Source organism: Plectropomus leopardus, chromosome 17 (assembly GCF_026936395.1).
Source record: "Plectropomus leopardus strain MGB_pleo_1.0 chromosome 17, ASM2693639v1, whole genome shotgun sequence".
NCBI classification, from domain to species: Eukaryota; Metazoa; Chordata; class Actinopteri; order Perciformes; family Serranidae; genus Plectropomus; species Plectropomus leopardus.
In genome coordinates this window covers 4,335,309-4,395,722 of record NC_142192.1, presented here as the reverse complement: position 1 = coordinate 4,395,722, position 60,414 = coordinate 4,335,309, and the positions used below count along the sequence as shown (strand labels likewise).

General features: G+C 39.6%; 1 protein-coding gene across 1 annotated transcript; it reads left to right on the top strand.

Annotated features, from left to right (window-relative positions):
• Positions 1-313: 313 nt before the first annotated feature.
• On the top strand, positions 314-57,431 carry LOC148186584 (uncharacterized). The gene is made up of 6 exons (XM_088090751.1): positions 314-483; positions 2,452-2,541; positions 29,262-29,331; positions 54,404-54,516; positions 55,861-55,962; positions 56,276-57,431. The coding sequence occupies exons 1-6, from the start codon at positions 314-316 to the stop codon at positions 57,306-57,308; spliced, it is 1,578 nt and encodes a 525-aa protein (XP_087946877.1). The 3' UTR covers positions 57,309-57,431.
• The last annotated feature ends 2,983 nt before the right edge of the window (positions 57,432-60,414 follow it).

Below are 60,414 nucleotides of genomic sequence, written 5' to 3'. Positions count from 1 at the left end.
GCTGCCTCTTTTACTAATAGCTGGCAAGCAAAATGCCTTAATGGTGTAAAGCCCCGCTCAACAGCACTGCTCTAACCCCTGCTGGTGTCAGTGTCTGTTCACCAGGAGAGAGATGGATTGAGAGAGACAGGGGGAACTGTGTGCTGGAAAGAGAGGGGGAGAATGAGAAAGAGATGCATGGACAGACAGGTCTGAAGTGGCAGCAGTCAGCGCTGATGGAGACTGATGGGAGGATGAGGAGATAAGAGCGGAGAAGGTGGAGGAGAGAGCTGCATTCGTGAGACGCGGTCGCCAGCCAAAAAAAGCCGGCAAGATGGATGGAGAGAGGGGCTACAGGAAAGTGAATCAGGGCTCGACAGAAATGATGAGCACCGAGCATGCCTCAGCTTCAAAATGGAGGAGAGGAGAAGAGAGGAGCGGGGAGAGAGAGTGTGGCAAGGAGAAGATTTATGGAGAGAGGAAATTAGAGAGAGAAAGGAGGGGGTGAATATGTAATGAAGGAGAGGAGGGCGTTGGGAGACTAGGCTGCATTTGTTGAGAAGGAAACAGGAGATGGGTTAGGTTCCCCTGTGCTTCCACAAGCACTTTACTGATCCACCACAGCCACTTAAGTCTATAGGATCTTTGAGCCACTCAGTGCTCCGTCGTCCGTTTCCCCGTGTCCACAACAATTAGCATCCAACCCTCAGCCACTGCTGCAGTATCATAGACAGCACGCAGCCCAGAGGAGTGAATGACAGCCATAGCACAGGGGGAATAAACACCCCTGCTGTACAGACTCAATTAATAGCAACATCACAGTTTATCATGACAGCAATCTGAGCCCAGTTTCATTCCGTTTGGTTTGCATAAATCAGGATGTAGTGAGTGTGAATGTCACAATGACGGTGTTTGATGTCAGTTGGGTGTCCTGAAATATCAGAGCATGACATCCTAAGATATGTAATATTGCTGTCACTCCCACGCTGAAGACACAGGGTTTTCATTGTGACTCATTAAGTATCATTATTTTTTTCTTCAGACACCATTAGATATGCGTTATTTCAGCAAATGCTTCGCTATGGCGTCTTTTCCAAAATTAGTCAATTCCTGGAAGATGCATGCTGATTTCTCATCAATGTGTTTTTTTATGACACGGTTTTATGTGAAGACAGCCTGTTTATTTGCTTCCAGCCACCTAATTTGCATTGGAGTAAATATGAGTGCGTCAGTTGGGTGGAGTGGAGACATAGCTGTTGCTGTTCAGATGAGGCCTTTTTAAACATGTTTGTCTTCATTATTTTCTATGGAGGACTGGTGTCAGTACTCTCTTCTGCCAAACCTGCGTTTTTATGCCTCTGTACTGACGATAACTGTGGCTGGAGGCATTATGTTTTAGGGTTGTCTGTCTGTCCAAACTTTGTGAATGGGATATCTCAAGAACATTGTGGGATATTCGTCAAATGTGGCACAAACGTTCACTCGGAGTCAAGGATGAACCGATTACGTTCTGGTGGTCAAAGGTCAGTGTCACTGTGACCTTGCATCTGTATTGTTCTCGTGATCGCAATTTTTCACAAGCATTTTGAGTGTCTTCAAATTTGGCATGAATGTTCACTTAGTCTTAATAATGAACTGATTAGAATTTGGTGGTCTAAGGTCAAGGTCACTGTGACCTTGCATCTGATTTATTCTTGTGAACACAATGTCTGAAGAAGGCCTTCAGGGATTTCTTCAAATTCGTCCGCTTAGACTCAAGGATAAACTATTAAGATTTTGGTGGTCATGGGTCAAAGGTCAAGATCAGTGTGACCTTGTATCCATCTCATTCTTGTGAATGCAGTATCTCAACAACAACTTGAGGGAAATTCCCCAACGTTGACACAAACATCCACCTTGTCTTATCAATGAACTGATTAGAATTTGGAGGCACTGTAACTGTGACTTTGCCTCCATCTCCTTCTTGTAAATGCAATATCTGAAGAAGGCCTTGAGAGAGTTTCCTTAAATTTGGCGCGAACATCCACTTGGACTCAAGAATGAACTGATTAGAATTTGGTGGCCAAAGGTTAAGGTCACAGTGACCTCATAAAACGTGTTTTTTGGCCATAACTCAAGAGTTCATATGCTAAAATAAACACAATGTCTGATAGGTTATAATGACAAAATGCTGACATTTATATCCAAGAGGTCAAAGGTCAACTTCACTTTTCTGTCCATTACTCGGCATCATATCTCAGTCACATTAGAGGAGGCATTTGGTTGGATACTGAATTGGTGACACTAATCTTGGGTGTTCACCTTGAAACTCCATTAATTGCATAGATCTTCTGTGCTGTTGAAGATGTTTGTGAAGCATCCATGTCTTCACAGACATGGATGCAAACTGTAAGTGCAACTATCTGCCGCACAAAGCGTAGTGGTAATTTCTAGTCATGAATGTGTCATAAGTGAGATATCTTGTTTGTGCAGGAAGGAAAAGATCATCCTCGAGGGAAACGAGCATCCAGAGATTGATGCAGTGTACCATCCGCCTCATCAACACCTGAAAGGGTTACAACTGTGAGTGTTAATCATTAATTCAATTATTTTAATGACGCAGTAATGAGACTGATCAGTTCAATGAATATCCGATTTACAAGGTGTAAACACTTTGTCGCATGTGTGTGTGTGTGTGTGCCACTACCAGCTGAAAGCATATACTGTAGCTAATCATAGAAATGCATCCTAATGCAGTGTTCCAACCATCTGAACACACTGATCTTCAATTCAGCCCAATACAATCCTCTGTTACTGTGAATCAGCAACTGATTAGCCACATTTTTACAGCCCATATTAAACTTCCTTCTGTTGTTGCTTAAAAATGATTTTTATCAAGTGGACTTAATTCCTCCTACAGGTTGAAACAAGGTTGTGGTAATTGCCATAATGAATTGCAGATTGTAGTCATTTTGACTAAGTGGCTCTCAGCATTATTGGCTCGTGACCTTTTCAAGCAAAGACAAGTGTACTCAGGACCACTTGTCACAGGTTCCTTATTTCTGTGTGTTATAAACCAGCGCGTCACAATCAAACAATAGGAGAGTACACAGATGTGTCATCTTGAAGTTTGGTATTAAGAGCCACTGTTTTAAAGGTTCTGTATGTGACATTCAGTGCATTAATATAGCAACAAACCACAGTTTGATATGTACAGATACAGTGGATTTATGATGTCCTGAGCATAGATTGAAGTCACGCTCCCTCTGTGAATGTTGTAATCTGAGTGTCTCTGTGGTTTGTTGTGGTAAGCTGGTACGGCTACATGTTAGTGAATCTATGTATCTATGTATGATCTATGTATGTAGCTCATCTAGAGCTTTTATTCTCTGTCCTAACCCGATTGGGCTTGACCCAAACTTCTTGGTTCAGGCTGGGTCATGCTATAATTTCTCACGATTACTTCGAGCTTGAATCAGGTTGGGTTCTCGCCAAATCAACATTTATTTATCCATTTTTTTTATTGAACTGTTGTGAACTGTCTTAAATGGCACTTTGGCAGGAGTTTTAATTGACTGAATCCAGAGGGAAACAGAGAGAAAGGGGAGAGAGAGAGAGAGAGAGAGAGAGAGTACGCAGCACAGGGAAAGAAAATGAGAGAAACAAAAGGAGGGCTGCAAGGTGAATTGTTTGGCAGCTTCTGTTTCTCAGCAGTAGAACAGAAGTAAATAACATGCAGCGAAGAGTGGTGATCAACATGTACACGCTGCATCGCCATCGCTGTGCGAACTAGACACACAGAGGGGCGCTGCCTGCTTAGCTGAACCTGTCATGCACAAGATGACAGAATAACAGACGGAAGAGGAGAAGAGAGAAGTGGTGCGAGCCCTTAGCTTGTAATACATGTTTTAATTTATATATATAAAATGTTATATACTACAGGTCAATTTTTAGAGTACAAATCTGGGTTTTTAATAAGGCTCGGGCTCACACCTGCTGCCGTTGGTTGGGCTCGGGTTTGACAAAAACTGCTCGGGTTCATGAGTTCCGATTAAAGCTCTAAGCTCAGCTTTCACTTTGCATTCTGCTCATATAGTAATTACTGATGATATCTGCATTGAAGGCAGCACAGAAGTAAAGTATCCACCCTCCAGGTCCACCCTGGTTAACACTGTTAGCTCTTTCAGCACTCCTGCCATTGTTTAGCCATTAGCCCTGTTTGATGGAGTTAGCACCTTTAGATGCTAGGTGCTCGCTGAAATACCTCCATGTTGAGAACCGTGTCAGAACAACTTGTAGCTTTGATTATAACATAAAGCCCCTTTCAGTCAGTTATGTTGGATTCACCTATGAGAATTAAATATCGGTAGATAATGTCAGTATGGTTAATATACATGTTTTGTACTGATTTCATGTAAAATTTTGACCTGAGCCATGTTTCAGGCCATTCCTTCGCTATTCTAGGAAATGCAAATTTGCGTACCACAAAGCAGATTTTCTGCATCACTGATATACTGTAAGTTTCTGTACCAAGTTAAAAATACCAAATGCATGACTTCATGTGGTGGCACCACTAAGTGTGCTCTTGTAATGTAATATTTCCCTCACCTGAGACTCTGTATCGCTTGTAGAGTTAATGTTGGCTACTGAAGTTATTTCCAGTGGAGTGAGAGTTTGTGAAATTAGTAAAATGTGCTTTTTGACAAATGAATGGATCTTGACCAGGGTGGCCGTTCAGCATAAGTTTAAGTGGCAATCTAGCCCAGTTAAAAGAGAGCCAGCCATCTTTGTGATACAGAAAACTCTGGCTTTAGACTCAATATACCCTCCTAAACCACTAATCTTGCTTCATGGTAAACACCACCAATATGCATGTCATGTAAGGGACACCTGCCTGCCAACAGAAACAACTATATCATAGGTGAAAAGAGAGGTGAACAGCCTAATGGTATAGCTCATAGCTTACAGGCACATGTAAAATAATATAAAACCCGTAAAACTCTAAACTATTGTAAAGTCGGAAAACTTACCCTACCTAAATACCCTGGTATACAATAATACCTTGATACTGCCAACGCCTAATCTCTACGCTCTCATCCAAATATGGTCACAACCTTGAGTCCACAAACCAGTGAGTGATGTCATAGTGGCTATGTCCATTCTTTCATACAGTCTAAAGTTTCATTTCATTTATTTTATTTATAAGGGCAACACAAATTAATCAACATTTCTGCAAATGTTTTAGTGTTAGCCTTCAGGCTCATTTTCAACTGCAGTCTTTGGCAAGATGTTTTGAAACCTGTGAAATTATACAATTTACGTAGCAACAGCAGCACGACACCATGAAGACAGCAATAGCTACAACACACAGGAACCCTCAAGACAGAACACAGGCCATGCAAAGCAACAAGAAGCAGCAGAACAACAGTGCAAAAACAGTAGCACAGCAACAACATGTAGCATTTCAGCACAAAAAGCCATGCACACAGCATGGAGCTACGATACACAACTAAGCATAACATGCAGACATGCAGAGCAGCAATAACAACAAGAAACAGCATTAGACACAAAGCAAGATAAAATTCAAGAGTCATAACGTGGACCTTAATAAAATGTTAAAAGATGCATTTATGGGTTAACAGTATGTTCACATGCACTAAACGCAGGCAGGCCATGTAATACACAGTTCAGCAGGTTTTTAATCAAATAGATATTTTATACATACCCATGCAAAGCCAGCTACCTGGAAACGGGCAGAAGATTGCTATTGGCAACCTCCATGCTAGATACCACTAAATAATGCACTGCTCCTTTAATGTTGGCCGTCTTAACTTTTCAGTGAGAATGCTTGTCTGAATTTCCTGTTGCTGCTTATTCTTCTTAGTAATTGCTATGAATTAATATGAGTAAAACTGCTGTGCGACTTTGAAAATGTTAATTTCAGTAAACCCATCTGGACGGGCATTAAAGACCCACAGGCACCAGAGTGATGCAGAATTCACAATGGTGCTATTTTCTGTCTGTCTAATGGTGTGAATAACACTGTGAGGAATGCTCATAATGTAACAAGAGGCTGATCGATATAATGTCAGCTGGAAAAACATGCACAGCTGCAGTGTGTGTGCGTGTCTGTGTGCTCCCATCTCCACAAAACACCACTGTGAAAGGCAGAGAGCAGTTTAGTAAGAAGTGAACATATTATATTCATCAACTTATTCCGAGAAACACGCACACATATTTGGAGATGCTCTGCTGTGTTGAAGGTCGACGCCTACATTCTGTTCTGATCCATACTCCGCAGATAAGGAGCTCAGTTTCAAGTTTGAGAGAGAGAAAAGTTTTCCGCCTCCATCGTCGCTACAGGCTCTTTTGAGGCAGCAGCGAGACACCCTCCTCTGTGATTAATGACTCTCTATGAATAGAACACACGGCGTTAAAACATTTGATTGATGCTTTGACGATTGCCAAGCGTCCCTGCATACATCATTGCAGCTTTTCATTCTCCTTTTCAGACAGGTCAAACTGGGGAAGTGTGCAGCCAGTGAGCAAAAATTACTTGAGGAGAAACCGCGCTGTTGTGATGAAGACAAAAGCGACAGTTGCATGGTGTTTTCAAGCTGCCATAGTGGATCGTTCCTTAAACATCTACTGTAAACAGGAGCTATCTCATCATAGTGTAGATACTGTAAGCATGACTTTCGAGCTTGGGATTTTTCCATATGCTTAAGAGGCATGCATGGGGCTGTAGAAAGAGGAATAGTCTGCATTTAGAGTTTGGGATGGATGTGTCTACTTTTTTATCCTTGAGGAAAAGGTAATGCCTGCACACTTCATGCCACACAAGTTTATTTCAAACAACATTTCGATTCTACCTGGATCTTCGTCAAGTCAAATGTTCAAAAAGATGAAACCACGACTATATTTAAACATAATACACACCAACAGGCTGACAAGCCCTATAGTGGCAATGTGGTTAACCCTTTGAAACCTGAGCGAATTGGTTTAATTTCTTTTAAAAACGTGGGGTGACAGGCAAATTAACAAGACTTTACCCTAAAAAACACAAAAAAAAAAACAGTGAAAAAACTTACAAGAAAATTACCTGAAATAAGCACAAAAAAGAAGAAAAAAATGTTGGAGATTTAAAAATATATGTATATCTTTTATATCTTTTATTTTTTTTCTGGAACATGGTTTTAAATATAAAGATTTTATGATTACAAATATAGTTTTCTAGACATTTTTCCCTATTTAGAAAATCATTTTTAAAAAAATTCTAATAATCCCCCCTCTTTTTAAGTTTTTTTTTTTCAGAAGTAAAAAGCTAACATTAGGCTGTTAAACTTCACTACGCTAGTATGAGTTAAGATCACCACCACAGTAAGGCTGTAAAGCCGTCTTCTGATGACTTTTTGTAGTCTCATACAGCCAGTTGTTAGCAAGCGCCTTTTTCAAGGCACCTAAAAACTTCGAAGCTCACAGTGGCATATTTATTTATGTATTTGATGTTGTAGAACAAAAAGTGAAAACCTCTTCAGCTTGTATTAACCACAGACCTTATTTCAGGCATCTAACCAAAAACCTATTAAAAAAGTTGTTGACTTTAACCCTCTGAAACCCGAAGCAGTTTTCCTGTGCTGTGTTCAGACACTTTTATATTCATTTAGACCTTTAGGCAAATTGGTCTGATTTCTTTCAAAAACATTAAGAAAAGATAAGGAGCAACATGGCCAAAAAAATGTCTTGCAGATAGCACGGTGACAAGAAAAATGGCCTAAAAAAAGGAAGCAACAAAGAGAATTATTAGAAAATTCCCAAAAAATAAAAATAGGGAAAATTTTCAGATTTTTTTATTGACATTTTTCTAAATAGAAATTTAAAACTGTCATGTAATATGTAGCACTTCTCTCAGGTCATTTCCCTATTTTTGTCTTACTTTCTTTCTTTCTTCTTTTTGTTTGTTTGCTTATTTTCAGGAACTTTTCTTGTAGATGTTACTAATTTCTTGCAAATTTTGGGCTCATTGACTGGTGAAACTCACGGGATACTACAATGATTGTCTTACTGGAGAGGCTAATTATTTCCCCACAGAGTGAAAGCTAATCCTGGATGCTAAATTTAGGTAATGTTAGGGGCTCTATCCTTGTCTTCTTGGAATTTAATCACACCAATAACTGTCCTTATACCGTTTCAACACTGCTGACTGTCACATTTATATTGTGACCACTGAGGGTTGATTGCTAACTGTGGTAGGAGTTGTGGTTAGGCTTGGTTGGTTTGTTTATTTAAGCATATCTTTGTGCCCCGCTGGTCACCAGACCCAGCCCTACCCGTGTGTTTGTGTGTGTGTGTGTGTGTGTGTGTGTGTGTGTGTGTGTGTGTGTGTGTGTGTGTGTGTGTGTGTGTGTGTGTGTGTGTGTATTTTTGTGTTGTGTTTGGAGTATGTGTTCTGTGGCACCTGGATCCATCTATAATTGATGGGCAGGGCCAGAGGACATGTCGGAGCCACTCCACACAGTGAGAGTGTGACAAGGCCACACAGAGTGACAGGGCAACACACGGCTTCCTCACTCCATCTACATTCGACACACTTCACACATTTCTGTGCGTCTGGGATGGAAGAGCAACGATGGGAAATGGAGGTAAAAGTCAAAAGGGAGAGAATGGAGCAGAAGGGCTGAAACTGAGGAAGCTGGGGGAAATATCATTGATTATCTGGTTAAAGTGTGTGTGTGTGTGTGTGTGTGTGTGTGTGTAATATGTGAATAACTATGAAAAAAATAAAGGATCATTGAACTTGCTTCAATGCCAGATACACATATAGTCACTGCGTGCGCTCGCACATACACACATTATTTACAAAATCACAATCTATAGAGTAATCCTGATGATGAGGCTGTTTTCTAGCATCTCCCAGCTGTTATGGGTGTGATAATGAGAACATGGCACCTGGTAGACATTAAGAAGCACATCACTCTGTCTGCCGTGTCTCCTGTTTACCTTCTCACAGCGATTTGGATGATGTTTCACGACGGAGCCAAAGACAGCCCGTTTTTTAAACTCCCTGTTTCTGGCTGTTGCCTCCTTCCCTGAACGTATTGGAGAACTCAACAGCATTTAGGGCCCTAATGATGTCTAAGGCATAAGTAAACGGTTTACATTTTTAGAAACCCAGAGCTCTGCTGGGTTTCATTTATATATGAATGGGATTTGTAAATATACAAATTAATGAGATGGAAATCCAGCACCAACATCTCCATAACTCATTACAGCTCCAGATCTCTTTAGTGCTCCACATTTACCATGACGAAAGACTTAAGTGATGTCACCTGAGGCAGCATTGGTTGGGGCTGAAGTCTGAAAATGAAAACAATCTGGGGGTGTGGAGAGAGCTTACTAATGCTGCCCTTTGAAAGTCAGAGATTCGAATCATCCTCAGTCAACTAAGATTGCTTTCAGTGGAGTTTTTTGAGGCTATTTTTGCTAGTCAGTGTGCTGTGTAGTGCTTGTGGGGGCATTTTGGTCTTTTACTGCGGAGTGAGTGCTCTTGACTTTCACACCACTCTTTGGTACAAGTGGTTGCAGACATGCAGGCAGTGAAACGGAGCGAGAGAGACACAAGGTACAAGGCAGATTTATTGTCATTTTTCTTAAAGGTGGTTAAAGAAGAAATTAAATTAAAGTCACTGTAAGGTGAAGAAGAAGAAGTGGTGAATTAATAGCTCACAAATAAGTTAAAACGATAGTCTCTGGTGTTTGTTGATAGTGTCTGCAAAAAATGTTGTTGCACAAATGCGATCTGTTGCTAGCACCGTTAGCTTGTCTACTATATGACCTGAATGCCACTGTCACACTGGACGTCAAACTTTAAAAATTTATATGGAAAAAATGAATTGTAATATTTTCAAACTGAACAGCCAAATCTGATTCAACTGGCATAATTCTGAGTCAGGTACAGCCCAAGAGCTTACCTTACCTCTCCAGCCTGTTCCTCATCCATCCTACATTTGCTGCAGCTAGCATAAGATACCTGAGTCTCCAACAGAACTGTTGTCTGTTGCGATGCTATCTGGATACTGTAGGTGTCAGGTCTTGACAAGGAAGAAGAATGCATCCAATTAAATGACAATATCTCAGGCTCTGCTGCATCAATCTTCTTTGTTTTTTTTTTTGTTTTTTTTTTGTGACTGCCCATTATGAGTCTGACAATGTTAAGGCCCTAAAAAACACCTGGCCAACAGCTGGCCGACAGTCACTGTCGGGCTGTCGGTGAGTGTTGGTGGGTCACCGTTGGCACATGTCTGCCTTGTTTTTGGCTAATTCAGCATTTTGAATTGGCATCAGAGACGGTGGAGCCCGTCCGTAAATAAAATCACTGTGATTGGCTCAGCCCAGCGCACCAGAGGAGAAACAGAAGTAAGGAATGTAAACAAACAGCTTAAGTCAAGAGGGAGTGAGATCAAAACAAACTTATCTGAAGACTGTTTTTCCATTAGCATGTAGCAGAAATGCTTCCTGGTGCTCTGTGTTTTTCTTCACTGATGAATGGTAAATATGCTTTGTTCTTTCAACATTAGATTGTGTTGTTAATGTGCTAACTGGCCAACTAGCGTCCCTACAGTCTTGTTGTTTCTCTTTTTCAAGATGATTTCAGATGACTGCCATCTACTTGAATGAAGAGTTATATCCTTGCACGTAATTGCTGAATGTACGTGCTAGTTTGCCGTCAGCTGTAGTCAACTTTTTGGCTGAGGCACAGGCGGCTTGACGCAATCCAGCAGGGGGTTTATCACCACTAGGTCTTTGACGTCATTTTGGTGTGTCTGGGCCTTTAAAGGAGTACTGTTTGAGTTGGAAAAAGCATTGTTCTGGTTTATTGAGTTTAATAGTCACACACTCAGCTGAGCTTCATTGAGAAGTGCGGTTCAATCAGAGAGGACTGACAGGAGTGGTAACGTAAGTTATCAAACCCGTAACTCAGTCAGACAAGAATCTGATCAGAATCTGATTCAAATGTTACTGAAAAGGATACTTTAGCCACAAAATTACCATTTGTACATCAGTTACTCACCATGTGTCACCTTGAATTTGTAAAGATAATTTTTTCTTTTGTAATCCCACATGCCTCCACGTTAAATGAAGTCAGGGTCATAAATTACTCAGGGTCAAGATTTAGAGCAAATCTGTATAAAATGAAAACTATATAAACTAAATCTGTTTACAAATCCTCACACAACTCATGCAGTAAAATCTAGATCTCTTTTATCCCATCCTAACACAGTGCTTCCCAAACATGCCCTTGCAAGCATTTTAGATAAATGTTAACTATAGGAAATCCCTAACCCTAACCTACGAGTAGCGTGCCCTGAGCCTTCCATGCACACTACTCATCAGTGCATGAGATTGTTTGCACTGACATGTTTCAAATCATTTGAGCAAAAAATGCATTAGTTCAGGAAATACTGATCATACGACAGGATAAGCAAGACTAGGACGATACTGCACAAGTTGTGTGAGAGTTTTTAAATGTATGTTTGCTATAGTTTCGCTGTTGTTAAATGTGGCTCATGATAACTTAGTTTGTGCTTTAATGTTTTTGTCCTTTTTTTGGATTCTCTGATCCCTATGGAGCCATGCGAGAAAAACACTGTTTAATTCACAAATTCAAAGGCGATGTGCAGTGAGTATTTAATATACAAATAGTCATTTTGAGGGTGAAGTATTCCTTTAACTCTGATTGGTACATGGAAGTTCCCAATGTAAACCAGTGAGAAACTCAAGAACAAGAACTAATGAAGAAATTTCACATGGCGAAACTGATGAAAAGTAGGATTTATGACTTCTAGTAAGAAAATGATTGAGAAAATAGATTTTCAGGGCCTTTAGGAAAAGGTAGTGGTTGTTTTTTGTTGGGAAAAACTGATGCAATAAAAACACCACCTTGCTGTCATCCACCTTCAAGTTCAGTTTTTATCTTTAGTTGCCCCGATGAGCAATTAGTTTCACAGCTAGTATTAAAAGCATCATTACTCACAGGCACAGGAAACAACAGATACTTGGCTGCCAATGCTACGTGTAAATGTTTCGTTTCACGAAGGAGGCATAATTCAAATCATCACCATACAATTATCGCAAACGGCAGTTGTTGACATCATGACTGACAACTGATCACAGCTTTCCTTCTCCATTTACACAACAGTGTGGAGGCCCAAAGCAACAGAGGTAAAGAACTCATTTGACCTGTTTTTCTCTGCTGTTGTTAGACTGAGGAGCAGATGGGAGCACGAAAAACACAGAATGTGAGGAAGAGCAAACTCAGGGATGATGGCATTTGCTTTGGCCGCCACCTGTTTGTTGTACAGGCCAAAATCACACATTGGATATGAAATATGCGTAGTATATACCAGATTCTTGACTAAAAAATGAACTCACAGCATTTAAAGTTTTTTTATTTGATTCCATCATGTTTGAAATAGAAAAAGTAACAAGGGGGATGAGGTAGACTGTTAACATTTATCTGGATTATCAAAGGAACCTTAATGCAACATTTTAGCTACTTGAAGGCTCAATATGCGACATTCAGAGCATTAATATTGCAGGGCACCACTAATGTCATTTGCTATTTAAAGATAAAGTGAAGTAATGGCATTGCGAGCAGAGAAAGAAGTCGTGCCAAGTCCCCAGGACGTGTGCAGGGCTTTAAAGGCAATTTTTATAGTGGCCAAAAAGTGGTATTGCAACTTCCAGAGTCCCTTGATGCCATTGGGCCCAAAGATACTTTTTCCCATTCACTTACATTGCAAAAGAGATGTCTGTAAATAAGTGGATTTGAGTGTGACAGCCCCCACAAAAAGACTTCATTCATTTGGCCAGATAACATTTGGAAAGTCTAAAAGAGCCACAAGAATAAATCATTCCATTCCCATTCAAGTTAGCCGAGAGCAAAACCGAAAGTTGGGTAGGGCTTGGCAGCAGTAAGTCTCAAGTGCGTTTTGCTTCATGGGTTGTCTTCATGGGTTGCAGAAGCAACACCAATCATGCGGGTATTTTAATACGGCAGAAACAGAGCTTTTTTGGCTTCATGCACCACTGAGCAACTTTCATAGGAATGACTGGGATCTCAGCTTCAGTGTTGTGTCCAGGTGTCTTATTACATCCATTAGGGACACTCCCTCTGTGTGTGGTGTAATCCAAGTTTTTCTGTTCTTTGTTTTTTGAATAGAACCTTCATAGTCTCTTTAGTTCTCATCATACATCCATGAGTCATGCTTCCTCTGTGTGTGTTGTGATCGGAGCTTCTCTGTACTTTGTTTGCATGTTTGTGCATTATTGCACTGGCTAGCTTATTGCCTCCACTTTGCACTGCGCTCCTAAAGCTGTTACTGCTGATACCTGGAAGTCGTTGTCATGGACAGTGATGCTGATACTGCCATAAGTGGAAGAACTTCATAAAGATGAGATAGAATCATAGCATTTATCTAGAATTTTCAAAAGAAACTTAATGCCTCATTTTAAATTAATGCACACCCCCTTGGCATATAAAACATTGACTTCGTCGTACATTCCATGTTCATTCTAACAGAACAAATAAACTTCATCTTTAGACATTACAGCTTTATAATGTCTCCTCTTTTACTCATAACTTCTACCCATTATGGGAAGCGATGACAGTGACACTGCAACAAGTGACCAGACGTGCAACCACAAGGTCATTTTAAGTGGAAGACCTCCCTGCTCCCACCTTCACTGACCTCAAGGTTATTCCAGTGCTGCACTTGTTTAAACCACTGGCTGACAGCAGAGGTAATAAAGAGTGACAGGGCAGGGGATGTGTGGGGAGGATGAGGATTTGTCTCAAAAGCTTGCTGCAGTTCAACACTGAACACTTCTACAGAATAATACTACTACCATACTTTATTGCATGCTTGCAATCTCTTTAGAAATTAGAACTTTTAATTGTCTCTCCAGCACTGCGATTGTCTGGTGACCTGTCCAGGGTGTACCCTGCCTTTCACCCAATGACAGCAGGGATAGGCTCCAGCCCCCCCCATGACCCTTACGAGGACAAGCAATACTGTAAAAGTAAGGGGGAAAAAAGTACTGTTAGTGAAATAAAAATCTAAGCAAGCCACATAGAGTGAAATGTTCAAGTATAACAATATCTTTAATATTTTAAGGTTTTTTTTTTTAATAGAAAGGTGTTGAAAAATAGTAACAGCCAACCTTAAGCATTATTCAGCTAATGTGTTAAAGATCAGCTTGTTGTATTTGACAATTTAGTGTTTTTCAATTACGTAACTATAGTGCTATACTTTAATCCTAAAATGTATAAATGGCAAATTATGATTGACTGATTGATTTCATTTTATTATTGTGTCATGCATAAAAATATGTCCAGCCTAAAAAGGCTTACAAGACATCATTATTAAAACAAAGAGACCAGAAACCAAAGTAGACACTTAACAATAATATGCTAATAAAACAAACCATCCTGACGTCTCTTCCAGGCTTTAGCAACAAAAGTGGCCAACTTTAAAACATTACAAGTAATCAACCATTTCATCATCTGTTCTCCAAAACATTTCAGGGTTTTGACCATACATTTTATTCATCACAGGTGCTCTTAACTCATCATAGAAGGGACAATATAAACGAAAATGAGATTCATTCTAGACTTTTCCTAAATCACAAAATTCACAGTCTGCTTTCCTCTGGAATGTTTTTAAATCTGCCAACTTCAAGAGTCAAAGGAAGGCTTCCTGTTTTAATGGGTTTTTTTTTTTAATTTCTATATGTTATTTTGAAGGCAGCATGGATTTACCATAGACTGTATAAATAATGGACTTTCTGTGACATTATCCACTGGTTTGTGGACGTTTGAATTGAAACCTCAAGTCTGGCATTTCTGTAATTCTTAAAGGTTTTATACGTAACATTCAGAGCATTAATTATGCAGCAAACTAATGTTTGGATGTGAAGATAGTGGAGTAATGGCATCCTGAACAGAGAAAGCAGTCATGCTACCTCAGTCTATTATTTAATCTGAAGTTCTCTGTTCTTTGTTGTGGTAAGCAGGTCTGGCCATGCATGCATGCTAGTGCATGTTAATGCATGTGTGCATCCCACTAGCTAGCTCATCTCGGGCCGCCATAGTCTAATTTGTCCCGCCATAGTCTCAGTGGAGCTGGACTGTTAATTAAGAGCCATATTAAAACACTGTTGGGTTATTTGTAGCGCAGTAGAGGCCGAGACGTCAGGCACATTAAAAGTGAAAAGGGGATTTTAATACAGTGATGAATTCCAGGATAGATAGGACTGGATGTCACTCAGATAATTATCATCCACAAGCGCTAAAAGCTATTCAAACACTTATGTCTACCTTTGATTTAATTGACATCTGGCGACTTAAAAACCCTAAAAAATCAGATATACGTGGCGTAGGAAAAAACAGGCCAGTCGGATTGATTATTTCCTTGTATCCTTCTCACTGTGTTCCAAGATATCTATGACAGACATAACTGAACATATGCGGTCAGACCATGCACTTATAACACTCCACGAGATAACAGATGATGTTCTCAGAGGTCCAGGGTTCTGGAAGTTTAATCAGTCTTTATTAGATGATGATATTTTTGTTGAAAAAAACAATTTCTGAGTTTTTTAAGTACAATACGGGTAGTGCCAATCCTCATATTGTATGGGACTCATTTAAATGTTCGTTTAGGGGACACTCCATTAAATATTCTTCGTGGAAACACAAGCTGAATAAAAGTTATGAAAATGAATTATTACAAGAAATAAATAGTATAAGTGTTAAGATTGATCAAGTTAGTCAAGCTCCCTCAGATTTATATGAGATCCTGGACAACAAACAAAAGGAGTTAGAGAGATTTTACCATAAGAAAGCCAGTCGCATTATAAATAATTCTAAAGCTACATGGATGGAGAAAAGTGAGAAATGTACAGCTTATTTTTTAAACCTTATTCGAAGAAATCAAACAAGGAAAAACGTGACCAGGTTAATGACTGAGAATGGTTCGATAATATCATCATCAGTGGAAATTTTAGAAGAAGGAAAATCCTTTTTTCAAAATATCTATACTTTAGAGGAACAGAGCTGCCCACCACCATGCCTTTATCAGTCCTTTTTCCCGACCTCTCATTATAAAAAATTGTCAGAGGCCCAGAAAAAGGTCTGTGAAGGTATGATTTCTGAGAATGAGCTTTATGAAGCAATTAACTCCTTTAAATCAGGTAAATCACCAGGTCTAGATGGGATTCCAATTGAATTCTATAAGATATTTTTTGATTATATAAAAGATCCCATTCTAGCATGCTTCAGTTATTCATTTCAGATTGGTAAAGTTAGTGGAACTCAACAGGAGGGTTTGATCTCTCTTCTTTTAAAACAAGAGGCAAATGGTCAATACAAGGACCCAATTAAATTAAAAAATTGGAGACCTCTAACTTTATTGTGTTGTGATAATAGGATACTAGCTAAATGTATTGCCTCTAGAATTAAATATGTCATTCATGATATTGTGGACAAAGACCAGAATGGATTTATCAAGGGTAGATTCATTGGAGATAGTATCAGGCATCTCTTGGAAATTATTGAATTGTATGAAAAAGATAAAAAAAAAACCCGGTTTAATCTTTGTGGCTGATTTTGAAAAGGCTTTTGATACAGTGAGATGGGAGTACCTCTATAAATGTTAAGAATTTTTTAATTTTGGTAGCTCTTTGATAAGTTGGATTAAGGTGCTATACAATAACCCATTAAGTAAAATTATAAACAATGGCCATCTATCACAAAGTTTCTCATTATCTAGGGGAGTCAGACAAGGTTGCCCCCTATCTCCATATTTGTTTTTACTGGTAATAGAAACATTAGCGATAAAAATTAGAAATAACACTCATATTAAGGGTTTAGATAGCTATGGGCATTAATCAAAGATTTCATTATATGCGGATGATACAGTTTTCCTTTTGTCACCAAAAGAAAAATATTTGAACGCCCTTCTTAAGGATTTGGACAGTTTTGCAACCCTGTCTGGTTTGAAGCCAAATTATGATAAATGGATTATTTTGCAAATAGGTTCTTTACATGGTTCTACATTTACACTACCATGCAACTCAGCACTTAAATGGTCAGATGGACCTATAGATGTACTTGGTATTCATATTCCAGAACAAATGAATGAACTTGTTAAAACTAATTTTGAACGTAAACTTCAAAAAATGGAGAAGATCTTATGTCCATGGAAATCAACAACATTATCCCTATTTGGTAAAGTCACCCTTGTTAATTCGTTGTGTACCTCTCAGTTTACTTACCTGTTGATGTCTCTTCCATCCCCTGATGAAATATTTTACAAAAGATATAATCAAGTTGTATTTCATTTTATATGGAATAACAAACCAGAAAAAATTAAGCGTAAATATCTGTATAATGGTTTGGATGAAGGAGGAGTTAAGTTAATTAATCTTAAAGCATTAAATCTGGCATTAAAAGCTTCATGGTCACAGAAAATATATTGGAATCCTGAGTGGAATTCCTCACGATTAATTTGTGACATTCATCCAATATTTAGATATAAACTTTTTCCGTTTGTTCAGATCTCAAAAACCCATTTTCAATATATACAAAAGATCTTCATCAATTTATCACCTTTTTTTGAAGACATGGTTCAAGCTTGGTTGCACTTCCAGTATTTTCCACCAGACTCCATTGATGCCATTTTGCAGCAAATTTTATGGTTTAATTCCAGTATATTATTAAACAGATTACCTATCTTTTGGGAACAATTTGTTCAAAAAGGCATTATTTTTATAAATGATATAACGGATGTGAATGGTAATATCTTTCATATGAATTATTTTGTGAAATATATGGAGCACTCTGTTCACAATTTGAATATTTTCAATTGATAGCTGCAGTGCCTTTGGCATGGAGAAATAAAATGAGAAATGCTGGAAGGAAATTGTTGGTGTGTCAGCCTTCAATGAAAAATTGTCTTTGGCTTAAAAGAAAAAAGATTAATGCTTTTATGTATAAATTCTTTTTGAGGGCATGTGATTTAAATGACAAGCCAAACAAATTTCAATTGTACTGGGAGGAGATGTTTGATATTCCATTGCCATGGAGACAGGTATATAATCTAATTTATGAAGCAGTTGCAGATTCCAAGTCACAATATTTTCAACTAAAAATTCTATACAAAATATTGCCCACAAGAAAAATGCTTTTTGGTTGGGGTATGGAAGAGGATGGAAACTGTCGTTTTTGTAAATCTGAAATTGAAGATATATTACATCTATTTTGGTTCTGTCCCCATGTGGCGACTTTTTGGACAACTATCAAAAGATGGCTTGCATCAAGCTCAATTTCTTTAACCATGTGCCCTCAAACAATAATTCTTGGTGAATTAAGAAATGGGTGTCCCACCATCTTAAATACTATTATATTACTAGGTAAAAGATTTATTTTTGAATTGAAGGGGAAAGAGCGTTTGACATTCCCCTGTTTTCTTTCACTTTTAAAACATTACTTTATGCTAGAAGGCATTATTGCTACAAGACAGGGGAAGTTGAATGAATATGAAAAAAGATGGACTAGACTAAGGCCAATTTTAGAAGAAAGATGACAATGACATTATTTAATTGTTGTTGTTGTTATTGGTTTTGTTGATTTAGTTAGGTTTTTTTTTTGTGGTGTGTGTATATGTGTATATGTATGTATGTATATATATGTATATGTGTACGTATGTGTAAATAAAATTTAAAAATTAAAAAAAAAAGATTCTTGAGCTGTGGATTAAACTGTAAGTGTTTGCAGCTGATATTTTTTGATTGAATAAAGTGACGTTGGTGATTCTAAAAAAAAAGTGAAACTTAATCGTTCATTCTGCTGGGCCTTAAACTCTCTTTTTCTTACAAAAATCTGCAAATACCTCCTCTCATCCATCAATCTGATCAGCTGTGAACTTATCAACAGATCAATTATCCACCTCAGAAGTGACATTCAGTTGGGAAGGAGATAGAAAGCACACCGCCTGCTGTGCTGCATTCACGGACCTGCAAAAACGTTGGATATTAGAGGCAACACTGTAAAGGTATACTATGCAGATATTTTTAGCTGCAGTTGTAAACACAACATTTACATTTGGCTCCTCCTCTCTACACTGCTTGTTACATTTGTTATAACGCAAAAGCCAACACATTAGCAGCAGATAAAAACACCAGATGTCAATGTCATCAAAGGTAAAACAGGTGGAGTTACTTTATCTGAATATCAAGTGGTGTACGTGTGATGCTACAGAGGTGTTTTTCTGGCAGACTGACATAAATTTGTCTTTATTCGTGCGCTCCCACTGGACAAATGATTTCCAATGGATTTAAACAGAGCAAAGTACTGAAATGGTTTTTTTGTGCCACAAGTGGGACCATCCTCTGCTTTCTGATTGGGAATGGAAATCTATGAAATGGTAACAACATGTTTAAAGCATCATTGTGCCTCAGCACGTCTGGGGAAATCAGAGCATCGGCAGACCGCACGTTGTGCCTTGGCCTCAGCCTACCTCCTCTGGATAAAGCAGGCAAATTAAATCAGCTGGGGGGAGAAAATGGGCTTACACAGCAGAACAACTCCCCCCACCGGCTAACGAGAGGTCTCCCACGATGCAATTGGGAAGTAACACTGGAAGAAAAAAAATCTGAAGGAGGCGGGGCTTGTTTCCACTGAGAGATGATGAAGAAGAGGACAATGAGAAGTAGTCTGGGAGTAAACTGTGAGGACAGCACATATTGATGTGTATGCAGACACAATGAGGAATGGAAAAGCAGTGACAGAGAGAGGAAGCTGCACCCCTCGTGGAGCAACCTATATATGTGTTCAGTATAACAAGCTTAAAGATGTTGAATAAGCTTAAAGCAGCATGCTAGGGCAAATAAGGGGAACAGGAGTAAGTAGGGAGACAGACTTTCAAGCAGGCCACCCGTAAAGAAAGCCTTTACACTTCACACAGTGTTTGCCTCTTTTTTGACTCTGCACGATGTCAGATGAAAGAGGAATGTGCGTCACATCACACAATATGTATTTCAACCCCACACTGGCTCTTACTTACGCAACAAGAGTGTAACGTTCCTTATCAAGTCAAACACCATGTTAAAACTGGGATATGCAGTTTGATTTTGGCTTTATTGGGCAAAAATCAAATCATAAACTAAGCATATTGTAAATCAAGTGGCATAAGAGAAGAAGACTTTTTACCTCCTCCTGGCTGTTTTCAGGCTTTAGAAAATCTAGTCTGTGATGGGAAACAGGCAAATCACAGGTCATTTCAGAAAGAGGCATTTCGATTTGCAGTTCTGCAGATCACGTTCCTTTAGTGAGAGCCCGATTCAATGGCGGATTCAATGGAGAATCTTGCAGAAAAATATTCCTATATTCCATTATTGGTAACAACTTCCTACACTAAGCAATCCAAAAAAAAGGCAGCAGACATGTCAAAAAAGTGTCTGATGATACATAAAATAAAATGTGTCAATATCAGCGAAGCATTTCAAAGATAGAGAGAAAATGCAGGAACCAGAGCCAAAGCCTCATAGCTGTGGCTTCAAGCTCACGTTTATTTAGCTAACATTAGCCAAAGCCTTGAGTCACAGTGTTTCCTCCAACTCACTTTGACAGAAACCTAGCTGGGACGAGAGTGGGGAAACAACATCAACATGTTGACATCATGGTAGCAACATCCCAGTATGTAAAGAGCAGATGCAGAAGGACGAAAAAACCTAACATGTTGACATGGAAGTTCATTGCAAAGCGGCAGCATGTGACGACATGGGGGGAGAAATAGTTGGACGAGCAGAATGACAGGCTCAGTGAAAGTGAAACTTAACTGTTCATTGTGTTGGTTCTAAAAATTTGCTCTCGCTCACCTCTGCAGCAGCTGCTCCTCTCATTCATCGCTCTGAGTGGATCAGCTCTGAGTGGATCAGCTCTGAGTGGATCAACTGATCAAATATTCACCCCGCCAATCAAACTCCACAAACTGCTGCAGAGGAAAAATAAACTATTAAAGAGCTCCACCTGTGCTGCATTCGCAGACCTGCAAAATAATCCAAATTTAGAGTAGATACAGAATAACAAAATGAAGTGTTAGGTTTTTTGTGGTTTTTTTTTTTTGTTTTTTTTTAAAGAAGGGTGTATTGTCATATTCTGCATTTTTTATTCTCTTTTTTCTTTTCTCAAATTTCTGCCTACCACAGCTTTAACCCCTATTGGCCAAGAAAAGAGTGAGGCAAAGATAAGCGGACAGCCACAGTATCATGCTGCGCAGAACACTCTGTGAACACAATCATTCAGCGGGGGGCTTAATTACAAGAGCGATGCTACTCATATATCCACTTTCACCGCACTCTCACTCGTACTCCTCTCTCTCTGCTTCCTCCACACCCTGATACATGTGTTCCCATGACACGGACATGCCTCTTTCAGTGAGGCTAAACCCGCATGTGTCCATTTTTGCCTGCAGGAAAAAGTGTATCATGCTTTGGCTCCGTTTTTTTAATTCAACCATTTGAAAATTTGAAAATTTCTGTTTTGTAATGCAGCTGCAGCTGGGTAGTATGTGGTTTTTTGATGATAATGTTATTGCAAACAGCCATTGGGGGGCCTTGTTTTGGCGACACTGAACCCTTTGACTGTCCATAAGTCAGATTCACCTTTCCATAAGTCAGATTCACCTTTCCTCTTTCGAATCGTCCTCTCGTCCATCTTATTTTCCTCGGTTCTATCTTCCCTTTGCTCCGGAATAATCTTCCCCCAGAAACCATTTCAAGGCTCTTTTGTTAAAGCAGCACAGTACATGAATTTTACATGGGTTGTTCCTGTCAATACTCCTCCTGACCATGGTGGGTTCTGTCTTTCTATACAGTCTAACGCACGCTCTTCCACAGTGGTGCAAATACACACAACCTAGCATGACCTCGCAAGTCCATGACTCTCACACACAAATCCACAATTCTCAACTTCGAACGAATATTGAAGCATGCAGCTTATTCAGAACACAGATGAAATGCCTCAGATCAAAGACGCTCTGATGGCTGCCTGATGTTTTATTGATCATAAACCATGTTAAGTATTTTCGAAGGGTGAATATTAGCTGCAAATATTATTTATTTCTGGTGGAGTTTGGAATGTTTTTGCACTCTGCAGCGGTGGGTCTGACAGAGGAGATGTTGCTCTTAATGTGACACATTAAAAGGAAAATCAACCCCCGAAGCGCAACTCCTGCATGTTACTCTTATGATTCTGGATAGTTCGGTCTGTGGTTTATGGGCGTAAACAAGCCATCAAAGGCAGGAACAAGAAAGGCGAGACACTGAGAGGCTTGTCTTTGAGAAACAAATCTAAGAGCGCTTCCAGTCTCTGTGAATCGGAGAGTAGTAAGCAGATGCGGTGACAGTATCAGATGGAGGATGCAAGCACATTTTCTCCTGACTGTATGACATATAAAGCTGAATTACATGTAAGAGCTTGGATAAATATGGTATTCTGTGCAAAGTGAGGCTTTACTCAAGGTAATTTCTACAGTCTGCAGCCTTTGGTTTCTGGTTGCCAGCTATTTGAGAGAGTTCTTCACAAACATTGACTGAACTGTCTGAGATCAGCAGCGAATTACACATGTATGATTTGTGCTTTGGGTTGGTATTTGCCTTAAAGCAGCAAACAAGTAAGCTTTGTCTGGTGGGAAGGGCTGTTTTAAGCCTGTTTGATCGTGCATGATGGAGCGGCAGACCGTGAAAAAGACGAGGCCTAGGAGGAAAGGAAGAGAACACACATGGATGTGTACGCGCGTTTCCAGTCTGCTCTCCACCCTTATGTTATGACATCAGCTCTACAAAATGTATTTGACCTCGAACATCTTCACATGCCCCTGCAGACAGTCAACGTAGCTTTTCTGGAAGTCTCTCTATTGCGGTCGATATATCAAGTTAGGATGCTGATTGCATTACTTAGGGAAAAAGTTAGAAAGTTGCTCATCTTGTTCTTGCAGAGAAGGAAGAAGAGGCAACTCAGGACGTGCTTAAGGTTAATGTTGCTGACCTGGAAACTGTAACAGGCTCACATTTTCTACAGCCGTGCTATTTTTTCCCCCCTCTCTCTATCCAACATTGACATATTCTGTGGTGTAGCTAAAGTCCAGACAAGTTCTTGGAGAGTTAAGGCCTCCGGGGGAGAGCCCTGAAATGCACTGTGTCCAAAATGTGAGGTGTATAATTCTGACGGGGATTTAATAACCAAGAAGTCCAGAGCGAGAAGTACTAGGGTGCATCATTCTAACTAAAATTTGCTAAGTTTTAAAGGATAGTTTAGCTGACTTTGTTTGCTCTGGCTGAATCTAGACAGTCCACACAAAAACATGCAGTGAAGAAAATTGATAAAATGATACATCAAAGGAGAAAGAAAGACAAAAAGACAGAGAGAGGAAAATAAAGAAAGATGCATAGCAACAACGATAATAATGACTAGTACAAATACTCAAAATTTGTGTTTTCTGAAGTAGAGCTATCAACTATCAGTAGTTAAACTATGAAAACCACGCAGTAAAAGCCCCACATTCAGATTTTTACATAAAGAGTAAAAGTAAGCTATTATCAGGACACTGTACTTAAATTTACTTAACGTTTGTTCAAGGTGAAGCTTTTAAATCTAATATAGTGCTTGATAGTTTAATAAATAAAAACGCATCTTATTTTATGACTTGTATCCGAATCTACAATGTAACCAGTAACATTTCTCTGTCAAGTAAATGTAGCAGTACGATGTTTTCCTCTTTAAGTAGAAGTACAACAGTAAGTAGTAGCAAGCAATTGAGTTGCATATTTGTAAGTGCTTTTGGGTGTTTTGAACATTATTTGGGGGTACATTGAGTTAAAACAGCAACATAGTTCAATATTTCTCATATATAAACATAATAACTCTATAGTTGAATGGGCCCAGGTGCATTGCTCAGGACCCAAGGACACACAGCGTTGAGTGTGAAGTTGTTTGTATGAGCTGTTATTCAGAGAGAGGTGCAAGCAGCAATACCAAAGGCCAAGCAATCTGTCCGTTCTGAACGGCCCTGCACTATAAATTCACCATCAGATCAGGTGCCTTAAACCGTTTTGCTTTGTGTCAGACTACAGACACAGTTCAACTTTCTTTTTGTACAATTTCACATAAATTTTGTGACATTTCACCTCCAAGCTGTTTTCAATAGTTTCCCAGAGTCAAGCCACTGCATTAATCTTTCCATGAAACCTGGTGACACTTTAAAAACTCTACAGGCTACAAAACACACTACTGTAACTCTAGCCCTGTCTTTACAACAAAATGTTACATCATGGGGAGAGCGTGGATAATTTAGCATTAAACACAACAAAGATTTAGTGACTTGTACAGCAGTGTGGTGGGTTCACAGCTCTGAGTAGGATATCGTCTGTTGTTCGGTTTGGCCACCTGTGCTTTTTGTATGTCCCATCCAGTGCTTTTTTTTTCATTTTCCTTATCTGCTGTAGAGTTTTTATTTTCACTTTCTTTGGATTTTTTTTAATATTCAGTGATGTTTCCATAAGCTTAAAAAGTGACCTAAATTGCCTAAGCCATAGAAGAATTAGTCATCTCAGAGACCCCCAGTAAACAAATGGTTACAGAGCATGCCATATGACTGAAAGGTTTTCACATTTTCAACTCAATTTTCACTGTTTTTTTTATTTTTTTAGCAGACAACCTGGCCCTCAGTCGGCCCTGCCCTTAAATATACGCAACTTTGGGCCATAATAAAATGTAAACTGCTGAGTTTATTTACCGCCCGTACAGTTGTCATAAATGTGTAATTTAGGTATAGAGACCAAAACTGTTTTTTTGTACCAGACTGTAAACATCTGTTGGGATGGACTCTGTTTTGGAGCCATTTAATAAATTGCAATTTTTGGCACTTCCACATTCATTTCAGCCTCAGAGGTTGCTGCTTGCCCATTGCAAATGTTAATCACATTCTTGAACTAAACTGAACGTACACTTCATTTTCAGTACACAGGGTTCATAACAAGGTGCTTGAGGTGCTTGAATTTGACACTTAAAAAATGAAGCACTAGATAACCTTGAAAGTCTGACATTTTATCATGGTCGAAAAAGTACTTGAACATAAACATGAGGAGACCGAAGAATTAATTATTTTATGAATCATATTAGATGAATGTTTAAAACTAAAAAGCCAAGAATGGCCGTGCTTGCAGTTTTTTTTCTAACGCCATATGAGTGGTATTAGAGCGGAGCGCCGACAGGTTGGTGCTCTCTTGCCTGAATAATAGAGATAGAGATTAATAAGTCAGTTTTTGGCAATGGTAGCATTGACAAATTAGCAAAATTCTTTTGCAACCGAATGTTGTGTGGAAAAACCAACTTCATCCTTAAAAATAAGTGTTTAAAAAGTAGTGAAAAGTCCTTGAATTTGACTTTCTGGTGTTTGTATGATCTGGAGTACAGTAGGTGATAGCCAGGCTTGAATTTGACTTGTATTAGAGTAAGCATGCTTTGACTATAGCAATTGAACCACAATGTCTGCATCAGTCTCAAGAAAATGGCCAATAATAGATACTTTCCAGAGTCTAGACACGGGGTTACATCTTACAGAATAACTCAGTGCTCAAACAGTGTGGCAGCCTGTGATATCAGCAGAAAATAAGCAGAATGCAGTGACTTCATAAAAGCAAACTCTCTGTCCTTGTCTGTTTCTCAGTTTTCCCCTCTTTATTGCTACTTGTCTCCGCTTCTCCTTTTTAGAGATTTCGGAGGCCTCGCCAAAAGATTGCAGTCATATTTATGAGAATAAATAGCTGTCCAATACCCTATCGCTTCCTCTCGTTCTCTGTCATTTCGTAAGATCTTCCTCCTTCATTTTTAACGTCCCCCTCCCTGCATTGCTTCCTTCCACCCTGTGGTCTCTTGTACTTCTTCTATATTGCACCTGTCTCTCAAATGCTTTAGTTATCTCCGGAGTCCTCTTTATCCTCCACCCACAACCCCCTCCCCCTGCACCGTTCTCTGTCTAGCGCTATCTCGCCTCAGTCTCTTTTTTTATGCCTGTCTTCTCCTGACAGAGGTGTATCACAGCAGAGGTGGCTCTCAATCTCCGAGAAGTCACTTTATCATGTAGCAGTGTGCTGCGGGTGGTGGAGCTGGTTTGGCTGGCTGGCGTAGCACGGGATTGCTGTTACATTGTCTAATGCATACACTTTCAACCACAAATAACATGCAAACCCCCCTCCCCAATCCCCAAGCTATCCCACATGCAGAAACCCTCTCTGTCTCATCAGTTACATCCCCCTTCCTCCCCACCTCACATCCTCCTTAAGACAGAGTGAGATTGCTGTACACACACAGCCCAGCACTACATCCCAAAGCTATTAGTTCCTGACAGCGTCCTCCATTCAGCCCCGTCTGCCCCCCTCGCCCCTCCCCATGTGCACACACACAACTCTCGGGGCTCGCCTCTCTGCACGCCACGGCGCTCCCCTTTAATAGCTTTCCACGCTGCAATCTAGCCGCCCACCCGTCGAGTCAATTGAGTGTATTATATTCGTAATTGGAGGCTATTGATTGACAGACTCCGAATGCGTCGCAGGACAAAAGTGGGAGCTTCCAACTATGTGCACAAAAAGCAAAGCACAAAGGATTTTTTTTTTTTTTTCTGAGAAATACGAGCACACGTGGGCATCTCTACACTCACACACACCTACACACACATGCTGACGGTTGTCAAAATGAAGCTTAAAAAATAGAGGAGTCCTCGGTCCAAGGTCATTTCATCACTCTGAAATTGACTGTGAGACAGGAGAGAGATCCGTTCCAGCCGACACAACTGTACAGGAAGAGATGGCTAAGCGCCTATCAGTATGCTTGATTTGTAGCCTGTTATGTGCTGTGTAAAGGAATTTGTTGTTGAGCCAGACATACCTGCCGCTGTTTGTGTGTGTGTGTGTGCGTGTGTGTGTGTGTGTGTGTGCGTGCGCGTGTTTGTGTACTGTATTCGCCAATTTTCAGAGCAGAGCCTCATAAAAGTGTCATAACTTTACGTTAAACGACTCTGACGTGTCGTCTTCCGCTTGCCCTGCTCTCTCCTTCCCCACACTTAATCAAGATCCATCGTTCCCAGGAGTCTCACTGTGTGTGTGTGTGTGTGTGTGTGTGTGTGTGTGTCTGTGTGTCTGTGTGTGTGTGTGTGAGTATATTTGTGAGAATTTCGGTTTGAATTAGCGTCTGTCACATCATTAATACGCCATCTTCAAATATATGCTCTCTTTTCATCAACACTCAATGGCGCTTTTCTGTAATTTCTCTCACAAGGTCAGACGCGGCTGGAGGTCGTGCAGATAGATGACTGGCTGTGAGAAAGAGGAGGAAATGTGGATGGCTGATGTAAAATTGTCAGGAAAAATGGCCTTGGTTTCATATACTAGACAAAAAGCCTTACTTTAGGTAGTCTGTTTTATTAATGCAGAGAATTGGATGTTTTGCTGCTTTACTGATGACCTGAGGGGCAGACGGCCCGCTAAATGAGTCTACACTGAACTCAATGTAATGAGATTAATTGCATACAAAGTCAGTGGAAAGCAAGAATGTCAAAAGACCTGAATTCAATCGAGGTGGTTCAAATGGAGGCACAGATTTTTCCATGGGAGATAAAAAAGTTACTTTAGTGAAAACTGTGCCCATGTTTAGACAAGAACGGCCTTACTGAAAAATCTTTCCTTTGCGTTTAAAAAGAATCACGTTCATATGATAACAATGTGAAAACAATCCTCAGAAACAACCTTAAAACGCTGTAGTAGGCATGCCAGGCCAGTAGTTGGAGGTGTCAATGGTAATGACACACCATAGAAGAAGACCATGCTCCTGCGCATAAAGGCGTTTTACAGAGCGGTGCGTTTAAACAAACAAGAAGATGATGGTGAGCAAACACGCACAAGAACTGACAAAGTAAATCAAGTCAGCAGAGTCAGCAGCGCACACACAGCTCAGTAGTCCACCATGGTTGTGATTGTTGTCCTACTCGTGCATAGCTGTTTGAAATGCGTGAAGTGCGGCCGTGACGTCACTTTTCTCACAGGATTGCCCGTTTACACAGCGGCAGAATGGGTTGCGTTTTCAAAAAAGTATATACTCTGGAACCTGGTTTCAAAAGTTTGCATTTCCAAGCCCCCAAAACACATGGTGTATGGACAAAAGGCCAAACCGCAACAAAAGTGTAACATTTCACGCAAAAAACATTTACATGTTAACGGCCCCTGTATGCGTATCCTGTAGAGCTTTGATCAGGCCCAAAAAATCAGGCCTGACCGTACATGAACCTGCACAGTTTCTGTCCAGGGTCAACCCAGGCCTGACTCTCGGCAGCAGTTTGGGGCCCAAGCCCTGTTAAAAATGCAAAATTATAAGGCATCTGGTGGCTCAGTGGATAGAGCAGTACCCCATGTACAGAGGCTGCAATCTGCTGCAGGTTCAATTCCAGCCTCTACCCTTTGCTGCATGTTGCCCCCTCTCTCTTTTCCCTTTTCATGCTTAAATTGTCCTATCCAGTAAAGGCAATAAAAGCCAAAAAAAAGCTTAAAAAAAGCTAATTTGACCTGTAAAAATAGGCTTATATTTTACATCAACTCCCCAGAGAGTGTGTGATCAACCAAACTGGTCTATTTTCTTCTGCAGACGTGCATGGCCTGCTCAATAGAATGATCACACTCAAATAACTAAATACAATTTGAACTTACATTAGCATGATCAGAACTACTGAAAAGCATCTTTGGGAAAAACAGTTTTGACCTCAAGATGTATTTTTTAGTTTGGTCAGTGTCAGGGTGCCTGGTGGCTCAGTGGATAGAGCACCGCCTCATATGCAGGGCTTGTATCCTGGCTGCAGCACCCGCAGGTTCAATTCTGGCCTCGGTCCTTTGCTGCATGTTGTCCCCTTCTCTCTCTTCCCCTTTCACACTCACACTGACCTGTCAAATAAAGGCAATAAAATCCAAAAAAAAGGGGTGGGGTTTGTGACCAGCCAGCCACAGCACGGGGTTCAATCTAGATGTTTATGTCACTTTTTGGGAGTTGTCATGGCATCCATGTTCATATACAGTCACTGCATCGTGTGCTCTGCACTTGACTCTTATGTTCCAGTAACTTATTGCTTCTCATGAAAATACAGCCAGTAACCTCACCCCCACCCTTTTTTTCTCTCTCAACTGTATTCAGAATGAAGTCTTGAGGTCACAATCCGACTGGCAACACGCCGAAACAAGAAAAACAGAAGAGAAGAAAAGGCAGTCCAGGTAGGTAAAGTGAAAGAAATTGCTGCTAACTGTCACCACAGTAACAGGGTCAGGGAGAGGTCAAGGGTGACGAGCAGAGCTGGTGGGTGTCCTAAGCAGTGGGGCCAAATTAGCCGTGGGCCCTGCAGAGGTGGCCTGGATTGTCTGGCCCCAATTGATCTCACCCCCTCTTGGGCTGACACCTTGCCAGAAATTGCCTGTGTTAGCAATTCAGCCTCAGGGAAAGAGTCGCTAGTTATCTGCTCCAGGAGAAGAAACAGCAAGAACAAATGCAAGAAATGGGATCAGTGTTCACAGCATGAACACAAAAGAAAACACTGAACATCTGTCCAGAAAAAACATTTAATATTGCAGGAGTATAACTGCCAAAATAGCAAGATTTTCATAAAAAAGATTTGCAAGAAGTCTGTGTTTTATGTCATATTATGATAAAGCTGTAAAAATGGTAATTGGGCTTAAACTTCCCTCAATATTGTTAGTTATAGCATGAAAATATTTATGTTGTGTATATATAGGACACAATAATCGTAATATTATCTTTATTTCTCTATTTATTTTATTTTTTGAAATTGTGAGCACTTTTCTAACTCGATGAATTGGTAAAATTAACTATCAATTCATCAGTTTATTGTTATTTAAAATAACATAAAAACTTCGCTTATTTCAAACAAAACCAAATGCATTTTTACCCAATCAAAGCTTTGACAGCATTGCATCAATTAATTTTCACTTTTGATTAAATTCTCAATAACCAATTAATCGATCATCAATTGTTATATTCCTAGTATGTGTGTGTGTATATGTATATATATGTACGAGAGAGATAGAGATAAAAAGATAGAGATAGATAGAGCGGCTGTATGTGTGTATGCAGACAGCATACACACATACACCCATACACACATATTGCTGCTGTGTCTAGCTGCTGGCAGCGCACGCACACACACACACACACACACACACACACACACACACACACACACACACACACACACACACACACACACACATCTCTTCACTCCCTTTTGTGTTTGCTAAGCAATTAAAACACCTCATGACAGTCTCCCTCCCTGTAATTGTTTCAGTAACGCAGTCGAGGGTACACACTTCATTGTTTTGCTTCCGATGTACACATCTGTTTACACACACATGTTCTCACTCACACTGCATGTGCACCCCGCTGTCTTCCATTCATGAGTTTGACCGGCAAAGCAGAGGCATAAAAAAGCAGGGCACTCTCGCATGCTGTCAGTGTGCTGTGACCTTATTATGTTTATTGTTTGTATGGTGATTTATGTGTAAATGGAATTGTTTTGGTTGGGTAGAAGAGTTTGGACAGAGGTGGAAAATTAATTTGTAAAATATACTAAAGCTTAACAGGCTGTAAATGTATCTCTGCTGAGAAATATTGTATATTGTACTTTCTTATATAAGTGAAACACTGATGAGAGGGGCTGTTAGTTTGAAGGGGGCCATCTTGGCTCTGGTAAAGTCAGTCTTGGTTTGTCTGCAGAGAAGGTAACATCCACTGAGTGATTGCCAGTTGTACTGTGCTACAGTGTTTTTTATCCTCTGTAAATGTTTTCACTGTTCGCTCTTTGGGAGGCCGGCATAGTGAAGATGCACCATCACCATATTTCCAACTACGCCAATATTTTCCAAAATTTTTGAGGAGTTTAAGAAGAACCCCATAACAATATTTCTTTAAACCTAAATTTTAATATCTTTTTTTCCCCTGCAATATAATAGTTTAACATTTTTGAATATAAAGCTCATTGGCTTAAAGGCCAGACAAGGCAGCTTTATTTGTATAGCACATTTCATACAACAGGGCAATTCAAAGTGCTTTACAAAGCAATAAAATAGAAAACATAATAAAGGATAGAGACTTACAATTAAAGAGTAAAGAGAAAATATATATATAAACGGTAAAATTAATTTCTAACTAACTAACTAACTAACTAAACTGATTTACTTTTTTAAAATCACCATTAAAAACAGCAAAATGCAGACAAGAGGAACAAAGATAAAATCATTTAAAATAATTCAAAATCGAGTTTGAGAACAAGTTTGCAGTCATTACTGGGTGGAGTAGGCCGTGTAAAAAAGGAATGTTTTTAGCTTTGCCTTAGAAGTGATCAGAGTCTGGGCGTGTCACACATCATCTGGGAGGTTATTCCAGGTTTGTGCTGCATGATAACAAAACGCTGCTTTACCTGTTTAGTTGTGACTCTTGGGACACTCAGTAGGCCGGCTCCAGATGTCCTCAGGGTCCTACAAGGTTCATATCACACATGTCAGATATTTATTTTGAGTGATTTATACACAAGCGGCGAGATTTTAAAATCAGTTCTCTGAGTGACAGGTAGTCGGTGTGAGAGTTTTAGAACTGGAGTAATGTGGTCATATTTCCTAGGTTTTGTCAGGACTCTCGCAGCAGCACCCTGAATAGGTTAAAGTTGCCAAAAAAGTGCCTCTGCCTCTGACTCTGAGCAATGTTTCAAATGATCACAGGCAGACTAAGTTTCTGATTTGATGTGACTGTGGAAATTTAAATCTCACTCCAGGATAACACCAAGGTTACTTGCTTTCTTTAAGTTGATAACATTCTTCTCTCTGTGGAAGACCAATCAGAAGCAGAGTAGGGCAGATCATGCCTTTGCCATGGAGTTCTAGGCCGGCAGCAGTGACTTCCTGGAATCTTGTCATTTCTAATATATGTGACAAGCCAGCATGTTTATATCATGTATCATTACTTAAGAATATTTACATAGGTGTGATATCTAAATAATGAGGATGATTTTTTCAGTGGCCACATTTATAAATGCTAGATCTTTACTGTGAATGGCAAAACACAAACATTTTAAGAGGTTTAGGTGAACCTTTGTCCTTAGATGATTTCTGCACTCTGATCTGCGCTGGTTTGTTCATTAGATTGATTAATAAGAGCCAATGACTGTGGCAGTTTCTTTTTCTAAAATTTTTTTAGGCATGTCTGCTTGGTTGACAGTGAGATAGATATGTAATGAAGGGGGACACGCAGCAAAGAGCCCAGTTGGACTCAAACTTGGGCCACTGCAGTAAGGCAGAATGTAGGTTTTCCTATGAGATGTACCCAAACTACATATCCCACATAAACCTCTGCGCTGACAGAAGAAAACAAGAAAGCAGTCCCGTGCTTGTAGGAAGCAGGTTGGCTCCCCCCAGGACTTTACCCTGGAGATGCGTGTTCTGAACCGTGTGAACTTTGAGCCATTTTAAGTAGTGTTGGGCAGTATACCAGTTCATATGGTGGGCCAGTATAAGTGTTCCACAGGAGACAGTTGCTAATGTATGATCTTTAATTTTTTTTTACTTATACAGTGGATTTTTTAAAGATATTTTGTCTTTATATACTTAGTAACAATTAAATGTTATACTTTTTCTACGAGTCTACATATTTATTGTTGCTTTTTATACTGTCAGGAGTAGCCTACATTAACTATAACATTTTAATATAATCATGTAAATACTGAAGACTTTTATTTACTGTGTTTCACAACAATCATCAAATATTTTGGGTTTTTTTTTAAAAATGCACAGTCGAAGTTTTGGCAGATCAGTATTTAAGTTCTGTTTTTTGCAGTTTTCACAGTAAGAATTGTTTACATTCTGTAACTGTTGACTTCATCCTGATTCCTTCATTATTCTATGATGTTCTGAGGCCAAGCAAACCCAACAGTAACCAAAGCCTTCAGTATATATATAAATGATGGCATTAAAATATTTTTTATAGATATTTTTATGTAGTCCTGACAGTAGAATTAACCACTTTAAAACCTATACAAAGACCTGTGATACAAATTTTTTAACAAACCACCCAGCATTAACTTAAAGATAGACCATATTTCTTTTTCCTGACCCTATAATTATACTATTATGTCTGCTTTCAATATGAGGTTCCTCTGTTTGGGAATACTGACAAAACCTTTTGGCTAACATCCAAATATTCCATGTAAGCTTGTCTAATTTAACGTAATGTTTTAGCCTGGATCTGTATTTGACAATCAAGTGAATGATGTGATTATCTCAATAATATAGCAGCGTTAACTGTAGCTTGTAGTTGTTTCTGGCTGAGCATGACAAACACATCTCAAAGTAAACCCTGAACCTGTTTTAGTAAAGACTTTCTCTTTGTGCTGTAAGCCAGCCCAGCGCACTCTTCTTGGAGATGATTTCGCCTTATTTCTCTGCAGCCAACTATGCTAGGAAACATTCCTCTGAGAGTGGCCTATTGAGATGAATCGTCTTCGTGTAGGGGCTTTTAGCTGAATAGTTTTTTGCAGTCTGGCTTTGTCTTTGCCTTTCACACATTTTCTCTCCATCAACACCAGCCTGCAAAGGCTCTGTCTCACCTTTCCAGCTAGCTATGCAAGAATGGATTTTCTGCACTTGTAAATAAGAGGCTCAACCTCCAGTATTCCCTTGCTATTCTTTTTCCATTTCTCTGGTGTCAGTCAGTAAACATTACAACAACAAAACACCTGTTTTGAAAGTGAAGAACCTTGAAAACAATAAATCTTTGAATGTCAGCATGTTCCTTTTTTTTCTCATTATACTAGAAAGACTGGCTTTAAAACCAGTAGCAATGTTCATGTGCACACTGAAACTGTAATTATACAGTTATATATAGTTATATATAGTCACTTACGATAGCACGTGGGTGACATTCTTCTTCAACCGTTCAGTGGTGCTTATCTCCATTATATTGTGTTACAGTAAGTGATGTCTGATAGTAAGTGTAGTCTCTGTATGATAGACTTTATAAAAGAAGTGTACAAAACCACCGTGACATTCACACATTGATTTGTTGACTACTGTTTTGAAGCCTCTACTTTGGCATCTTGGTCATTGCCATGTTGTTTTTCTGACACCTGAAGTGACCATACATGATGCAAGAGAGTGGATCTGGGGAGAATACGCAGTGCTAGGGCTCAACCCCGACTGACAGGTCACCCTAGGTAGCAACAAGGTAGCCACACTGTAAAGCACAGCTTTCTCTTTAGTCTATTTCACTCTAGTTGAGACCATAACTTGCAAACTGAACATCATGCTGTTATTGAAGAAGCAAGCGTGCTGAAAGATGAAGCCAATGTGACAAATGCCAGACACTGTAGTTCCTCTAATGGCCACCTGAGGCTGGCTCCAAAAGCGAGTAAATCCCCGTAGACACCTATGTTAAAATGCCCAGCTTTACAATACAAATAAACATGTTTACAGCCTGGTTTAAAAAAAAAAAAAAAAAAACGCTTGTGGTTGATTTCAACATTTATCGCAATTGTATGGAGAAAATTTTTTAAATAACTCATGCGTTTCCATTTTATGAAGTTGTTCAAAAAAGCATGAAAAATATATAGTATAGTATGTGGTCAAAAATAGCAAAAAAAAAAAAAGGAAGAAAAAAAAGGTTATTGTATAACATGTCAATAACATGTCAAAACAGTTTTTAAAAAGTCACGGTATAATATGTTGTCCAAGCTAGCATTAAATGCATAGTATAGTATATTGTTAATACATTTATTAAAAAGTGAAACTTAAAACTTTTAATTAAAAAAGTCATAGTATAGCATGTTGTATAAAATAGCATTAAAAAGTCAACGTATACCATGTCGCCTAAGACAGCATCAACATGTCATTATATAGTATGTCATCCAAAATAGCAAAAAAAACAAACAAAAAAAAAAAAACCATGGACTGAGTTCAAATTATTCTGTTGGGCAAAAAATTTTAAGAGATAATTAATTTAGGGAATATAGTATAAATAAACATTTCTTGCTTATTCTGATGATACTGAGCAGCATATCTCTTTAGTAACGCACCTAATTGAAGCTGCTCTTATATTCCAGCTGGTGCAGAAGACAGAGCCGACACACAAAGTCAGCAACCAGAGGATTAAAGCATTATAACATTTTCTTACTTAATCTGACTCGCATGTCTTTTGTTTTAGCCAGAACTGAACTGAAAATAAATATAAGACAAAATACCACATGCAAATCACCTCTTTTGCAGGTCACCTGCAAGCAAACTGACCCAAAGCCAAAATTTTGGAGACGCACTGTATGTTCTCATACTTTCTCTAGATGGATTTGCAATGGCAGTGCAGCCGTGGCATTACTATATGAGAGCCAGAAATGGACATATGAGGTGAAATTTTTTTGAAAGCAAACGCCATTGTCAGATGAAAATCATCTCTCCAATACTTTGTATCATCACTCAAATACCTGAAAAACTACCATTTTTATGTAAAAATTACACAGATTTTTTTTTAATTACGAGTTGCTTAGGAATACTTGTGTTTTTAGAAGAATGCTACTTAGTAACTGCTGCAGTGGTATACTTAATTGAGCAAAATTACATGAGAGTGTGTGCTTTAACATCATTTGAGCACGACAAATGCAAGTGCCGCAGTCCTAACCGCATCACTGAAGTGCTCAAATGACATTAAAGCACACCCACTCATGTAATTTTGCGATTATACAACTATTACCAACAAAAAAAAATATTTAAAACAATGTACAATGGAAATGTATTCACGTTATGGGGCAATAAGCACTCAAAATTAAAGTGTTTTTCGGGAGTGTGATCCCCGTTTCCATGGAAATACACACTGATAACTGACTGACTGATACCTTGCAATGAATCGGTCACGTCAGGAGAATCTTATATGTAATGAAACCTAGTTTACTACTCCAGGAAGTAGGTCAAACCTTAGTAACGACCTGCAACAGACACATTTTCTAGGCCCTGTTGAGTCCACTGGCCAACTTGTGCTTCTGCTTTCTAGAGACCATCAGATATCCCAAACTAAATACATACATCAGCTATAAACACAGAAATGCTCAGCTTGCTCAGTCTTGTTAAGGCTAAGATTCTGCTGAATTTTTTTTTTTTCATTTACAGATTTAAGTACTAAATCTGCTTTTTAACTGCTTTACCTGTAGGTAAAGTTTACCTGCATATTTAAGCTAATAGCTCCGTGTCACGGCACAGCTGATGGAGGATGACAAACAACATGTTGTTATCTAACCAAATATCTGCTTCTGCTTCCATTTAGCCTTTCAAAAACAACATCTTCACTGCAATTACTATGACTTATTTAGCCTCTATTTCTGTATTTTAGTTTGCAGATAATTTTGCTGTTTCATGTTCCAAACTGCAAATGTCACTTTTAGTCAGTGTTTTTAATGTGTCTGTTTAAAATATGGTGCTTTATGCTGTTTTTTGTCATCTTTGTGTTAGTTTATAGTTTACACCATTAGTGAGGTGGCTGTTATTTTTCATCATTTGAGCTGTAATTCCCTGTTGCTGCAGAGTTTTTTTTTAAATTATCGATGCACTTTAACATTACACCGAAACACTCTTTGTCACTCAACTGATGACTATTTAAAGAGTTGTGGTAGATTTGCAAGTGCAGTGCTTGAGAAGTGGCGGAGTAATATTTTCAGTGATGAGGTGTGCTGTTACGCAGATTTGAGCACATTCTAAATATCAGATTGTTTGGTTGGAACTACTTGTTGTATAATATGAGATTCAGTGCTGATATCTGAAAGTGGGTCCATACAGAAAAGCAGTGAAAATCAGTTCACTGATAAAAACGGATGTTGGCCTGTTGTTTGGATATGCATTATTTAGTATCATTGATGTTTTGCTGTTTGACATTGCAGAGGCTTTAGTGAAATGGCTGAATACATCCAAATCTGAACTGTGTGTGTATTGCTTTATGTACACGTTTTGGTTTTCAAGTTATTACAGGCATTATCCGAGGAAAGAGTGTGTCGTGAGGCCAAATACCTACCATAACTGCACATTCTTTCTTCCTCACATACTTTCTCTCTGAGGTCATTTCAAAGAATATCTTAGTCATAGAAAGGGGATTATTATAGGAAGGTTGTCAAATTATTGAGTCAGTAGCTTCAGCAGACTGTTGTCGTAGCCGGTGATTGGTCCTGGTAATACCATTTGTGACGGCAAGAGCGTATTTGGAATACCTAAAATGAAGTTCACAAGCCAAATTAATGTAATTGTCATGTATCTAGTGAATGATGGAGAGGCAGGGGGAAGACAGTCTGTTTCATCAACATTTCACATGAAAGCTGTGGATATAATGAGATGACGGCTGCTCTTTGAAACCTCCCAGCAGCCGCCGCGCTTTGATCTGCGCCGGGCCGTCTGCAGGACTGATGTATTTCATCGGTGATCGCTCACCGCACACTTCAGTCCCTCCTCTGAGCTGAAGAGCCTCACCTTTCCTCCTCTACCTTTTCACCACTCAAGGGCTTTCCTCAAACCTCTCAAGTACACTTTTGAACGAGCAGTTTAGCCAACTAATACATACCGTACAGGCTGACTGCTGTTTCCCCAGATCCACTTTTCAACCTAACTGATATGCTAACATTTTATGAAAGTGCATGTGGGTGGCACAGGAGGTGAGACACTCATTCAACCAGTAAATTCTCTTGGGGAAATCAAATCCTTAAATTATGTGTTATCCCTTAAACAAGGAGCAGCATTTTCTGCTTTGAACTAAAAGGATGTAAAGCAGCCAGGGGGTTAAGTCAAGAAAAGGTTTTCCAACACACTAAGTTATCCTACATGATCTTTGCCTGTGTCCTTTTGGGTTCATCTGGGATAAGATAGCCTACACTCAGAGTCTCATTGCTATTCTGGATCCAGACTTGACATTTCTCTCATTCGTTCCAAATGTGACCGTATCTGATCCAGCCAGTCTGTCAGAGCCACAGCTGTTATGTCCTAGTCAAGTTTGCTGAAATCAAATCTCCCTTCATCCCTATCTAAGGTATGTGAATGAGCAATTTTACATACAAATACATACACTTTATATATATATATATATATATATATATATATATATATATATATATATATACAAACACTTTGTAAATCACTTGATAACCTTCAGTCTGCAGTTGACTGTTGTGTTTTATCATCCCTGTCCGAATCAATAAGCGTGGGAATGGAGGGAAAAGTTTGAGCAGAGCTTTCAAAGTGCAAGTTGCCTCCTCTTTGATCTGTGGTTTGGATCAGAGGAAGCTTGATACCAGTTTGCATCCTGACCTTTCTGTCTAGTTGAAATGACAACTGACATGAGATCGTCCAGATTGTTGCACATCCGTTGGCATTTTAATCAAAAAAAAAAACATGTCAGACCAGCCGTGTACATCAAGCTGAAACTCTTCCTGCACTGAGTGCAAATGATTCACAGTCAACTGTTTTCTCTTTAAGTCCAGGCAATGCAAAAGTCTGTTTTCTTTCTAAACTCATTAAACATGTAATAAAATACTGGTGGAAAACATTTTAAAAGAGAGGGGACTGTAGGCAGGCTTCATCTCTGTGTAAGTTTATAGTTTACACCATTTGTGAGCTGGCTGTTACTTTGTATCATTTGAGCTGTAATTCCCTGCTGCTGTGGTGATTTTTTTTTTTTTTTACATTATCGATACATTATGATAAAGTATAATACTAAAGTATAATACTCCTTTTCACCAAAGTGATGAACATTTCCACAATTCTGGGATTTTTGCAAGTACATTGCTTAAGAAGTGGTAGAGTAATGTTTTCAGTGATGAGGAAGGTGTGCTGTCATGCAGATTGAAACACAATCTAAATGTCTTGTTGATTAATCAGATTGCTCGGTCAGGACTACTTGTATAATAGTTGTTTGGGTAGTGTAGTGGGAATGGAAGAGGCACCATTGTCCTTATTACAAGGCAGTGTACCGTCAAAAAACTTTTTTAAGCGTTTTATAAGTTTAAAAAATAGTTGCATAATATTGCTTCAGTGCTGTTCATCGTAGAGTCTGTGGATAATAAGGGCATTGCTTTTGGAAAGAAAAGTAGCTGCTGGATTTTTCAAATGCATATCAATGCTTTGAACACTACAAACAAACATTACATCCAACTTCATCCTGTTGGTTTGGAGATAGAAAATTTCAGAGATGGAAATTTCACAACTCGGCCACATAAAATGAAACCATCTGCATAATAAGGTACAATCAGAGGTAAATGAGAAAGGGCTTTTTTTAGATTTTGTCATCGGGTTTAACCCAACCTTCCAATATGAAATTATCACTAGCAAATGTGTTTAATTTTCATACAACTTTTATGCAAAAACAGCAAAAAGGCCAATTAAAAAACACTATTCGGAGTAGGTGTGGGTAGTTAATCAAAAAGTCACCAACCTTTTTTTAGTCAAGTTCGATAAATTTATTCCTCCATCCACCTACCCCTTACGTATAACAAAGAACCAATTACACAGGTCTTGGGCTTTCTGTGTGGGGTAATTTCATAAATTGAGTTGGCCTTGTTCCACTGAGCAGTTTTAAACAATGTAATAAACCCTGCATTTACATTTAAATCCTGGTGAAATGCAGATGAGAAAGAGCGAGTACGAAAAATATGCAATGTCAACCAAAAGGCAAAACAAAAAAGCCAAATGTAAACACTGTCAGAAAACAGCAGATTGTATGCAGCCTTGATATCATTACTGGTGCATTCAGTCAGCTGTGTGTGATGCTCAGGAGAGAGAGACTGTGTGCGCTCAGGCCAGGAAGGTGAACTTAATGTCATGTTAGCAGTAAACCATGGAGGTAACAGTAATTAGTGCAAGCTACAGAGACTTCCGCGAGCCGACTGGCCAACTTCTGGTTTGGTCCTCTACTGACTTGAATGTGGATATTAGGAATTAATCATGCAGCTCTTTTAGACTTTCAATATGTTATCATACAGTATAGATGAAACTGTGATAGTAAAAAAAACAAGTCATTTTGTGGTTGTAACGCTCAAAAAGATCTTTGGCAATGCTAGTGTGGGAAAAGGTCTTTTGGCCCAGTAGCATCACATGTTGGAGAGTCTAAAGATTTGTTCAACAGCAGAAAATATGTCAACAAAATATCTTCCTCGTGAGTTTTGAAGCTTTTATGTGTTTATAAGAAGACGGTTGTAACAAGTGGCTAAATGAGACTACAGAACTTAATTACACTGACTTGCGCTGATCACGGCTTTACAGCCTGATTGTGGTGGAGTTGTTAATTCTTGTGACTGCAATGTGGTTGTTTTATAGCCTAGCATTAGCTTCTTTTTTTTCTAAGATTATTTTTGGACTTTTTGCCTTTATTAGATAGGATAGCTTTGAGCATGACAGGGGGAGAGACAGGGATGACATGCAAGCAAAGGGGCCGAGGTTGGAATCGAACCCACAGCGCCCACTCTACCAACTGAGAGTGCTAGAGTGGTGTTTACTTGTGAAAGTGATCTTACTGAACAAAACGTGTAAATAAACTAAAACTTTGTTTGCAACAGAGTTCAGTTTTTGCAATACTCCAAAATCCAGTGGAAAAATCTCATGGGTAATGATGTGGACTTCCATGTTAACAGATTATGTTTTAGGTATCCTTCTGCGCCTGCTATTCACGTTCCGCTACTGTGATGTCAACAAATGCACATTGTTGGATGATGCTGCATGTCATTATGTTTAGACAACACAAGCACATGGCAACCAACACTGGGATGTCAACAAGCACACATGCTGGCACAAATGGTTAGAATTAGGCAACAAGGGCAGGCATGGTTAGGGTTGGGGGAAGGAGGCACACGATAAGGTATGCCCCTGGCGTCCCGGATCGGGCTGTTGTGCTTGACTGGTGGACTTTGTTGGGGGCCGTGGGGATGCGGGACTCTGATGCAAGTTCAGGAAATGCACAACAGGAATTGAATGATTCCATCAGCAGCAACATGCTCGAGCAACTGGAAGGAATTTTCATAGTAGCTGGTGATTTAATCAACTCATCCTTCATCTCCAAAGATGTAGCAGGATCAAGAACAAATGTAATTTCATTTTTAAACTTTGTTTAAAAAATGACTAATAAAGCTACCTTCTACTTTCTTTAAAAGAAAAAACAAAAAACATCACATTTAGATGGGAAGCAAACACCAGACTCCCTCATGAAAGTCTAGGGTTTGTTGGACCCATCCATCACCCTTCACACCTGCCCTATAGGCACCATCACACTCCTTATATTACAGTATGGTGGTGTGTGCGTATGTGACATGTTCAATCCGGCTGACTTCTCAAGTGACATTACATATAAAAACTATGCTGAATGATTGCTAAAAACATGTTGACTAGACTGAAAAGAATAGACTAAAAATGGACTGTAGTCTTCTGTGAAACAGTGGAATGAGAGAGTTCATTATTATTGGCATGATATTGCTGCCAGTGATGTATTCCATGCTGCTGCAGATGCCAAAGCTCATAAAACAATGCCCGCTATGCCACACACTCACACAAACCCAGAAAACACATACCCACATGCAGGCTCTACATTTCCGTTAGTGAGGGGGGACATGGGAGACAAAGTCCCGGAGAGCCATCGCACTGTGTTGCCCTTTCAGTGACAAAAATCTATTTTTGAATAATGCTTTATCTTTTCTTCTCTGAGAGGAAAATCTATTGTGACACCAACACTTTCCTCGACTTGATTTTTCTTGTGAACAGCAGCATGACAAATTCACCGGAAAAGTATTGGTTTTGAAAAGGAATGCATGAACGAGCGAACTTAAATTCATTTCTCGCTCGGAATGTGTGATTTGCTTTAGATTGGCCAGTCGGTCTGGACGATTAATGCCAGATCAAGATCAGGGTATATTGATGTCTCTTTGTAGGTTTGTTTGTTTTGTCATTGTTGTTACATAGACAACAGGGATACAGTGTTCATCTCCGACCAGCGAGAGTGACTTTGACAGCACAGCAGAGGCCTCTCAGAAGACAGAGAGAAGAAATGAGAAAATGTGATGGAGGTAAACGGGAGAGAAGCCTAGAGAGGTGGCAGAGGCCAAGAAATGCAGACAGGAAAATCTGAGAATAGCAACAAAAAAAAGTGGCATGGAAGAGTAAATATAAAGAGCTTTCCTCTGAGGCTCTTCATGCAATCGTCCCTGTCATATTCTGCAAAGCTTCGCTCGCCTGTCACAAAAACAAGGTTAGCTGTTTTCCAGGCTTAGTGGCCCCCTTTCTGTGGCAGATACAGAATGTTTTATTAAAACCTGTTTGGAAAATGTCATGTCTCGCTGCGAGAAGAGAAGCTAAAGATGGATGAAAAATAACACCGCAGGCTGACAAGCCACGAGTGACGAGAAGTTCCAGCGCTAAAATTAATTCCAAACAGGTTCCCGCAGAAATGACCCGCGTTCACGAGACAGATCAGTCACCTTGATATTTTTCACAATGAACGCACACGGCTGCATTTTCCAGCGAGGTCCTGTTGGGTTTAGATGCAATCTGCCAGTCTGTTTAGAAAAGAACGTGCCCCAGTTCCAAAGAAAAACAGCAAAAGATGTCAGGAAGATATGTGATCTATTAGAGGATATGGGGAATGGAAGATGAAACAGTGTTAAAATCTCGTCTGTCAAATGTCTATGTGCAAAGGCTTTGGATTTCCTTGTACTATTTGTAGCAGCAGCTGGCTTGTTGCTGTGTGGCCAAGATTGCCTGCTCACAGTGAATTTCACAAGAAGTTAAAGGGATAGTTCAGAATTTTTGAAGTGGCATTGTAAAGAATGCCCAGGGTGCTGTTTATCTGCAGGCCAATGCGGAGGTTAGCTTCGCCCTGGTTCCCTCATTGAAAAGTCTATGGGAGTCTTCCATTGGATTTTGGTTTACTGCAGAAAATAAGTTCTGTGGCAAACAAATGTTTAAGATACTTAAATGTTTTGTTCCGCAAAATAATCCTCACAAATGAAGACCTTTTTTTTTTAATTTTTGAAGCCTAATTGCAATCCCCAGAAGTGAAGAGCTAATGTTAGGCTATAAACAAACTACACTACCGTTGTCTTTTAGACCAGCAGGTCCTGTGTTCAGCAAGCTAAAGTCACTGTTTTTGTCAATGGAGGCTGGGGGCTTTGACGAGATAAGGAGCTGAAGACATTAATGTCTTCTCTTTTAAAAATGGGCTGTCTGATGTAAATAAAAAAGAGGTGAAAATGACTCTCAATATAGCATACACTTAAACTGATATTATTTTTTTTGGAGAGGGGCTTTTTGTAGCTGTCTAAAATATGTTTTACTGCTGGCCCCCATCCACAGTAATACATTACAAAGCTCATGTCGGACTCCAGCCTGCTTCTCCAAACTGGGGGCGTGCTGACTAACGTCTGGTGTAGGTAATACACTGACCATGGATAACTACCTTATACAACTCCACTTCAAAAAATTCAAACTTTCCCTTTAATGCTTATAATATATAAATTAGTATTCCTGCAAATGCTCTATATTGACCCAGTTAGGTGCCAGAATATTGATTCAACATTTGGCGTCCCAATTTCCAAATGCACCAGATGTTTGGATGCTTCGCAGCAGGGGACAGGTAGGAACGAGATCAAACTGGGAAGCTGTCAATTATTTGCGCACAAGTCCATTTTTTCGATGAAATAATCCATCTGTCAAGGAATAAAAGTTTGCTTCTGGAATTTATAATGTACTTATGTAAGAAAATATTTAACATTTCAAAGTACCTGTTTTCCCGCAGGCTATAATTCTGTAATAATTGCAATCTAGACCTCCTCAGGGGCCACATGCATATGTATGCAGAGGCCTTTTTCAGAGCACACACCCACCAGACCATCCACCGACACGCCGAAGAATCTCTCCAGAGAGAAGCAGCAGAGTGCAGCCGAACGCCCACAGAGTCTGCCACAGCCAAGGCGCTGTCTGTTTAGCCAGACGGAGCAGAAAGCCGAGAGTTCCTCCAGCAGAGAGTCAACCTTGTTATCCAGTGGCCGAAAAAAGTGAGATCTACTGCACAGCAACAGCAGCAGGCAAGTAACATCTAGTTATCCCCCCGAGGACTCGGACAAGAAAAAAAAAAAAACACAACCCAAGCCTCATCTCATTCCCTGGGTCAATATATCGGGTGCTAATATAACCCAGGCAGACAGCCCAGGGAAGGCTGGGGACCAGAGCGAGAAGCATGTCCCAGAATTGGCAGGCCTGGTGGGGCCAAAGTGGCTGAACACACACATATGCACACAGGCACGCACACACGCACATATACACACACTGCTGCAAAGCTGCGGAGGAGAATGTGAGGGGCATGAGTGATACAGGGAGGATATTATGAAAGCTTTGTGGAGTAATATCAGAAAAGGATGCCCCATTCAATCACAGAGATCCAGAGGCTAAGTCTGTCATGTAATTAGACGCTCTTTCATTCCTGCTTCGTTCGCTTCTTCTTTTTCTCCCCTGCCCTCGCATACTCAATGAAACAAGCCTTGCAAAGCTATATTTTTCAAATAAAAAGATGTACATTAATGAGACCCCCCCCCCCTCCGCTTCCATTTGTGTGAGCATTACACTCACATATTAATGGCATAGTTGTGCATGGAGGGCAATGCCCCCCTCTGTGTAACGTGACAGGCGTGACTGTTGAAATGTCACCCAGATCACAGCGGGGACACACGCAGACACGGAAGGATGGGAAGCGATTTAGGGAAATGAGATGAGGACTGTGGCAGATAGGGAACAAGATACAGAGGGGGGCCGTCAAGGGTCGCGGGGAACGGATGGAGAGATGGAAGAAGATGGGGGAGAGGTGTAGGGTCAGACAGCGGGATTAGGGAGTGAGGGAAGGAGACACGGAAGGCTGTTTCCAGGCAGAGAAGACCGATGGGGAGGATGGGGGCAGAGGTTGATATAAAGATATGAAGAGAAGGTTGGAGAAATGGCAAAGGGTGAAAAGCCAGGCAGGAAAGGTAATGCGCACTAATCCATATGCACAATTATTGGCCAAGTGAGTCGTTAAATTCGTATTGTGATGCCGCGGACTAAAACTAAGCACGCGCCTTTATCTCAATGTGAGAAATGCCGGGTGTATCTAAGCCATCTAGTCTATCTGTAAAAAGGATGAGCTCCGTTGGGGTGATAAAAGCCGGAAAGCTGATTATTTTCCCTCTGGGAGATAGCCAGCACTCTTTTACTGTAAGAGGTGAGAAAGGAACTGTGTGTGCTTGCATTCATGGAAGCCGGCAGTCTATTTCTGTTCATGTTAGTGTGTGTGTGTGTGTGTGTGTGTGTGTGTGTGTGTGTGTGAGAGAGAGAGAGAGAGTGTGTGAGGCAGAGAATGTGGCCTCTGCAGTCGACTGATTTACCGTGGCGGGCCTTTTAGGCTTTGGGGAGGGTGGGGGCTCCCTCCATCCCTCCTGCGTGTTCCTCCCCCGCAGAAATGGACGTCTATTTCCGTGAAGACGCTGGGATAATAACAGTGGTGGTTCCGGGGAAATGGCTTTGGGTTGTTTTTTGCTTTTGTCTCAGTGCTCTCCAGCAGGCAGGGTTTCTGGAGGCTAGCTGCCCCATGTTTTGACTTCTTTGTGTGTCTCCCAGTGGTCTAGTTTGCCATGCTGTTCAGAGATACAGTGCTGCTGTGTGTGAGTGGGTGTGTGAGTGTCTGCAAGCAGTGTTGGGCAAGTTACTCAAAAAATGTAATCAAGTTTTCATAATGTATTATTAGATAAAATATTTAAAATTGAGCAAAAGTAATTGGTTACATTACATTAGGCCTACTTACCATAGTAGTTCTTCAAAGGGGCTTTTAAAGAACTCCAACTACAGCATGTCATTTATTCTTTTACAATGAGCAAAATGGAAAATAAACCGGTGTAAGTAGGTATTGCTGACAATGTTTAACACTTAGCGGTAGCCAAATGTAAACATAAACTAACCTCGTTGTGTATTACTCTTGCATACAAGTCACAGAGAGACGAATCCTATTAAGAAAACATAGCAATGTGGAATCAGACAATACCATTTCTTTGTCTGATCCAGGATGTTCTGTTTTGATTTTCAGCCCACTAGAAAAATTTGAAGCTTTGGTGGCCAAATGAGACTACAGAACATCACCACGCCAAAACCATTCTGATCATGGCTCGATAGTCTTATTGTGGTGGTGTCATTTGTCTATAGCCTAATTTTTGCTTTTTATTTCTGGCTATACTTACAAAAATCATTAAAGTTGTGTTCATTTGTGAAGATATGTTGCTGAATCTTTTCAGGGTTATGCTACCTTCCATGTAAGCCTCCGGAAAAATGCCCTTTCTTGGGCACTCTATGGAAAACATTGCAGTTCGGTCTGTTTAACCATGGAAAATGTAATTCAACTGTTCTAATAGACTGAGTAACACTCCTGTCTCTACCCTTTATTCAGCTTTTATGCTAAGTTAAGTGTCTCCTGGCTTCAGCTTCAACAGATATAAGAGATGGTGGTGGTGGTGGTGGTGGTATCAAGTGAAAATGGTATCAATCTTCTCATCTAACTCTCAGCAAGAGAGCGAATAAGTGGGTTTCCCAAAATTTCAAATTACTAAGTTAACTGATCTTGTTGTGTAAAATAGGTAGTTTCCTTTTAGCCTAAATGCTTAACTACAATTTGAAATGCTGCCATTAAAGCCTTAAATCTTCAAACATCCCAAGAAAAAAAATGGACAATGGAAAATTACTTGTGGATTAAACCTACTTTCACCTTACTTTAACATAATTAACATAAGTTTTAAAATCCTGAAAGCCTCTGGTTCCCTCGTCTCAAAGTCAATGGGTTTTTTGAATGAGTTTTTCTGTTGCAAGCATAAAATAAGGTCAGTGGTTAACATAAGCTTTAGAGACTTTTAGGTTTTGTTCTACAACATAAAATATGCCAGTAAATACCTCTCTCGCAAACTCTGAAGCTTTTATGTGTCTTAGAAAAGGTGTTTGTTAACAAATGGCCAAAAGAGACAGCAGAACGTCCTTGCGCCTCAACCACGTTGAACACAGCTTTACAGCCTTGTAGTGATGGAGACGTGACTGTAGTGTAGTTTCTGTTAGCCTAGCAATACTTTTTCACTTCTGGCAATTGCATTTAGGCTTCAAAAATCCTGAAAGTAGTGTTCATTTGTGAAAATTTTCTGCAATGAGCCAAAGTCCAATGGAAAAATCCCATAGGCTTTTTGATGAGGGATCCAGAGCAATGTTAGCTTCCGGGTTGGCCGACAGAAAAATGTCATACCTTGGGCACTCTATTTAGAAATCCATCCATAATGCTGTTGTTGATTGTGGTTGGTTAATCTGTTGTCAGTCAAGTTGACTAGCTTTGATGCTTGGAGTAGAACAAGAAAAAGAATGTAGAGACATTATTAGTGACGATGATAAGCCATAAGCTGTCCCAATTAGTTTAAATTGGACTGGAAATATACTTTACAATGAGTTCTTTTTAAACCAAATGAATTCAAATGTTCTTAAGGGTTCCCCATCATTATTTCCCCCCCTCAAAGCTCGATAAAACACTTTTTCCACTTGGCACCATGTATCTTCTGTCTGCTTGTTCCTGTGCTTCATAGAAGCCATGTATGCTTTAAAAGGGATACCGGTTTTCCATTTACAGATATTATCACTGAATACGGCCAGTGCTTTTCTAGAAAGATTCTGAATATCATTCTAACTCAAAAATACATTTCTGTGGGTTGCAACAAAGCTCAGCTGCATAATATACATGTAATGCATTGCTCATAGAAGATGCTCTGGGACTCGGGGGTTAGCAACCTGGTATATGTTGCTTTAAATCAGCTGCTTATGTTAAACTCTCCATAAATATGTTGTAAATTGAGGTAAAGTTAAAGCAATACTTGACCGGGATGTTGCATGACTTTTTCTTCCAGGGAAATCTTTTATATCTGTACGAATTTTGCCTTTAAATACTCAAGGTCTGTGTTTATCCCTGAACTCTGAAGTGCTCTCCTTCCAAGAAGGCGTCGTCAAGGCCTGCCTGGTGCATTTATAAAATCGCTGACTTCGTATGTTTTAGAGCACAGGGAGAGGTGGCGGCAAGGTATTAGAAAAATACTCTGTCTCTTCACTCCACGGAGACTTAAACTAAATTTACTATCTGCCGTGCTTGCCTCAGAGTAACTGCTGCCTCCTCTGAGAGCAGAGAAAAGGGGAAAGAAAGAGAAAAGAGCAAAGAAAGACATGGCCATCCTAATCCTTAACAAGGGAAGTTGGGATAAACTTTTTACCATGAGTGCTTTACTTTATGTGTGTGTGCGTGCATGTAGGTGTGTCTGTTCCTCTGCCCTGTCTGGTTTCCCTGCAGTGCTGTGGCAGTATTAGTGAGACTGTCAGACCCAGACTGCATAGCTGTGACCTGGATAAACCAGTGCAGGAAGAGGCCTCACCTCTAGTTAGTCTCAGCAGGACAGAGCAGAGCAGTTAGGTGACAGAGAACAACTGCTGCTGACTCCCAGTAAGTGCGAGGATGCAATCGCTCAGCATGACGGTGTTTATGGTCCATGCACAGACCAAGAAGGGTTCTGAGCCATGTGCACTCACACATACACAACACAGCATGTGTAATGTCCAAGAGATAAAAGAACTCATACTGATATTAGCATGTGCATATACATACACCATATGCACACTTTTATGTACATTTTTGTGATGAGTTGATAAAATCACCAGCTACTATGAAAATTCCATCCGGTTGCTTGGTTGTATTGCTGCTGATGGCATCTTACAATTCCTGCAGTGCATTTTTTTAATTTGCATCAGAGTCTTGTGTCCTGTCGGCTCTGTGAAAGGTCAGTTTTTGTTGTTTTTTACAGCCTATAAACAAACCAAACTACTGTAGCACAACTTAACATGGCCACCACAATAAGAGTCTAAAGCCACACGGTCCATCATAAAGACATTCTGTAGTCTCCTTTAGCCACTTGTTAGCAATGGTTTTTTTAAAGACACGTAATAGCTTCAGAGTTGGCACCTGCGGTACGATGTATTTCATGTCTTAGAACAAACATGAACATCTCTTCAGCTTGTATTAACCACAGAACTTATTTTAGGCATCTAACCAGAAAATCCATTCAAAAATCCATTTACTTTGAGACATTGGAGGTCCTGAAATGCTTATTGATTTCCCGGTCACATTTCTGGGGTTCTCTGTTACTTTCAGGTACATAATCCGTGTGTCATGTACATGAAATAAAACGGCATTCAGCAAACACTGCCTCAATTGGTTAGTTTTTAGCCCCCCAAAAAAGGCTTAACCTTGCCACCACACAGCCCTTTCTCATAGGGAACTATTATCTCAAAGCCACCAGACGTCAATGACAAAAATAGTACTTTTACTTTGCAGAACATAGAAGTTGCTGGTCTTTCACTGCTCTGATTGGTTAGTGTGTAAGGCAGGGCTATTGAATTAATTTGGCATTGGGGCCAGTTCATGAAACTGAGGCAAAACAAGGGGCCGGAGAATATGCGTATTCACAAAGAGAGAATACGTCTTAAGAACTGAAGACATGACAACTACATCTTGAAGTAGTCAATAATAATTTTGTAAATGCAGAACAACATATGCATATTGTGGTGCATTAAGACAGATAGACTCAAGGCACTGTTAGATTCAAATGACAATACAATGTTCAAAACAGAAAACATGTACTTAATTGCAAATAACTATACCAACTGGTGGCTAAATACAACTCACATTTTAAAAAATTCTAAGAACGTCCCATAATACCACACATGGACTAAAACTGTAACCACTTTTGTCCATTTCAAACATAAATCAGACACCAAGTTTGTCATATCCCAAATATTTAAGGCTGCATTTAAGTGACAGATAACATCAAGTTTATCTCTACTAACAAAAATAAAAACAAAGTGCATTGTAAGGTAAAGAACAGTATTGTAACAACATTACAGTGCATGCTATTTTGTCAAAACAATGTTTTTCAAATTGCATCACTCAGTTTAGATGAGCCATATGAGTCATTTAGAATTTCAGTCATTTAACTGACAAACAATTTCAAAACATAAAAGTGCATGGCACTTTATCGAGGCAAAATATTTCAAATTGTCTTCAACAATAATCTCTTCACCCATTTTAGCCTTGCTAACATGAAAAAAATCACTGTAACAGTCCCTTAGGTTACTTCTCAAGTGCATAATCAGGTAAATAACATGTTAATTGCATCATATTGTTCAAAAATCAATCCTCATTGCTTCCTTGACTAACATGTCTGTTACCTTGCATGTAGTTTGCCAATATTTGCCATATATTGAGAGAAATGGCATATTTTGACTTAGCAAGAGCAGTGAAGTCAGGTGTTTATGTTGTCAGGGCAATGCGCAAGCAGTGTTGCAGATGCTGGTTAGTGAGGGATATGCGAGTGTGAGTTTTAATGGAATTCATGTGTGAGAATGACAACTCACAAGTATGTTGAGTATGTTGAGCCAAACATTGTCAGAAGAAAAAGTGCAAGACTCCTTAGTGTGGAAATTTTTCTTGGCTGACTTCATGCGTCCAGAATTTTTCAAAACCTGCCCGCTACAATGACTGTCACAAGCCATCTGAGGACTGAATGTTAGTGAGTTCCAGTAGTAAATGCCCCTTGTCCAATGACGGTAACAGCTTTTTCCTTTTAATGTAAAGTCTGCCTCATCGTTCAAACAGAAAGGACTGATCATTTCCCAGAAACTTGCCAGCCAATTGAATTACCCGGGTTTAAGGTAAAGTGGAGAGAGTATTCCAAATATAGTGTACACTTGAACTGATAATTTTTTTAAATGGCTTAGATACGTTTTGCTGCATCCCCATCCACAGCAGTACATTGTTAAAGTTCTCAAAGAAGAATCAAAGATGTTAGCAAAGCAGCACAGTACATGAAATAACCAAAGTTGAAGTGTCAGATCAGTTTGACTGCAGTGTTTTCTTCAAACATTATGGCTGACAACTGGAAAAACAAAGTTTGCCAATTTTACATATCTCTTCTTGTAAGCGTAATGTCACAGTGATACGCTCTATAAAGTCTGAGGTATATTACAAATTAAAAAACGAAAACATTAATTTTTACGAGGACAAGCGATGAATGAAAATGAATGTTTGCATTGCAAGATATGGCATGATTTTTAAAAGATGTGGGAAATTACTAGTATGGAAAGGTCTTATGAAAGTAGGTTATTGTTGCATCTTGGAAAAATGTAAGAGCTCATGCTTTTGGAGAGTGATCCACGCAAAGGACAAAAAGTGAGGATATCTCAGCCTCTGTTGCTTCAACTTTGTCCATTCTTTAAAAAAAATAAAATAAAAGTATCTTCAGTTCCTCAACGCTAGTGAAGTGAAATACTAATATAATTGCTAAAGTTGACCTTTACTCCTTAAAAGTAAACTATTAATGTTTAATTAAAAGTAAATGTGCACAGAACATGACCATAATTGCTGTTTATTACTTCCATCTATGCTGATAGTTCAACACGTAAATATGTCTTGTGGTTTCCCAGAAAGAAAAATATCTTTAATCTCATCTTTCCTCACCAAGACTTTGGGGGAAAAAAACAAAAAACAATATGAAGTCGACATCTGTTTAGAGAGTTGTTTTGACAGTGACAGGTAAAGACGGGGGAGTCCTTTTCAAAGAAATGTTTGAAAGTGATTTCTAAAGGATGCATATTTAAAAAACATCTTTGTGTTTCTGTCTTTATTTTAACTGTCAAGAATTACTTCTATTCGTCTGTTATTTATGCTGCAATTTTATCTTGACAAGTCATTTATATTTCTCTTGAGTTTTTTTTCACAGGGAAAACCTGGAATATGAAGCATGGCAAAAGTAATTCCACATATTTCGAAAGCATGAGAACTTTTTTTTTTGGGGGGGGGGTAATTTCTTATTCTCTTTGCCTTTTTACCTTGTTTAAAATTCTTGACACTTCAAGCAGTAAAGATGGCAAAGCTGGCTTTACTGATCATGTTAACATGAAACCGATCTTTCTTTTCTGAGACAAATACAAAGCCTTTTTTTTCATGTCTCTCCCATCAGGCCTAGGGGAAGGACAATTGATCTGGCTGTTTCTTTGCCTTGTCTTGAGATATGCCTTAGCAGTAGGTACATGCCGTCAGAGGATGTGTTGCTTATCACCATGGGCGTCGCTTGGGCATTCAGCATAAAGATTTTTACTAGCTCCAGTTGATAGAGTGCCCGAGGGAACTTTTTTTTTGTTTTGCTTTTGTTTTTTGTAGGCCAACCCAGAAGCTAACATCACCCTGGTTCCCTCGTCAAAAAGCCTATGGGATTTTTTTCTAATTTTCCTCAAATTAAGTTATTTGTTAAAGAAATGTTTATGATACATTTTTTCCGCAAGATAATCTTCACAAATGAACACCACTTAAAGGATTTTTGTAGCCTAAATGCAATCGCCAGAATTAAAAAGCTAATGCGTGGTCCTGTCACCACAGCTATGAGGCCGTAAGGCTGTGTTTCTACGTGCTTCAGCTTGATGACATTCTGTAGTCTCCTTAAGCAATTTGTTTGCAACTGCCTGTTTTAAGACATAAAAGCTTCAATGTTCCTGAGTGGGGGTATGTACTGACTTATTTTATGTAATAGAACAAATTATGAATGTCTCTTCAGCTTTGGGTAACCACAGACCTTATTTCAGGCTTCTTACCAAAATCCCCTTAAAAAGGAGACCTTATTGTTGTAAGTCTGTATCTCAATGAAGCAAGAGCAATATGGTGGCTACAAAGATGTTTGGAGTGCATGCTGTACTGCAGGGCTTTCCTGGGGTGAAACATTTACAGAAAAGTTTGCTTTATGTTGTTCAACCTGCGGTCTGTATATATATATAATATATTAATATTTTAATAACACAATCAGCAGAATGTATTGAGGTCTATTCTCATGAGTGTGGATCAGTAGATACAGTCGATACTTCCACTCTCGCTATAATAGACTTTGACTAAGTGGCTAAAATATCAGTTCCTAATGCCCAAGTTCGGCTTCAAATGCTGACATTTAAAAGCACTGAAATAGTTAGAACCCTGGTGCTTTTTTCTGTTGTTAAGCATACTGTGACAAACAAATATGACTATTTTTGTGAGGAATAGATTCAACAGAAATTTATTAATAAATACAAACATTGTCTCACAGTGAGAATGTTTGAGGTAATGCTTAATGTGTGTGTGCGTCAGGGGTGCAAGTAAACTTTTTCGTCAACCTGCCACTGTGGCTCATGGTTTCCAAAATCTACCAGCCACTCAATAGATGACCATTGTTTTTGGCTGGTAAGGTGAGTAAATCTAGCAGCCATTTAAATATTTCAAAAGCGTTTGGCTGGTTGCTGGTGCTTATTTCCAACCCTTGTGTGCATCCGTGTGTGTGTGTGTGTGTGTTTTACTTGTTACATAGTGAGACCCAAAATAAACATTTAGCAACAGTGTGATCAGTTTTAAACCATTCCTTAATTCTTCAAAGAACGATTTGAAGGTCAAGATTTGTTTTTAACATTTAGGTTATAATTAGATTTAGCTTGGGGTAAGAGTTGGGGTTATGGAGTTTGCGGTTAAATTTAGCTTAAGGGGCTAGGGGGCTATGGCAGTGAGTGTCCTCACAAAGATAGAAGTACAAGAATGTGTGTGTGTGTGTGTGTGTGTGTGTGAGTGTGTGTGAGTGAGTGAGTCAATATACCATATATGGCAATAGAATGCTCTACAATTCCAAAGGCGGAATTGTGGTGTTCTGTTCCTTTATGACCATTGTGTTCTATTTCTTTATGACATCATCAGTTACATCATGCACAGTGAACAGATGTATACAGGCTTTCATTAGGCAAACTACAGTACAACTACGATAGTGAACGCACGATAGTGAATGCACAATAGTGAACACACGTGAAACATTTTCACAGAAAAATTACTTTTTCAAAATGGATAACAAGGTAAGACAAACATTTCAGGCAACAGTTTAAATGACTATTTTGGCAGTTAGCCGTTGAAATTCTCAGATGTATTGAAGAATCTGAATGCAAACAGCTTGCATGAGTTGAAATATGGTTTGTGAACTGTGCGCAGTGGCCAACCAAGAGTGTGGTCAGGTGTTGAACATATACATTTTCTTACAGTTCCATCTCAGTTGGATGTGTTTTGTATTGTTTTTTTTTTTTGTTGTTGTTTTTTTAAAGATGCCTTGTTCTAAAACCTGATTGTTTTTCCTTCTGACAGATTCCATCAGATGAACAGGGGGAATTTCATTGCAGTGATTTGGATGTGCCTCTGCTGAAATCGGAGATTTTGGACGAACTGTTCGTGCTGTATTTCAGCAATATAACATTGGAGTAAGTACAAGGCCCTGTTTACAGTTGGTATTTAGATGTCTTCTGGGTGATGAGTTTACAAAGAGATAGCTCTAAATACAGGTGTGAATGTTTCAAATGCGTCCTCGAGGTATCTTGAGTACCAGATGTCCACATTTCTAAGTGGTACAAGCTACATGTGGCCACATTTTTTCAGAAGTGTGAGCACAAATGCCATGTTCAGACGTAATGCATTAACTAGGCGTATACGGCCGCTGGAGTATTTTGGAGCCTTTTAATAAGATTCACCTTAGCAGTTGTGGTTTTGCCTACGTTAGCTAGGAGAGGCAACTAACAGCTAACTTGGATTGCAATGAAGCACAACAGGTAGTTGGATATAAACACAGAGGCTCAGTGCCCTGAAGCAGCCTGAACCAGACAGTAACACTCTTTATTATTCATCAGACTGTCATAGCAGCACATTTCATGCCATCTGTTGTTTTCTTTCCATCAGAGCATTTTGCTAAAAAGCACGTCAAAAATAGAATGTACAAGATGCAGGTATATTTTCAGAGCTAACCATGACAATTGTATAGCTTTGCTAACAAATCTCCAAGTACTTATTTTTTCTATCTCTGTACAGTCCTGACACTGAGTGTAGCTTCATGTGTCCACAGACAGCAACATAGTTTATACTTCATTTCTGATTCTCAGGGACTTTAGGATAATCTCAACTAGGTCTCAACACTAAAAGGCTAGTGCAACACAGCCTGACACAAAATTCTTGCTCAAGTTGAAAATTTCAACTTGTGCAATAGTTGCGAATGCCGTGTTTTTGCATACATTGGGTTGTGACCAAAGCATCTGTCTTGGCGCCTGACATGTATTATGTTTGTATCAAGAAGAGTGACCAGGGGGAGTTGCAAGTCAATAAGTTGCATACAGCCCTACAATTAAATAATATTGTACTCAATTTAAATAGTACAGGGTCTAAGTGTGCCTATAGCACAACAGACCACCCATCGGTTACAAACAGCAATGCACATGGTCTTTGCAAATGAAAATGTCTCAGGTGTTTATGTGCATGTAGTGGGAAAGTGAGATCCGATCACAGTTGGGAACTTGAGATGCTTGCGGAGACGCTTCCTAATGCCAGGTGTAACTAGACATAGAGCTGTCCAGTTATATTGAGATCACATAAGACGCATCTTAAAACCAGATCTGAATGGGCTCATAGTTAAAAGTCATCGCGAAACTGGTTAAAACATTGTTGAATGTTTGTCTCGCTAAAACTCTCCCAATCTTTTCCTCCAGGCAGTGGATGTTTCTTTCGCGTGGACAGATTGATTTTGACACAGCTGAACTGCTCTCCGAACTGTGTTGCAGGGTGGTAGAGAGGGTCTACTCCTTGGTCCTGAATGTTGTAGCACCTCAGGTTAATGACAGGAGAGAGAGTGCCAGGATCACCATTAACACTTCTGTTTCAACGTAAGTCCAAAGCTTCTACAACCAAGAATTCTATTATTCCCTTACATCTTCTTCTCAAACATCATTACTGTATGTAGCTTTGCATGTTGTAACCTGAAGAGCTAACATAAAATACAGGTTTTGATCAATATTGCTTCTTAAAACTGTTTCATCAGATTCTAATGTTACTAAATACCATAATCCGTTATCTAGGGTTGAGTTTGGTCCCTCAAGTTCTGAAATAAGTTCAGAGGACAATACCAGTGGGAACGGTTTCAATACCACTGTCCAGAGTGGATCAGTAGACTAAAGTATGATTGTTTCTCTTTTTAAGGTGTGGGATTGAAGATCTACAAACCCAGCATAACTATGACACAGTCACAGTGGAGGATATCAAAGCCAGCCTTGGAGATATACTTCACCAGTGTATTGGGAAAGAATTGGGGGTTGTAGAGGAGAGTACTGACAGCTCTGAAAACCTGCTGCAGCTGGTTGCAGAAAGTGTGGCCCAGAAGGTCAACCGCGACCTGGCCATTATCAGGCAGTCAACTCCCCCCCAACAATCCAAGTATGAAACATCCGATTCACCTACTATAGATATGGTTTTCCATGTCGCCAAAATAATTGAGAGGTGCCTGACCAAAAAGTCTCAGCAAGACTCTCAAGATGACTTAGAAGTGGTTAGTGTTTCATCTGAGGCATCCAGTCCAGATGAAGAGAGCACAGTTGAAGAGCCCACTTCAGGAGATACCGAAGGCTATATATCAGAGTGGCAGAGTGCAGACCTCTCCATTTTTGTGAGCCCAGTGTCGTCCACCAATACCGAGGAGGAGTTCTCGCAGGGAGAGAAGACCTTTTTCTCTCTGTTTCTTGCCAAGCTGCTGGACCACATTGCCTGCTCAACCCAGACATCAGTGTTGGAGTTAGACTTTGAAGGGCTTTTGAAGAAACTGAGGAGGGCTGTTGGAGATGTAAATTTCCCTCTCCCACAGAGTGTTGGAAACCTCCACCATTCCGTCTTCAAGAAGCTTTGTGTGGAGTTTGGATCCGCAAAGCTGCTGCAGGCTTCCATGGCATCTGAAGATATGGCATTTTTTGAGGCGACTGCCAGGGAATTGACAGAGCGTCTACAGAAGCCTACAAGAAAACCCTTCAGCTTTGTGAGGAGGAGGTGTTTCAGGAGGAAAAGCAACAAAGTAGCTCCAGCCAGTGAGGTTGATACATTGGTGTCCCAAACTGAAGTTGTCCCTCTGGAAAATGGATCAACAACCCCCAAACCGAAGAAACAGATGTGCCCTGCTATCAACAGGATATTCTCTGCTGTGGCCAGGAGTCTGAGGAAGACCTTCACCTCTGGTGGATCATAGGATGACGAGCTCACGCAAGTATCAAACATTCAGTCGTTCCCCAAAATCTTTTTACTGCCTTCATCTTGAAAAACAACTATTCTTTTTAGACTGACATGGGTTGTTTTTCAAAATGAATGCACACTTTTCTAAAGGATGTATGAGTTTGGTTTGTTACAGGCTGGGCTGATCAGTGACGGTGTCCTTGTGGAGAATGGATCAACACCTCTACGTCAAATGAAACAGACGTGCCCTGTTGTCATCAGGATTTTCTCTGCTGTGGCCAGGAGTCTGAGGAAGCCCTTCACCTGTGGTGATCACAGGATGACGAGCTAGCTCACACAACTATCCAACACTCACTCTTCCCCCAAATGTTTTCTTTACTGCCTTCATCTTGAAAAACAACCATTCTTTTTAGAATGACATAGGTTGTTTTTCGAGATGAATGCACACTCTTAAAACGGATGTGTATGTTTAGAGTTTGGTAAATTAATATGCTGGACTGATCATTTCTCACAAGTAGAGCTGATGTCAGTTCTACTTTGTTGACTTTGTTATGTCCTAAAATGGCCACTAAGCTGTTATGATCAGATAAACACATCCTTTTTAAGAGTGAGGGCAGCACGGTGGCTCAGCGCCTTAACAGGAAGAATGTCGGGGCTTTGGTTTATGGCCTTGGCCGTCTCTCTGTGTGGAGTTTGAATGTTCTCCCCCGTGTTGACGTTGGGTTTTCTCCGGGTGCTCCGGTTTCCTCCCACATTCCAAAAACATTTAGCTTAATTGGAAACTCTAAATTGCCCCCACAAATGCATTTTATCTGGACTGAAAATAAATGCTCATAATAAACACTAATGCCAAAATTCCAATAAATCTGATTGATGTCTAATTAATGTTTAATTAATCTTTTTTCATTATCATTAACGATCAGATGTGGGGTTTTTTTAAAGTATCAGTTCATATTATGCTTAATCATTTATTTCGTTTAAATCATCTGATAATCCTTTGCATCCATCCGCGTGGCCGAGGGGCCGTCTACACAATTTTCAGCAGCAATCAAACATGGAGGAGCTGGAAGGCGATACTGAATGTGGTGATTCAGCACAATACACCAACACCGACCGCCCTTCTCAAAACAAGGAGGAGCTTGTATCCAAAGGAGGGGCTCCTTCTGTTGTTTGGATGTGATTTGGATCCAAAGTTATGAAAATTTAGATACAGCTCCACCATGACTTGCATATACCATTAATATATGAAGAGCTGTTAGTTTGTTTTCAGCTCGCAGTCGATGAACCCTCATACCCCGTTACAGTTTATCTCTCTGCTGATGCTAATGTTCAACTGTTGACCGAAAAATTCAAGCCCACAGCAAAAACATCAACACTTTAGGCCCTGAGATCAGGCTGGTCCTTCAAAATACAAGCACCATAGGTCCCGCTAATGCTACGTTAATTATAACAGTACTTTATTTTACTTTACTATGACAGTACTTTAACTTTACTTTATTTAACATTGTAATAGTATTTTATTAAACTTTGTTATAACAGTAGTTTATGTAACTTTCATGGCAGTAGCTGTAGTTAAATAATTTTGTATTTTAGTGGTTAACAGTAGTTTGGAGGAGATTTCAAAATATTGAGATATATATCATGTATCACGATATAGCCTAAAAATATTGTGATATTAATTTGGTTTATTTTTACTTTATTTAACATTATAACAGTATTTTATTAAACTTTATTATAACAGTAGTAGTTGCTTAATGTAACTTAATTTTATTTTTGTAGCTACGTTATTTGTAACTGTAGTTCATTTAATAATTTTGTATGTTAATATTTAAGATTTCAAAATATCGAGATATATTGTGCATCGTAATATAGCCTTATATATATACAATATAGTATATATAAACTGTGTTTGTGGAGAGGTGGAACCCATTGGCCAAAATGCAGCCTTAGAACTTATCGGCTTTTGTTCAATGATGACAGCGTTTTAGCTGTTTTTGCTTTTTTCTGCATTCTTATGCATATATTTGTTTATATCTGCGTGGCTGAGAAGACCACATAACAAAGCTCATTTTTTCTAATATTTCAGTACACAACCTTGGAGTCACACCTCACTACTGACGTTTTTGGTTGCATGTCTACCTAGGGAAGGTATACCATTTGAATGGGTTTTGCATTATTTGACCTTGCAGACATTGTCGAATACACACGTGTTGGTCCATGCCTCACGATGCCATATGGCTGTAAATGATCAAAGATCCGGTATTTGACTTTGAGATTTCTCCAGAGGAAAGCGGTGCTACATTGGAGAGGAATTCACATTAAAAAGTCTCCAGCTGAATCTAATTGCTCCCCAGCTCCCCTCATTTCTTTAAGATGGAGCTCCTGCCATGCAGTGTGTGTGGGGGTTTGTGTGTGTGAGTGCAAAAAAGGGAATCAGATGGGGGCGAGGGAGGGGTAGAGGGGGTAGAGAAGCCCTGAGGAATATTGGCCCTATGGTATGGTGGATATTACATCCCTTAATAAAAGGCTGATGCCACAGGCACACAGGGGCTGGGCAGGAAGAGAGGAAACAGACGATGAGACAGGGAAATATTCCTCACTTTTAAGATGACTTTGTCTACTATCATCTAAAACACAGAAAAGACCTGCCTAATGAAATAATGAAGTAAAAGCTGAATACAACATCAGACATCGAAATTAAGCCTCTGATGGCAAAATGATTAATTAATTGATTAAGGAACAAACCGGTCCATAGATAAGACAGAGTATTTAATAAAAAGGAATGCTGTTATTTATCCCACCATGGGATATCTAAAAGATGGTTATTCATCTTCAGAATCTTAACAGGGACCAACTAGTTGAGATAATGAATTCAATAATCCTGCAGATGAAATAGTGTTGGCCCCTACTTTTCGCACTGACATCACCAATACTCCAAACCAGAGTGCAGGAATGTCTGAGGCAAAATGTTTTCATCTGGGGTAGATTTGATTTTAAAAAGGAACACAAAACCACTTCAGTGTGCAGATAGCAGGTGTACAGGAGTTTGATCAGTTGTTCAAATCAAATGGCTTGCATCTGCGTTTCTCTTTTAACTTTTTTGTAGGTCTTTTTGTAGAGAG

Coding starts and splice junctions, on each gene's coding strand:
- LOC148186584 (XM_088090751.1), top strand. CDS start 314: ATGGATGGAGAGAGGGGCTACAGGAAAGTGAATCAGGGCTCGACAGAA. Junction 484..2,451: donor TTAGAGAGAGAAAGGAGGGG/GTGAATATGTAA, acceptor TTGTTTGTGCAG/GAAGGAAAAGATCATCCTCG. Junction 2,542..29,261: donor CACCTGAAAGGGTTACAACT/GTGAGTGTTAAT, acceptor TTCAGAATGAAG/TCTTGAGGTCACAATCCGAC.